The 71,543-nt window shown below is 42.6% G+C and overlaps 2 protein-coding genes across 5 annotated transcripts; one reads left to right on the top strand and one right to left on the bottom strand.

The window, feature by feature from the left end:
* Positions 1-19,050: 19,050 nt before the first annotated feature.
* Positions 19,051-26,460, bottom strand: LOC129136149 (putative HTLV-1-related endogenous sequence). The gene is made up of 2 exons (XM_054659929.2): positions 26,057-26,460; positions 19,051-24,683 (listed from the first exon to the last, which is right to left on the bottom strand). Exons 1-2 carry the CDS (start codon positions 26,451-26,453, stop codon positions 24,670-24,672), a joined length of 411 nt encoding a protein of 136 aa, XP_054515904.1. The 5' UTR covers positions 26,454-26,460; the 3' UTR covers positions 19,051-24,669.
* RAB4A (RAB4A, member RAS oncogene family) lies at positions 26,245-61,856 on the top strand. 4 transcript variants are annotated; one of them, XM_016940561.3, is made up of 8 exons: positions 26,245-26,467; positions 41,543-41,623; positions 45,087-45,201; positions 52,208-52,270; positions 53,841-53,995; positions 55,333-55,428; positions 59,208-59,344; positions 60,160-61,856. In XM_016940561.3, exons 1-7 carry the CDS (start codon positions 26,437-26,439, stop codon positions 59,321-59,323), a joined length of 657 nt encoding a protein of 218 aa, XP_016796050.1. In that variant the 5' UTR covers positions 26,245-26,436; the 3' UTR covers positions 59,324-59,344; positions 60,160-61,856. The 4 variants fall into 4 exon arrangements, with proteins under 4 accessions (XP_016796050.1, XP_063646816.1, XP_063646823.1 ...); XM_063790746.1 differs by having other exon boundaries at positions 26,331-26,467; positions 53,879-53,995; XM_063790753.1 differs by lacking the exon at positions 45,087-45,201 and having other exon boundaries at positions 26,331-26,467; positions 53,879-53,995.
* The last annotated feature ends 9,687 nt before the right edge of the window (positions 61,857-71,543 follow it).

The raw sequence follows: 71,543 nt of genomic DNA, 5'->3' as shown, positions 1-71,543 counted from the left end.
GTAGAATGTGGGATCTCAAAAAGAAGAAAAAAGGAAGAAAAAGAGTGCCCAATGTGATAAATACATAAGTAAATGAAAAAAAAAAAAAGACAACATGGTGTTCTTTCAGATATAACTTTTTGTTACCTAAAGCAGGGGTCATAAACTACAGACCACAGGATAAATCCTGCCTGCTGCCTATTTTTGTAAATAAAAATATTTTGGAACACAGCCATGCTCACTTATTTCCGTCTTATCTATGGCGGTTTTTGTGCTATAAGAGCAAGGTTAAGTAGTTGCAATAGAGACTGTATAGAGTGAAAAATATTTGCTATCTAGCTCAGAAAGTTTCCCAACCTCTGGTCTAAATGTATTGTGGGGGCTGAGTGCGGTGGCTCATGCCTGTAATGCCAACACTTTGGGAGGCCAAGGCGGGTGGATCACCTGAGGTCAGGAATTCGAGACCAGCCTGGCCAACATGGTGAAACCCCCTCTCTACTAAAAATACAAAAATTAGCCTGGCGTGGTGGTGCATGCCTGTAATCTCAGCTACTCAGGAGGCTGAGGCAGGAAAATTGCTTGAACCCAGGAGGCAGAGGTTGCAGTGAGCTGAGATTGTACCACTGTACTCCAGCCTGTGCAACAGAGTAAGACTCCATCTCAAAAAAATAAAATAAAAAATCAATGTATTGTGGGATTTATGATGCATGTAGACGTACGACAACAACAGCACAAAGAAGGAAAGCAGAAATGGAGGTGTACCCCTGCACAGTTCTTACGCTATACAGGAAGAAAGACTGGGGTAAGTTAAAGATGTATATGTAGACCCTAGTGTAACCAGTAAAAAATAGTAATAGAACAAAGAGGCATAGCTAATAAGCTAAGAGCTGAGATAAAGTATAATTAGAAAAAATACTCAATTATTCCAAAAGAAGGCACGAGAAAAGAAAGAAGATGGGACAAACATGGGGGTGGGGTACAAATGCAGGATAGTAGATGGAACCCAGTCGTATCAAGAATCACATCAAATAAATGGTCTAAACATTCCAATTAAAAAGCAACAATTAGTTGGGCACAGAGGCATGTACCTGTAGTCCCAAATACTCAGGAGGCTAAGGCAGGAGGAGCCACTGAGCCCAGGAGTTTGAGGCTGCAGTGAGCTATTACCACACCACTGCACTTCAGCCTGTGTGACAGAGTGAGACTCTGTCAAAAAAAAATTAAAAATTAAAGTAAAAAGCAGAATTGTCAGGTTAGCGTCAAAAAACAAAAAAGCAAGACTCAGTCTATGCTGTCTATAAGAAACCCACTTTAAATATAAAGACATAAATAGTTTAAAAGTGAAAGGCTGGGAAAAGATATGCCATACACACACTAATTGAAAAAAGCTAAAGAGGCTGTATTTATAGCAGACAGAGTAGTATTCAGGACAGAGAATATTACCAGGGATAAAGATGAACATCCTATTATGACGAGCAGGTCAATTCTTCAAGAAGACATAGCAAGATTAAATGTGTGTGCCCCTTATAACAGAGCATTAAAACACAGGAAGGAAAAACTAGTAGAAAGAGAAAATAGACAAATTCAAAATTATAATGGGAGATTCCAACATCTCTCTCTTATTAATTGATGGAATAAGTACACAGAAAATCAGACAGGATATAGAAGATTTCAATAACATTAGCAACCAACTTAACCTAATTGACATATATAGAACACTTCATCCAACAATGGCAAAATGCAAATTCTTTTCAAGTGCTCATGGGACATTCACCAAAACAGACTACATTCTGGCCTGTAAACTAGATCTCAATAAATTTAAAATGATTAAATTCATACAAAGTATATTTTCTGATCTCAATAGAATTACATTAAAAATTAATAGGCCAGACGTGGTGGTTCACTCCTGTAATCTCAGCACTTTGGGAGGCTGAGGCGGGTGGATTGCATGAGGCCAAGAGTTTGACATGGCAAAACCCTGCCTCTCCTAAAAAAATAGAGAAATTAGCCAGCCATGATGGTACATGCCTGGCTAATTTTTGTATTTTTTTTTTTTAGTAGAGATGTGCCTGGCTAATTTTTGTACTTTTTTTAGTAATCCCAGCTATTCAGGAGGCTGAGGCATGAGAATCACTTGAACCCAGGAGGCAGAGGTTACAGTGAGCTGAGATCATGCCATTGCACTCCAGCATGGGCAACAGAGCAAGACTCTGTCTCAAAACCAAAGAAAATTAATAACAGAAAAAAAAATTGATACTAGCCAGGGTTATCTGGAGTTTGGAGAAACAGCATTGCTGACAGGAAAATTAGCATAAGCTTTCTGAAGGCTAATTTGGCTCTATGTACCAGGAATTTAAGATGCACATCCCTCTAATCCAGCTATTCTATGTCTAGACATTTATGCTAAGAAAATAGCCATGGATGTGGGTAAAGATTTCAGTACCAGATTGTTCGAGACAAACCTAGTGGCCGGGCATGGTGGCTCGTGCCTGTAATCCCAGCACTTTGGAAGGCTGAGGTGGGTGGATTGCTTGAGCCCAGTAGTTTGAGACCAGCCTGGGCAATATGGTGAAACCCCGTCTCTACTAAAATAATAATAATACAAAACTTAGTTGAGTGTGGTGGTGTGTGCCTGTAGTCCCTGCTACTCAGGAGGCTGAGGGGGGAGGATCACTTGAACCCCAGAAGTGGAGGTTGCAGTGAGCCAAAATCACACCACTGCACTCCAGCCTGGGTGACAGGGTGAGACCCTGTCTCAAGAAAAAAAAAAAAAAAAAGACAAATCTATTGCTAGTAGCAAAAAGAAAATTTTTTTTGAAATATCTTAAATGTCCAATAATAGTAGATTAAATGTTTTGATATGTTCAAATAGAATACTATGTCATGATTTAAAATATCTTTATGGAAAAAATATTGGCATGGAAAAACATTCACCATAAAGTGTTCATGTGAAAGAAATAGATTATGAAACAATACATACACTATATCCCAATAATGTGTGTGTGTGTGTGTAGAAGGCTAAAAAGCATATATTTCTGTTTTAGTCTGTGCTGCTGTAACAAAATATCACAGACTGGGTAATTTATCAACAATAGAAGTGTATTTGTCACAGTTGTGGAGACTGGGAAGCCCAAGATCAAGGCACCAGCATGTCTGATGTCTGCTGAGGGCTGCTCTCTGCTTCTGTGATAGCACCTTGTTGCTGAGGGAGAAGACAAACCCTGAGTCTTCACTTGGTGGAAGAGAAGAAGGGGCTGAACTGGCTCCCTCAAGTCCTTTTATGAGGCACTAATCCAATCATACGAGCAGAGTCCTCACGGTCTAATCACCTCCTAAAGACCTCACCTCTTTCCTAATACTGTTACATTGGGGATTATCTTTCAACTCGAATTTTGGTTTTGTTTGTTTGTTTGTGACAGAGTCTCGTTCTGTCACCCAGGCTGGAGTGCAGTGGTGCAATCTCAGCTCACTGCAACCTCCGCCTCCCAGGTTCAAATGATTCTCGTGCCTCAGCCTCCTGAGTAGCTGGGATTACAGGCATGCACCGCCACGCCTGGCTAATTTTTTGTATTTTTAGTAGAGTTGGGGTTTCACCATGTTGGCCAGGCTGGTCTAGAACTCCTGAGCTCAGGCAATCCACCTGCCTCGGCCTCCCAAAGTGCTGGGATTACAGGGGTGAGCCACCGCGCCCGGCCTCAGCATGAATTTTGGAAAAGACACAAACATTCAAGCCAAAGCAATATCCTTATGTTAATTCCAGTTATCTCTGACCATGGAATAATGGATAACTATAATTTTATTCTTTGTGCTTCTCCGTACAATCCAATTTCTCTCTACAATAAATATGTATTGCTTTCAGAATCAATGAAAATAAGTTGTATTTAAGAAAAAAATTTTCTCTTCTTCCCAGTTTGAAATACATTTTCTTTAAATTCAAGTCTACTGCCACATTAGGCAGGTTTTGTTTCTTTTTTGTTTGTTTAAATGGAGCAAGTAACTGTTCAGCAAGTGGCTAAGAATAACCTCTCCAGGCAGTGCTAAGAAGTAGGAAGTAGGGAAAGAGAGAAAAGAGCTGCTCAGGGTCAAAAGAGGCACCGACAGGGTTGGGGGTGGAGTTCAGAATGCCAGGTTAGCTGCCAAGGTACAGAGAGAGAAAGACAGAAACAGAGAGAAAAGGAGGGAGAGAGAGAGACAGAGCAGAGAGGGAGGGAGAGAAGAGAGCACACGTGTGTGCTTTGACCAGCAGGCCAAGATGGGGCTGTTTTCCTCTCCTGTGTCTGCCCCCACCTCTCAGGATCATTTGGAGTCATTGCAGGGCTAGCTTAGCTCTGCCTGAGTCACCCCCAACAGGTAAACTTCTACCAGCAGAGTCTCTCCTTTCGGTTAAACAGTTGCTTATAGATCTCGTGGTTTTTCAGTTAACATCCTCAGGATCCCCACTTCAGCTCCCACCTTCTTTCCCAGGTCTGGCCTCCCTAGTCCCAGTTTTGGCTCCATCATCCTATTTCCTTCACTCCTTTCCTCCAGCTTCTTCCCAGCTTCTTCCCTTCGTGCATCTGCACCTCAGCTTCCCAGTGCTCTGTGTTCACTTTGCTCATCGCTCGGGCTTCAGCATCTCCCACTATGTTGGTTGATAATTCCCCACCAGAGAGCCACACACCCCTGAGGAAGAAGGGAGAAGCCAGAGGTTTCTGGAAAATCCAGGAGGCAGAGCAGGCTGGAATGGAAGGTAGAGACAACTATGAAGGTTGAACACGTCATCTGTGCAGGACCGTTCATACTGACATGTGGCTTGACACCAGAAATCTGGGTATTGTAATGTCATGTTGGAAAGGAGTTTGTGTGCCTCAAACAACTACTCTAGAGATGTTTTACAATGACAATGATAGAGTAGAGGAATCTTCTAATTCCTACCAAATCAGAAGGGAATTCCTCCTTCCTGCCTGCCTGCCTGCCTTCCTTTCTTTCTCTACTTCCTTTTCTTTCTTTCTTTCTTTCCTTCCTTCCTCTCTCTCTTTCTCTCTCTCTTTCTTCCTTTCTTTCCTTCTTTCTTTCTCTCTCTCTCTCCCCTTCCTTCCTTCCTTCCTTCCTTCCTGAGACAAGGTCTTGCTCTGTCTCCCAGGCTAGAATGCGATGGTGCAATCATGATTCACTGCAGCCTCAATATCCCAGGCTTAAGTGATCCTCCCACCTCAGCCTCCTGAGTAGCTGGGACTACAGGGGCTTGCCACCACGCCCAGCTAATTTGCGTGTGTGTGTGTGTGTGTGTGTGTGTGTGTGTGTGTGTGTGTGTGTGTGTGGTAGAGATGGGGTCTCACTATGTTGCCCAGCTGGTCTCAAACTCCTGGTCATAAGCAATCCTCCACCTCGGCCTCCCAAAGTGTTGGGATTACACGTGTGAGCCACCATGCCCAGTCTCTATTTCTTAATAGTGTCAGCAACTGAAAGATATAGAAAAGGAAGTCTGTTTGGTGTGTCTGTTGCCTCCCCAAAATCTTCAGCCTTTGTAGGACAGTGCATCCCACTGGGCAAAACCAGAGAATATTTTTTTGTGAGCCCGTAAGTAGTTGTCTGCAATAGACATGCAGGGGCCTCTACTGTCACCTCTTATGCAACTGAACTTCCTAAAAACTGTGGTGTTTATCTCTTCTGTTGCTCAGCACTGCTGGGACTGGGACTGCAAAAAACAAAAAAGCACCCAGGTTTACTGCCCTTAAAAAACTGACTGTCTGCTCGAGGAGATGAGCATATACATGACAGGATGTGATAAGATATTAAGCAGAATGTGATCAGAATCATAGGAAGTATATACAAAAGATGGGAACACTAATAGAGGTGACTACAACCACCTGCTTTGTAGAGGAGATGACATTCAAGCTGAGTTTTAAAGGATGAGTAGGAGTTGGCCAGAAATGGAGAGGGAGAATAAACCATGGGGAAGTAGTACACAGGCATGGCATGTTTAGAGCATTTTTGGAGCAGGGTAACCAGAATATACTGGAGGTTGCTAGTAGAGGAGATTGGAAAAGAAAGGGTCAGATTATGAATGGATTTATGTATTATGCAAAGAAGTTTATATGTGACCCTTTTTTTGACAATCTGGCATTTAGCCTTATCATAAAATAAAGATCTCTCAATGCTTCACATAGAAACTTCATCTGATCTCTTGAGGATCAAAAAATAGCTTTCTGGGGTTTTTTTCTTTCTCTCTCTCTTGTTTTTAATATCTCACATATACTTTAACCACCATAAATTCAAGTTTTCTTTTACTCAGACATGAGTTGCTTAACAATGGAATAATTCATTTCTTTATTTCTCAACATTGCCCTTTTGAAGGTTTTAGGTTTTAGGTTTTCTAAAACTCTGAATACTTTTGGCTATCATTATCCAGGGAAAGCCTGAAGACACTCCAAAGCACAAGGACAAAAGAGACCTTGTTAGATCTAATTAAGCGCTCCAGCACCAGGGGCACGGGGAGCAAGAGAAAAATACAGAGTCAGAAACTGAGCCGAGTTCTATGGTGGTACAGAGTGAAGCCTGCTTCACTGTGGGCTGGGGCAGGGAGGCCTTCATCTTGCTCTAAGCTGTGCAAAGTACCTCCCACAAGGCTAAGTATAGAGCTACTCAATAAAAATTATGCAATGTGGCTGGGCACGGTGGCTCACATCTGTAGTCCTAGCACTTTGGGAGGCTGAGGCAGGTGGATTGCCTGAGCTCAGGAGTTCGAGACCAGCTTGGGCAACACGGTGAAACCTCGTCTCTACTAAAATACAAAAAAATTAGCTGTGCATGGCAGCATGTGCTTATAATCCCAGCTACTGGGGAGGCTGAGGCAGGAGAATCGCTTGAACCTGGGAGGCGGACGTTGCAGTGAGGCGAGATGGCGCCATTGCACTCCAACCTGGGTGACAACGCGAGACTCCATCTCAAAAAAAAAAAAATGCAATGCTTAATAAACTCTCTCTTATCCTGATCCTCCTTCCTCTCCTCCTCCTCCTCCCACCACCACGTCTCTCCTCATTCCAGGTGGCTTTAAATACCAACTGTATAATAAAGCCTCCAACGTGTATTTCCCCAACCTTGACCTCTCTTGACTCATACATCCATCTGCCAACTCAACATCCCTCTGTGATAGTTAACAAGCAGCTTATGCTCTACAAATCTTGATTTCTGCATCCTTCACGTGGCAGACGACATTGACCAAAGATGGGCACAATACCTCCTATCCCACATGTTCTTCTACAATGTGACATCGACACCCTCCCATCCAGGGCCAGGGTCCGTGTCTCCTTCCTTTGAACTCGGACCAATCTTCGTGACTCCTTCAAGCAATAAAGTACAGCAGAAATGAGACTATGGGAGTTCTGAGGCAAAGGCATGAAAATGTCACCTGCTTCATATCTTGTTTTCTTGGGAGGCCACTTTTGGAGCCCAGCCGCCATGCCATGAGGGAGTGAACCCCAACACGAGGAGGTGCAGGAGTTCTGGCTGACATCGCAGCTGACGGCCCAGCTGACAGCCAGCATCCACAGCCAGACGTGTGAGTAACAAGCCTCAGATGGCTCCAGCCAACCTTTGAGCTGCCCTAACCAATCTCACCTGCAGCCGTCCCCATCGAACCCTGCCCAGGCTGCAACTGGTGAGCAAATCAAATGATTGCTGATGTTTCAGGCCACTAAGTGCAGGATGGTTGGTTTGTTTCTCACTCAGCAGTAGATAACTGAAACGCATCTGCCGAAACCTTCTCTGATTATAGAGCCATTATCTACTCCACTGCTCAGGAAAAACCCCACTCTTCATCTCCCAGCAAATCCAGTGGATTCTGCCTTCGATTATATCCAGAATCCAGCCATTTCCTGTCACCTCCCTCCCCATCCCCCGCAAGCCTCTATCATCTTTTAGGATGGGCAACAGCCCCTAATGGCTCCCCACGTCTGGACTTTGTCCCTTACAGCCTAGTATCCATGAGTCTTTAGCATCCTAGTGCCTCTTGTTAGTAACTGTCTTGTGCCCTATCCCTTAATCGCATCAGGTCTCACTCAGAATTTAAAAATAGAAAAATGCTTTCAGTGGCCTACAAGACCCCATATTCTGCCCTACACAGCCTGGTTCACTCCCCATTCCATTGATCTCCCTGCCCCAGCTGCTGTCCCTGCAGGCCCCATCAGTATGCTCCCATCTCAGGGTCTTTGTCTTCTGGAGGGCTCTTCCCCCAGATACCACAACCTTTGCTCCCTCCCTTCCCCTTCGGTCTGGGTACAAATGTCTCCTTATGGAAGAATCCTGCAGGCACCCTACTGAAAGCAGAACTATGGCTTCCCCCGCCCTCTCGCCCTCCAGACAGGCCCGACCCCCCTCACCATTCGTTTTTTTCACTTACTTATCACCCCTGATGTGCTATATATTTACTTATTTGCCACATCTGTCTCCTCCCACACGCAAGTATTGCTCCATGAGGTCAGGAACTCTGCTTTCTTTACTGCTGCATCCCCAGGAACCCTAACAGCACCTGGAATTAATGAGCATGCAATGTGTACTTGCTGAGCAGATGTGAATGAATTACTTAGAAACTGACGCCAAAGGGCACCATCAACACAGAGGTGAGTGAGTCAGAATAGTCCCGCCTTTGTTCCCGCTCCCTTAGGATAGTTTCTCTTTACTTGACTTCTTTAAAAGAAAATCCATCAAGTTAATCACAAGGAAAATACTGACGGATTTTCCTCACTGCTAGACATTTAGAAAATATTCTGCATCTTTCTTCAGCCTCTAGGCTTCCTGACATTCCTTGAAGATGTTAGATCTAAACAAGCACCTGAGACAACTACTTCACTGAACTAAACACATGTAAATATAATCTTGATGACGCTGTCTTAGAGGTAGAATTATGTACCTCGAAGTCACTGAGACTTTCTGCTACTCTAGAAACCACTTCCTGTGTTAAGTGCAAAATAGGCATGATTTTATCTGTGTTCAGAAAGAAAAGTCAGAAAATTAAATTACAGTGATAGCTTATCTTATGCACAGGGCATTTTTCTTTTAACAACTAGAAGCTTTAAAAACCGAATATGTAATTTATATACCTTATAGAAAGATTTTAAAACATACATTAAAAAGTAAATAAAAACAATTTAAAATCCCAGAGGCTGGGTGCAGTGGCTCACGCCTATAATCCCAGCACTTTGGGAGGCCCAGACAGGCACTTGGGGCCAGGAGTTCGAGACCAGCCTGGCCAACACGGTGAAACCCCCTCTCTACTAAAAATACAAAAATTAACCAGGCGTGGTGGCACACGCCTCTTGTCCCAGCTACTTGGAAGGCTGAGGCAAGAGAATCTCTTGAACCCCAAAGGCGGAGATTGCAGTGAGCCAAGAATGTGCCACTGCACTCTAGCTTGGGTGACAGAGCAAGATGCCATCTCAAAACAAATAAATAAGTTTAATTTAATCTAATCCCAGAGATAACAGTTATTACTTGATGCATATTCTTTTACCATTTTGTCGATGTATCCATCTACACATTTATATTTTTTCTTATTAAAATGGAGCCATACCAAAACAACTGCTTGAAGTCTGTTTGAAGTCAGCTTTGCCCTTTAAGATTTTGAAGGTAGGCCAGGCGTGGTGGCTCACACTTGTAATCCCAGCACTTTGGGAGGCCGAGACGGGCGGATCACCTGAGGTCGTTAGTTCAAGACCAGCCTAGCCAACATGGTGAAACCCTGTCTCTACTAAAAATACAAAAATTAGCCAGGTGTGGTGGCATATGCCTGTAATCCCAGCTATTTGGGAAACTGAGGCAGGAGAATGGCTTGAACCCAGGAGGTGGAAGTTGCAGTGAGCCAAGATAGTGCCACTGCACTCCAGCCTGGGCAACAGAGTGAGACTCCATCTTAAAAAAAAAAAAAAAAGATTTCAAAGAGGTAGAACCTTTACAAGTCTTCAACATTGTCTGTAGGGAGAAGATCTCAACACGCAGCTCAGGACATCCAGCTCCTGGTCCCTATTCAGCACAACATTAAATGACAGGACCTTGGGTAGAAATACTTTCATTCTCAGAGTGTCAATTTCCCTGCTTGTTAAAATGAGACAGGTTAACTACAAAAGCTAGGCACAGATAAACTCTGTGGCTTCTCCCCTTGGGTGCCAAAATGTTAAAGCTTTGAAAATGGCAGAGTATTTTCAGGTGTGGCATCACACTGCCACCCCTAGGCTCATTAGAGATATGCTAGAAAGACTGAAGCCTCCAGAAGCCCTAGATCCTAGCTACATTTATTCAAAAGCTGGATAATTTACATGCTAGGGGGAATTCTTACAGAAAATGCCATTCATTCATTCATTCACTCACTCAACAAATATACAGTGAACACCTATCCTATGAAAAGCTAGATTTATAAAAAGGTTAGAAAGGCATGACTGATATTTGCCTTCAAGAAACAGTCTAGGGGTAGTAAGTATATAGGTGAGTACATGAGAAATTATGACACAGCCTGGTGGTTGCCGTGGAATATGTAACAGAGCACTGGAAAGTCATAGTTCAGGAAAAGATCATGGAAGAAATGACACCCTGAGTCTTGAAGAAGGAATAGGATATCAGAGCACAATGATTAGAGAAGGTTGGAGAAGGAGGACAAGATGGGAAGAAAGGACCTTTAAGGTAGAAAAAGCTTCCTACACAAAACCCACAGCATGTCTGGAAATGATGAGTGGTTCTGAAGCAACAGAGAGGAGTGTGCCTGGCAGTAGGCACGAAGGGGCAGAGAGCGGGGTGGCCAGGCCTGGAGGGATGCCAGCTTCAGAGTCAGAAGAATCCGGGCTCCCCTAAACTCAACCATTCACTTGTGGGTGTGGGGGAGATGAGGCAGGTGCTGAATCAGACAGATTTCAGCTCTGAGCTTCTCCTTATCTCTAAAATGGAATCATAAAATCCACTCCTTGCAGAGTTCTTCTAAGAATTAGAAAGAAAGTGTGAAAAGTGTCTGCCATGTAGAAGACATTCCATGTGATGATAAGGTTATTGTTATTAAAAGTAAGTTGGAGTCAGATCATGGTGTGCTAAAGAGGTTTTTTATCCTATGGGCAGTGGGGGTCACAGAAGGATTTAAACAGGGAATTACACAATTTGATTCACGTTTGACAGAGCTCTCTGTGGACCCAATTGGTACTTAACCTTGGAGCCCCTTGAAATTCTATCTAGAATATTCTGCGTAAATGCATATGTGTACTTTACTCAGGAAGAGTCCCTAGTCTTCATTAGGCCACAGTGAGCCTGTGACTCCATACAGGTTGAGAATCACTGACAAGAGAAAAAATACATTGGGCATGGTGAGGTGGGCAGGAAGGGGAGGTGGAAAGAATGAGGAGATGCCATATTGTAAAAATACTCACCAGACCTGTGGAGACGACCACATGGAGAGGAACTGCAGCCTCCTGCCGACAGCCAGGTGGGTGAGCCATCTGGGAAGTGGGTCCTCCAGCCCCAGTCTAAACCTCAGGTGACTGTAGTCTCACAAGAGACTCCAAGTGAGAAGCACCCAATTAAGTTGCCCTTGACTCCTGATCCACGGAGACCGTGTGAAAGAATAAGCTCATCATTTGAAGCTACTAAGTTTTGGGGTTCATGATAGAGCAATAGACGACTGATACATTCCTTTAAGTGTTACCACAACTCCATTTCTGGGCATCACTGCCTTTGGCTCATTTGAGAGTCAAGTTTTCATGAGAAGCTTCTTTGTAACATTTCCACTCACAGACCCTGGCAAACTGACTTCAGAGTCTAACCTTTTTTTTTTTTTTTTTTTGAGATGGAGTCTCGCTCTGTTGCCCAGCCTGGAGTGCAATGGCGCGATCTTGGCTCACTGCAATCTCTGCCTCCCGGGTTCAAGTGATTCTTCTGCTTCAGCCACCCAAGAAGCTAGGATTACAGGCACCCACCACCACACCTGGCTAATTTTTTTTTTTTTTTTTTTTTTTTTTGTATTTCTAGTAGAGATGGGGTTTCACCATGTTGGCCAGGTCAAACTCCCGACCTCAGGTGATCCACCCACCTTGGCCTCCCAAAGTGCTGGGATTACAGGCATGAGCCACCATGCCCAGCCAGAGCCTAGCTTGTAATCACTCCGCTCTACTACCTCCCACCTTCCTTTCTTTATGTAATAAGATTGCAGCACACAGTGCTGTACGATAAACAAAATGTTTTTATACACATAGTCACACTTCATCCTCACAGGGATCCTGAGGCAGGAGAACGGTTACTTTGTATTTCTCCATTTTGCAGTTTATAAAACTGAGGCTCAGAAAAATTGAACTTCTTTGCCCAAGGTCATTCAGGTACTAAGTGGTAGCTGGGACTCAAAGCAGTTCTTCCGACTCAAATCCCCATTTCTTTCTGTATTCGTCTGCTTGGTCTGCCATCACAAAGCAGCATAAACCGGGAGGCTTAAACAACAAACATATCTCATCTCACAGTTCTGGAAGCTGAAGTCCAAAATCAAGGCATCAGCAGGATTAGAACCTTCTGAGGGGTTGAGAGAGACTCTATTCCATGCCCCGCTCCTGGCTTCTGGGGGGTGCTGGCAATCCTTGCGCATTCCTCGGTCTGCAGATGCATCACTCCAGTGTCTGTCTCCATTGTCACATGGCATTCTCTCCTTGTGTGTCTCTCTCCTCCTCTTTTTTTGTTTTGTTTTGTTTTGTTTTTGTTTTGTTTTTTTGAGTCAGGGTCTCCCTTGTTGCCCAGACTGGAGTGCATTGATATGATCATAGCTCACTGCAGCCTCGGACTCCTGGGCTCAAGCCATCCTCCCACTAGCCTTCCAAGTAGCTGAGACTACAGCTGCGTGCCACCATGTCTGGCTAATTTTTAAATTTTTAGTAGAGATGGGGTCTCGATATGTTGCCCAGCAAATCCTGGGCTCAAGCGATCCTCCCGCCTCAGCCTCCCAAATCGCTGGGATTACAGGTGTGAGCCACTGCACCCAGCCTCTCCTCCTCTTATAAGAACACAGTCATACTGGATTAAGGGCTTGCCCTAATGACCTCACCTTAGTTTCATAGTTACATCTGCAAAGACCCTTTTTCCAAATAAGTCTGCATTCACAGGTACTGGGGCTTAGGACTTTAACATCTCTTTTGGTGGGGGATACAATACAACCGACAGCTTTTTCATAACTCATTTTTTCCCTTAGCAGACAATCTTTAGAGCATCGTTGGACTGTGCCTAAACTGCAAATTCTTGGAATCACCCTGCTGGTGCTGGCCTTATCACAAAGCACAGCCTGGGAAAGGAGCATTCCAGAAGAGTACTTCGGTGAACCCACCAGGGGGCACTACGTGACCAGAAAATAACCCCAAAACACCAGCGGTTTCACTAAATTCCATTCTGTTAATGAATATTGTTTCTTAAGTTTATTTCTTAAATCAGCAACTTCACATTTGATAAAGAGTCAAGGATTTCCTGATACTCGAATCACAGATTTCCAAGCAGCTTTAAAACTCATTGTTCCCCTATATGTAGCAGTGGATTGCTAGTAGCCCTACCAGGTCCTTGAATTGCTCTGGAATGCCAGGTGGAGCTAAATTGAGGGGTCAGGAACTCCTCATTGGATTTGAGATTCAAGTGAGACCATATATCTAAAAATAAGTTGAAGAGCAGGATAGCCAATCTCTGCAGGATTGGGGTCAATCTATCTCTGGGAAGTAATGTTCAACTCTAAGCAAAGCTGCACAAGAAGAGAAATCTGCATTCGGCGCTGCTTCCTGGCTGGCCCCACTACTCCTCCCTTCCTTCCTGTTCAGACACATGTCCCACAAACCTGCCCCAAAACCCCATTGCCTACCAGGTCCCAAAGAGGCCCCAAGTTCCAAAGCCACTTCCCCCACAAGCACAATTTCCAGTTTCCTTAAAGTCAGCAGTAAGGAAAGGCCTCTCCTTAACTGAAACAAAACGTGGAATTCTTTTGGGCAAATCAAGAAGGGATCTGGAAGGAAAACCCACAGGGCAGCCTCAGTATCAGCAGTCCCTGAGTCCCGCCCCTGGGTGGTGAATCTGTTCCTTGGGATTCTGGCATTTCGCTTTAACACAGACGGCGCTCTTCTGGGCTGATTAAAAGGCTCAGCATATTCTCTCCATGGTTATCCTTACTGTGTGCTTATAGGTGGTGCCAGCACTCATTCATTCATTCCACAGATGTTTGTTGGGCACTTAAAATGTGCCTGACACTGGGGCAGATGCTACAGGAGAAAAAAAAAAAAAAGAAAGCTCAAGTCTCTCCCCTCAAAGATTTTACATTATCAGCTCAGAGGGCTCCAAATTCCTTGCCCAGCCAATACCCAAAAATTCCTACAGAATGGGGGCAGGGGGAGTAAATTTTTAAAAGAAACTGAACAGATAAATGTTTTAAGGAGGAAATCAACCATCTCAACAGAGAGGATCGAGGAAAAGTTCTGAGTCGAGATCCTCCCTAAGAAAGGAGGGAGAGGGCCGGGTGCAGTGGCTCACGCCTGTAATCCCAGCACTTTGGGAGGCTGAGATGGGAGGATCACCTGAGGTCAGGAGTTCGAGACCAGCCTGGCCAACGTGGTGAAACCCTGTCTCTACTAAAAATGCAAAAATTAGCTGGGCGTGGTGGTGGGTGCCTGTAATCCCAGCTACTCAGGAGGCTGAGGCAGGAGAATTGCTTGAAGCCAGGAGACAGAGGTTGCAGTGAGCCGAGATCGAACCACTGCACTCCAGCCTGGGCAACAGAGCAAGACTCCATCGCAAAAAAAAAGAAAAGAAAAGAAAGAAAGAAAGGAGGGAGAATGCAGGAGGGAGAGTGAGACTCAGGAAAGAACAGGGGAAGTTGACAACCACTCTTTTTCTACCAGCTCTCATTTAGCCCATAGTATGTTTCTAACCCATAGATATTTCTAACTGAGAAATATCTCCGAGCAACATGTCCTCACTGCTCAGACATAAGGATTTTCTCACTCACTGCATTTAATGCTGTATTCAATCTCTGCTGTTCTCTTTTCCATTTTCTACAAGTGGCAGTGCCTTTAGGAACAAAACCATTCCTAACCCCCAGCAGGATTTCTCCAAATGTGGGACCACCTGCATTAGAAATACCTGGGGTTGGCCGGGCACAGCACTCATGCCTGTAATCCCAGCACTTTGGGAGGCCGAGGTGGGGGGTAGATCACCTGAGGTCAGGAGTTTGAGGCCAGCCTGGCCAACATGGTGAAACCCCACCTCTACTAAAAATACAAAAATTAGCCTGGCATGGTGGTACGCGCCTGTAATCCCAGCTACTCAGGAGGCTGAGGCAGGAGAATCACTTGAACCCGGGAGACGGAGATCGCAGTGAGCTGAGATCGTGCCACTGCACTCCAGCTTGGGTAACAGAGCAAGACTCCATTTCAAAAAAAGAAATAATAATAAAAAAAAAATGAAGGCAGAGATAGGAGCAATGCTTGCTGGGAACACCAAAAATGGCCAGTAAGGCACCAGAAGCCAGGAGAGAGGCCTGGAACAGATTTTCCCTCAGCTCTCGGAGGGAAGCAACCCTGCTGACACCTTGACCTCGGACTTCTGGCCTCCAGAACTGTGAGACAATAAATTTCTGTTGTCCAAGCCACTCGGTCTGTGGTACTTTGTTACAGCGGCCCCAGTCATCTAATCCAGGAAGGTGACATGGTGCAACACCACAGAGTTTGATTGCATGCCTGCTGGCCTGGTTGCTGGTCCACACAATTTCAGGGAAAGGAAGAGAAAGTCTAATGACTCTGACCTAAATCTCTCTCTCTCCTGTAAAGTCACAGGGAACATCAATAAAGCCAGGAAGCTTTTTCTATTAGGCCTCATTAGTCTTCCATTAAAGGGCACATTTCACCAAGCTGATAGATGGAAATGGTATTGGCTACTGTCTGGGCCCTAATAAGAAGCTGGTGGAACACAAATGAAGATGTTTGAAAGGGCAAGAAAGACAGGCTGCTGAGAGATATAGAGGTGAAGCGTATGGTAGGTGGTCTGTGCAGTGGGGAAACCCCCACCCTAGTTTCCTGGAGTAGGTTACATCTTCCCATGTGAAAGCCAATAATCCATTATCAAAACTTCTCAAAATGAGCCCAGAAAGGGCTGGAAAAAGGCATAAAAGAACTCTTGGGGGTGACGGAAAAGTTCCATACTGGGACAAGGTTGAAGTTGTCGCATGACCGTGTACATTCGTCAAAACTCATTGTACACTTAAAATTGGTGAATTTTGTTGCATGTAAAATTATACCCCAGTAAAGCTGATTGAAATGTTAAAATTAACCATAAAAGAAAATTTCAGTTGGTGGTGTTCAGGGATAATTTTATTTTATTTTATTTTTGAGATGGTGTCTTACTCTGTTCCTCAGGTTGGAGTGCAGTGGCGTGATCTTGGCTCATCGCAACCTCCACTTCCTGGGTTCAAGCGATTCCCCTGCCTCAGCCTCCCGAGTAGCTGGGATCATAGGCATCTGCCACCATGCCCAGCTAATTTTCGTAGTTTTAGTAGAGACGGGGTTTCACTATGTTAGCCAGGCTGGTCTCGAACTCCTGACCTCGTGATCCGCCTGCCTCGGCCTCTCAAAGTGCTGGGATTACAGGCGTGAGCCACGGAGAATTTTTTTTTTTAAGCAGTTGTTGTGAAAACTATCTTTTAAATAAGAAACCAGGCTGAAAACAGGCCATTTAACTTGAAACACAGTATCGAAAATAAATAAGTAAATAAAAGATAATTCTATGGTACTTTTATCAGAATATGGAGGAAACACATAAATATAATTAAAAAGAAAAGAGGAACCAGAAAATCCTCTTTTTCTGAATACAAAACAAGAATTTAAATGACTCGAATGAATAATCCCTGGGTATCAATGCTGTTAAATGCAGAAATAAGCAGAGATGCATCCCATTAGAACTGATGGAAGATTTGCTGGTAACTTTCAAATGAGAAGATGAAGGTAGGAAATTATCGTATCACTGAACTCAAGAACTCTATCCACAACTCTAGCCTTGGCTTAATGTTGTAGACTGTTATTTGCAGCATATTCCTGTTAGATAAACAAAATCTCTGTGCTTTGGAGGATGACAGACTCAAAGATCTGAGTTTCATATTAGAGAACTGGATGTTAACTTCAGGACTATTTTCTATCTTAAAGCTAACCTGAGCTTATGCTGAATTTATAGAAGTGCTCTGGGAATGTTTTCCACCACAAACCCTTTCTCTTCTGTGTCTCCATACTTATTTGGCATCACAGTGCAATAAAGAGCCCTGGTTTGGATGTCACCCTTGACTATAATACAAAGATAAGAAGAGCAACCTTGTCAGGTGGTGTAAGGATCAAGGGAAGTGACATAAAGCACCCACAACAGGGCCTGGCTCAACAGAGCGCTGTTTTCTTAGGCATTAAATAATTCAATGCCTTTTGAAATCATAGCTCTGTGTTTTGGGCTTTTTATACTGCATTTTTAAAAGGAGAGGTGTCAGTTTGGTTTGGTTTGAGATAGAAACTCCAACATTGATACATACTAGCTGTGGAAACTGGACAAAATATGTAATCCATTTGGGCCTTTGTTTCTTCATCTGTAAAATGGGATAATAACTCCCTTATAAACCTGTTGAAAGAGTTAGGTTTTCTAATACATGTAAAGCACTTAGCACTATACCTAGTGTTTATCAAGTACTCAATAAATTATACTAGTATTAGATGATACTTTAGTTTTATTATAGCCTTCCCACAATCACTTGGTGGCATATAAGAGATCCACTTTTTTTTTTTTTTTTTTTTTTGAGATAGAATCTCTCTCTGTCACCCAGGCTGGAGTACAGTGGTGTGGTCTTGGCTCACTGCATCCTCTACCTCAGGGGTCAAAAGATTCTCCTGCCTCAGCCTCCCAAATAGCTGGGATTGCAGGCATGCACCACCACATCCAGCTAATTTTTGTAGTTTTAATAGAGACAGGGTTTTACTATGTTGACCAGGCTGGTCTCAAATTCCTGACCTCAAGTGATCCGCCTGCCTCGGCCTCCCAAAGTGCTGGGATTATAGGTATGAGCACAGAGCCCGGCCAGAGACCCCCACTTTTAAATTTCCCATAAATCAACATATTTACAATTAAGTTCATTACATTAAATCCATAGACAGCTGCTGAGTTTCGTTCCATTCATTCACTCATTCAACATCTTCCGAGTGATTGAGGGTTTACTATGTGCCAAATACTATTTTAGGCATGGGGATGGAGCAGGGAACAAGGCCAAAGCATTTCCTGCCCTTATAGAACTTATAATCTAGAGAGGGAGCACACAATAAACTAATAAAGGATATGTATTTTAAGTGATGTTAAATGCTATGGAGTGGGGCACAGAATACAATAGGGGGCAAATGAAGTGCTGGGGGGATGAAATGGAGAGGGTTGCTATTTCATATAAGAAAAGAAAAGCCCCCCTCATGAGGTGCCCTGTGAGCAGAACACACGGGGGCTGTGAGGGCCATGTAGACATCTGGGACAAGAGCATTCCAGGAAGAGGAAAAAAGCACATGCAAAGGCCCTGAGGCCAAAGGCTGCTTGATGTGTACAAGAACCAGCAAGAAGGCCTGTAGGATCAGAGTCAAGAGAATGAGGGGTTTGGGGGAGCAGACCATGGATGACTTTATAGGCCATTGTGAGTGAGATGAGGCTTTGAGCAGAGGGTGGCCTGATGGGACCTATAGTCCCCTCCTCCCCCCAACACTGGCTGTTTTTTTTGTTGCTGTTTTGTTTTGTTTTGTTTGAGATAGAGTCTCGCTCTGTCGCACAGGCTGGAGTGCAGTGACATGATCTTGGGTCCCTGCAACCTCTGTCTCCCGGGTTCAAGCGATTCTCCTGCCTTAGCCTCCCAGGTAGCTGGAACTACAGGCGCCCACCACCACGCCTGGCTAATTTTTGTATTTTTAGTAGAGGTGGGGGGTTACACCATGTTGGCCAGGCTGGTCTCGAACTCCTGACCTCAAATGATCCACCCACCTTGGCCTCCCAAAGTCCTAGGATTACAGGCAACACTGGCTGTTTTAAAGGAGAATTGTCATTTATTTTTGGTTTTGTTTATTTACATTTTAATAGGATTGCTCTAGCAGCTGTGTTGAGAAAAGACAACACAGGGAGACAAGCATAGAAGCAGGAAGGGGAGGTAGCTGCAAAAGGCAGGAGAGAGGTGAGGCGGGCTGGTGCAGGAGGTGGCCAGGATTCGGGGGTGGGGCAGTGGGAGTAGCAAAAGCAGATTCTGGATGCTCTTGACAGTAGAGCCTGTAGGACTTGCTGATGGATCACATGTGGGTGTGAGAAGTCAGGCAGGACTCCCAAGGTTTGGCCCTGGTGTGATGTTTAATATTAAGTGTCAACTTGATTGAAGGATTCACAGTATTGTTCCTAGGTGTGTCGTGAGGGTGTTCCCAAAGGAGATTAACATTTGAGTCAGTGGACCGGGAGAGGCTGACCCACCCTCAATCTGGGTGGGCCCCATCTAATCGGCTACCAGAGCGGCTAGAATAAAGCAGACTTGCTGAGTCTTCTGGCCTTCATCTTTCTGCCGTGCTGGATGCTTCCTGCCCTCGAACATCAGCCTCCAAGTTCTTCAGCTTTCGGACTCTTAGACTTACACCAGTGGTTTGCCAGGGCCTCTTGGGCCTTTGCCCACAGATGGAAGGCTACACCGTCGGCTTCCCTATTTTCGAGGTTTTGGGACTTGGACTGATCCACCACTGGCTTCCTTGGACCTCAGCTTGCAGACAGCCAATCATGGGACTTCAGCTTGTGATCGTGTGAGTCAATTCTCCTCAATAAACTCCCTTTCATATATACATGTATCCTATTAGTTCTGTCCCTCTAGAGAACCCCGACCCTGACTAATACACCTGGCAAACTGCCACTTACTGAGATACAAAAGATTGCAGAAGGCACTGGTTTGGTCAAGAAATCTGGATGTTTGGTTGGTTTGTTTGTTTGTTTGTTTTGAGACGGAATCTCGCTCTGTCGCCCGGGCTGGAGTGCAGTGGCATGATCTCGGCTCACTGCAACCTCTGCCTCCCAGGTTCCAGCGATTCTCCTGCCTCGGCCTCCTGAGTAGATGAGACTACATGTGCGCGCCACCCCGCCTGGCTAATTTTTTGTATTTCTTAGTAGAGACGGGGTTTCACCATATTGTCCAGCCTGGTCTTGAACTCCTGACCTCGTGATTCACCTGCCTTGGCCTCCCAAAGTGCTGGGATTACAGCTGTGAGCCACCGTGCCCGGCCTTGGTTTTTATTTCGTTAGTATTAAGAAACCTAATAGGCATTCATTCAAGTGGACGTATCAAGTAAGCAATTGTACATAGAAGCCTAGGCAAGCTAGAAATTAAGGAATCATCAGCTTTAGATCATATTGAAAGCCTTAAGACCAGATGAAATGAATGAGCAAGTAAATGACTGCAGAGAAAGAGTGCCACAGACTGAGCTCTGGAGTCAGACAGGAGGAAGAAGCAGCACTCTCTGAGCTGGGGGTTGTGCGGAGTTGTACAGAGAGAGAGAGAGTGCCAGAGGTTTGCAGAGGGCTTCCTTCAAGTCTTCTACTGAGCAGTGCAGGCAAGTGAAGAAATAGCTGCATTTCAAATTCCTACTGTGGTAGGCACTCCTACCCCATGCCAGATAAAGAATCACCAGCGAATATTAGAGAAAACAGTCCCCAGCACTCACGCACGGCCCAGAGGAACTCCGAATTCCGCCAATCACGGTGAAAACCTTCATAACTCAAGGATTTGTTGAGTAGAATGCTGCTCAGGGCCCACCCCCTAAAAAAAGTGTAAAAACATGACCTGAAGCATCAAGCTCTTTCCAAGGAACTTACCTGCACCCCAGAACAAAGCTCAAAAATATTTATAAAAATAAACATTATATGTATCTCAAAGTAAACTTCTCAATGTCTGGCATTCAATAAAAAATTATCTGGCTTGTAAAGTAGGAAAATATTACCTACAATGAAGAGAAAAGCCAATCAATATAAACAATCTCAGAAATTACTTAGGTGATAAAGTTAGTAGAAATGACACATGTTCCATATGCTTGAGCACTAAACACGGAAACCAGAGGACCCAGATGCAGGTCCAGACACCGAGTGAAACTTCTGCAGGTGAAATGGCAATGCCTGAGAGGAAAAATACGCTGGATGGAATTGACAGCAGATTAGATACTATAGGAAAGATGAGTGAATTTAAAGACACAGCAATGGAAATTACACGAAAATGAAAAACAGAAAGAAAAAAGACTGACAAAAAATGAACAAAGCCTGAGTTAGCTGTGAAACAAATTCAAGTGATCTAATATTTGTGTAGCAGAATCGCCAAAGGAAAGGAGAGGCAGGGGCAGAAAAAATATTTGAAGAAATAATGGCTGAAAAAACTCCAAATCTGATAGCAACTATAAACTCAAAGACCAGAGAAGTTCAGTGAAACTCAAGGACAAGAACTTTAAAGAAAATCAACACCAAGGCACATCATAATCAAATTGCTTCAGACCAGTGATACAGATGAAATCTTAAAACCAAGCAGAGATAAAAGACACGTTGCATAAAAGAAATAAAGAATGGCAGTTCACTCCTTATCGGAAACAAAATGAGCCAGAAAACACTGAAACGGTATCTTCATGTTAGAAAAAAAAAATTGAAAACCCTAAAAATCGAAATTGAGCAAAAATAGCTTCAAACACAGAAGTGAAATAAAGACTTTTTTGGACATATAAAAGCTGAAAGAATTAGTCACCAGCAGATCTACACTTCAAGATCTGTCAAGGAAAGCCCTTCAGACAAAAGGGAAATGAGACCATGGAAATCTAATCTATACAAGAGAATAAGGAGTCTTAGATATGGTAACTATGTGAGTAAATATAAAACACTTTTTTCTTATTGTTTAAATCTATTGAAAAGAATTGGCTGAAAATGCAGTATATATGTACAAAGTATTGAATAGTATTCAGTCTTAAACAGGAAGGAAATTCTGACACATTCTACAATGTTACAGATGAATCTTGAGGACATTATGCTAAGTGAAATATGACAGTGAGGAAAAGACAAATACTGTATGACTCCATTTATATGAGGTACTGTACCTAGAGAAGCCAATTCCTAGACAGGAAGTAGAATGGTGGTTGCCAGGCACTGTGGGGAGAAGTGAATGGGGAGTTGTTGTTAAACAGGTACAGAGTTTCAGGTTTGCAACATGAAGCGTTCTAGAGATGGATGGTGGTGATGGTTGCACAACAATGGGAATATATTTAATGCCACTGTACATTTCAAGATGGTTGAGTTGCTACATTTTATGTCTATTTTACCACAATTAAAAGGAAAAGAGAGACAGAGAATTAGTAGCTTATTAAGTAAAAACAATAACAATGTATGTGGGCGTACAACATATGTAGAAGTACAACATCCCCAGTACAGATGCTGGGGGAGGATGGAAGCAAATGGTTGTCAGTTTCTTATACTCTGTATAAAGTAGTGTATTATCACTTGGAGGTGGACTGTGATGAAGACCTATACTATCAACCCCAAAACCACCACTAAACCTCACAAGAAGTTATTCTTCCTAAGCGACAAATGAGATAAAACAATCACAAAAATGCCTCTGTCCACTGAAAAGGCCTAGAAATAGCGGTCCCCTGGAGCAGCAAGCACAAGCGTACACATATATCAAAAGTTGTCAAAATGTACACTTTAAATATGTGCAGGCCAGGTGCAGTGGCTCACACCTGTAATCCCAGCACTTTGGGAGGCTGCCCAGCACTTTGGGAGGCTGAGGCAGGCGGATTACCTGAGGTCAGGAGTTTGAGACCAGCACAGCCAACAAGGCGAAACCCCGTCTCTACTAAAAATACAAAAATTAGCCAGGTGTGGTGGCGCGTGGCTATAATCCCAGCTACTCAGAAGTCTGAGGCAGGAGAATCACTTGAACCCGGGAGGCAGAGGTCATAGTGAGCTGAGATCACGCCACTGCATTCCAGCCTGCGCAACAAAGCAAGACTCCATCTCAAAAAATAAAATAAAATAGATAAACACATACATATGTGCAGTTATGCCTATCATACTTCAATAAAATTGTTTCAAATAAAAGCACGATAAGCTGCCTGGACAGGTGAAAATTCCAGTGGTAGTCATAATGTCTTTCCATAGACTTTCTCTTCTCCTTTCTTTCAGGGACATAATAATATTGCATTTCCTGTCCTCTTTGAAATTAAGTGTTGCCACATGACTTGCTTTGGCCCATAAAATGTAAATAGAAGTTCTTACAGCAATTCCTGGTAAGTGCTTCTCTAGCTAATGCACAATCGGTCCTAATGCATAGCCATTCCTACCTGAGTGATTGTAGAGATGCATTTAGATAAAACACACTCGGTCAGCCTGGGTCTAGGAGGGCCCATGAGCAAGTCTCTGCTAGTGGGAGTGGACAGGTAGTCTAAGTGAGGAACTTTGCTGTGTAAGTCATAAATGGGTTGAGAGATCTGCATTACTGCAGTTAATCTAGCCCACTCTGACTGAATATTCCCTAGCAACAGAGGTATCTGATCATGGACATAGTTTTGACAGTGGAAGGTAAAGTGGCCCAGTGACCTCTGAGGTGTCTACTTTCTTGAAGATGTGAGTCATATGTCATAGTCTCCACCAGCCTGGGTGTAGAATTGAGCTTCCATTTTCAAGTCTCCACTTGTATGTCCGGAATTTGGCTCCTTCTCAAGGTAACACCCAGGGATTGCTGAGTTCCCAAGTGCTCAGACACAAGTCCACTCATTTTCTTCAATTCCAGTTATCAAAGAAAGTCACCATTCCACCGAGGCTGTGACCAGTGCCCTCCACCAGGCCTAGCTCCAAGAATCTCATGCATCAAGCCCCAGGGCTCCTCATGTTGGGCATTAAATGTAAGGTCATGCCACATTCTTTAACATTGTCAGGAAGCAGGAAGGAAAGTACCAGATACTTGAAGGACCCACTGACCTGGAAAAAAGTGGGATCTAGTTTCAGCTTGAAAAAAATCCTTCTTCATAATTACATTTCCCTTAGGCAAATCTCCAACATGCCTAGGCTTTTGTATATCTGTTTTTACTGCGTCACAAACCTCCCCCAAAGAGAAGGGAGACGATAACTGGAGAAAACCACAAATTAATCTTCCAATATTTTTTTTCTTCCATATAATCAGCAGTGCCTCAGAATCAAAGCAGTCTCTAAAAATATTCTGAAGAAATTTATTTTCTTGGATCTTCAAAGATCCAAAGTTACTGAGATGCAAAGAATCTTCCACAGTATCATCCAAGGATACTGAATGGCTCCTTCAAACCTCGCCCTTGTATATTTCTTCTTCCAGTTGTGATACTGCAGTTACATTTGCAAACCAAATGATCCCTTTGGGTGGTTTTTCCAAAACAAATCGTCTTTCCCAAAGGCCTACCTAAGTCTTCATTTTCCACAAAGTAGAAAACTGCCCACAGCTTTGAAATGGCAGCATAATTTGTATTTCTACCACCTTGTCCAGGTTTCAGGGATCTCTGGTCCAGTTTCAGTGAATAATGCTAACTATCACTGCAGCTCACTGACTTCTTTCTTGTACATAGCGGTTTTTCGCAGGAAGAAAACAAATCTAACGAATAGGAATAACTTCAGGTGATGCTGTTTTCTTCCCGCTTCCTGGGATCACTGTCTTTCCTCTGAAATGGTTTTAATCAGAACCAATCTGTTATACTCAGGAGCCTAAATCAAACACGACATGCAGAGAGACAAACAAGAAAGCAGCAAATGATCTGAGCCACTGAACAAGAAATATATACAAAAGAGTTTTAGGAATTACAGCTGTCACAACTTTTCACCATGGGGCCTTCTCTGTGATTTAGAAAAAACTGCATTTATTTGTTATTAGGATCGGAGACAAGAGAAAAATACCGACCCAAATAGCCACTGGGGAAGAGGGAAGCTCTGATGCCAATTTATGTGGAGGATGGAGCCAAACTGACTCACACACACACACAAAAGTATGTACTGGCATTTTCCACACAGTCCAGGTCACTTGGGAGCTTAGCCAAGGATATTTTGAGCATTCGACTACCTATTGTGAACAAGGTTGGGAACTATGAGGCGCTATGTGGCCCTGATCAAGCTCAGATGGGCCAAATCCTTAACCAAAATTCTCTTTCCCATAAATGTTTATCTCTACATTTCCCACAGAAGGGGATTCTAACTCAGTTTTGCTTCTGAAACCAAACTATCCAAGGCCAGGTGAGATGACTCATGCCTGTAATCCCAGCAATTTGGGAGGCCAAGGAGGGAGGATGCTTGAACTCAGGAGTTCAAGACCAGCCTGGGCAACATAACGAGACCCCATCTCTACAAAAAATTTAAAAATTGGCGCGGTGTGGTCGTATGAGCCCCTAGCCCCAGCTACTCAGGAGGCTGAGGCGGGAGAATCGGTTGGGCTGGGCTGACAGTGCCAGATCCTGTTAAAAAATAAAAATTAAAAAAACTCATAAATTTGGAAACACATCCCCAGCTGAGGGCCGGGAGATACTTCTCAACCGTAATCCAGAACCCTCTAAAATGGGATGTGGAGAGGCTGCAGCCTGTAGTCTTGCGATGACCTTTTAGCACCTGGGCATCTTGCGCTTCTGCCATTCCGCCCACACCCGCTCAGCTCCATCCAAGAGGGCCCGGCAGTTTGGAGTGAAAGCTTAGCTTCCCAACGGGTAAATGAACCTGCCTCCCATTCACAGGGCGGCCTCTGGCTGGACACCTGGGGCCTACTGCCTCCTTGTTACACATTAACCAAGTTCTGGCCTCCATCGTAACAGCGTCAGGGAAGTTTTTTCCTGGCTGACAGCCGCAGATGATGACCGAAGACAACGTCTTAACTGAGACGGGCCAATTTGGCAAATGGACTGCTTTCCTCCCCAGTGCGGGCACCTTCCTCCTCTGTACGGCAACTGGACCCCACTGTCCCCAGCCCTCTGTCACCCCCAAACCTGCCCACCGCCCGCCTCTACCCGACCCTCCCTCAGGGAAATCGGGACTCAGCCCCCAACGCCCCCACCTGCCGCTCTGCCCAGCTGGGCGCACACCGCCAGAGGGCCCAGCCCGCGCACGTGCTTTCGGCGCGCGCCGAAGTCCTCATGCGCCCCGCCCCGGCCTCCCCGTGCGCACGCGCGAACGCGGGGTGGGCCGGGCCTCGCGTAGCCCATCTCCTCTTCCTCCTCGCGGTCGCGGCCGGACGGAGGGTGGAGGGCCCTGCGCCTGCGCGGAGCTGGAGTCCGGCTGGGCCGCAGCCGCTGGGAGACCGGCGGTTGCCGTGGGGACCGGTCGGGCCCCTCCCTCCTCCGGTCCCCCGCCCCAGGTCCTTCCCCACCGAGACGCGCCGGCGGACCGCGGGCGAGTGCAGCCGGTGACCCGGCGAGAGGCGGCGCCGCTCCCAAGATGTCGCAGACGGCCATGTCCGAAACCTACGGTACGAGGCCCGGGCTGGCGGGGCGCGCGGATCGGGCCGCGGGGGTCGTCGGTGGCGCGGGGCCGGGCCTGGGCTGCGGGGGTCTTGAGGGTGGCGGTGGTGCCGGCCGGAGCCGGGGGACGGATCTCGGAGGTGTCTGGGCTTGGGACCGGGATGGGGGACGCGGGCCGCTGGGGGCTCGGGTGGGGTAGCGGGTGCGCGGGGCGCGGGGGGGCTGTGCACAGCGCATTGGCGTGATCCGCCTTTTCAAGTTTCCTCTTGCTCTTTCTCTGCTCTTGCACTCTTAGCGCTTTTCCCCTCTCAGTCTAATGTAAATAACTGAAGGTTTGGAAAGCCAGCTTGATGTTCCGTTTCAGCTGCGATATTATCCCCAGCGAGCCTGTGAAGGGCTTAGGGCGACGCCTGTGTTCCTCAAATACTTCAGTTTGACCTTTCCTGGTTTGGAATTCCTTGCTTTACATTGGGATTACAGTGAGGAGTTATTAATAGGCTAATTCATTCATCTCTTCCTCCGGAGACCTCTTGCTTCGTTTATTTCTCCCTCCCTCTCAGTGTTTTTTAGCCTTTTCTGGGTTGCATTTTGGCTATTTATAAACATGTCTTGTCTCCTTCTTAAGACCGTAAGCACCTTGGAAGCAAAGCCCTGGCTGTTTAATCTTTGTTTCCCCTGCAGCACCCAGACCTGGAGGTGCTTGACAAATACTGTTTTGAATAAGCGAAAGCTTTCCCAGTGCATATGCTGTGTGCTTTTTTTTTCCTCCCCTTTTTTGGCCTTGCGTGGTAAGAATAAACAACTTGTACTTTGTATCAGAGTTGAATATTAATAGATGTTTACCAGTCCCTAATCACTCTTTCAGATGTATGTATTCTCAGATTAAGACTTTGATTTGGAGTTTTACAGTCCCAGAGAGAGGCTCAAGTTCAAAATTACATACCTCAAGCCAAATTAGTCCTGTCTCCATCTGTCCTGGCATGCTGCTTCCTTCTCTGCAACAAATACTGTGGAATGGCATTAGGGAAGCGGGCACCGTGCTGGGAGGGCTGTACGTCCTGCAGAAACACAGCAGACACGGCTCTGGTCTCATAGAGCGTAGTCTATTGAGGGAATGCAGTATTAATCCAATTGTGATACTAATGAGTGAATAATTAAAAACCAGGCAAGAGTTCTGAAGGAGTGTGGTCCGTGAAAGTGTGTTAGAAAAGATGACCCAGACAGGGGTGTCAGGGAGGCATTAACCAGGCAGCACGCAGAACATCTCAGGCCTGTGGGTAACTCAAGAAGGGTGTGTTTTGAGCACCACGCTGGAGAGGTGGATGAGGAGGCAGAGAGGAGAGGGTCTTGAGGAAGGCGTCAGTTTGTCTTGTAAGAAAAAATGGGAACTTTTGGAAGGGCTTCCATGCTGGGGTCACAGTGCATTTGGTCCACCTTCAGTGAGTGACTCCTGTGACTGGTACTGCCCTGTTCTTGGTGACAAAGGGGCATGACATCTGTTCCTAGAAGGCTTAGGAAATCCTCCCGTAAGTCGATGCCTTCATCAGGACAAGTGTTTGCAAATGTTTCTGCAAATGGCAGTGGTCTGGTTCTTCCTGTAGAGAACCACAGTCAGAAATGTTGTAAGGAAAACATGGTCTTTAGCAATTTTTGGTTACATCTTTGCACTTCTTTATTTTCAAGTGCTCTTTAGCCCTTTGCGGCTTAGTTTCTTTAACCTGAGTAAGGAGCACGGAGCACTAGGGGAAGGGTGGAATGTCCAAATAAGAAAAGCAAGTGGGGGTCATGAATCCGTAAGAAAGGATTGGAAGAGTTCAGGAGATAGAGCTTTTATGTTTCATTTTTCGTATACGCATGATAACAACTGATAAAATAGAGCATATCTTTGGCATCTCCACTTCAGACACAGTTAACTGAACTTTTGAGCTTCACAGATTGATTACATTCTGATCATAAGGCTTTGACCATTAGTATTCTTATTTCATGGTAACTTCCAAGTATGTTTTTACTTTGCAACTCTGAATTGAATCTTTTCTTCTAATAGAGGAAATTAATCGAAAACTAGTAGAAACTAATAAATAGAAAATGAGGCCAGAGGTGATGGCTCACGCCTGTAATCCCAGCACTTTGGAAGGCCGAGCTGGGCGGATCACTTGAGCTCAGGAGTTCGATACCAGCCTGGCCAACATGGCGAAACCCCAGCCCTATTAAAAATACAAAAAATTACCTGGGCATGGTGGTACGCTTGTAGTCCCAGCTACTTGGGAGGCTGAGGCATGAGAATTGCTTGAACCCAGGAGGTGAAGTTTACAGTGAGCCAAGATTGTGCCACTGCACTCCATCCTGGGCAACAGAGTGAGACTCTGTCTCAAAAAAAGAAAATGAGTTTTAGAAGGAGCAAGCAGGACAGTAGAAGTTTGCCAAGCTGAAGTAAAAGTCACCTAGAACCAAGTCCTAGGCTGTCACTTTGACGTATCAGTGGCCATATTTATACAGCATTGTTCCTTAAAAGTGAAACAGTCAGGCTCTCTTCTGGACATTTGCCTCTGAGCTGGTGAAGGAATGTTTGCCTAACCTTTAAACTCCTTTGTACTCTGTGCTTATTTGCTCTTCTGTAAAAGGAGGCTCTGTGTAGCTTAACAGAGAGATGAGGAATGAAATGTACTGGGTTTTTGTTTCCCTTTTTTTTTTTTTTTTTTGAGATGGGACCTCGCTCTGTCACCCAGGCTGGAGTGCAGTGACACAATCACGGCTCACTGCCACCTCCATCTCCCCATCTCAAGTGATCCTCCCACTTCAGCCTCCTGAGTAGCTGGGACCACAGGTGCATGCCACCACACCTGGCTAATTTTTTTTTTTTAATTTTTTTTGTAGAGACGAGGTCTCTCTCTGTTGCTCAGTCTCATCTCAAACTCCTGGGCTCAAGTGATCCTCACGCCTCCACCTCCCAAAGTGTTGAGATCACAGGCATGAGCCACTGTGCCCTGCTGAAATGTACTGTTTATGAGCTACCTCTCATTAATGTGTTCATTTAATATGCTTTTTAACATATTAAAACAGTATTTCACCTTCCACAGACTGAGTAGTGTTGAACATTTTTGTTGCTTTGAAGTCACCACATGAATACTATACTTTATGTAATATCGTGAAACAAATTGAAATCTTAGGTTTTGGATGAAACCCTTAGTCTGAATATGAAACAGTTCTACCAAATGCCATTAGATACACTACATTCTTAAAGCCCTGGCCAGTTAGTATGGCTTGGGACTTCCCAAGGAACTCTGCTTCAGCCATCTGAGACCTGGGAGATTACAAATTGGCTGAAAGTAATTTTGATGCTAAGCAGCGATGTTCAGAAAGGAGCTGAAAAGTATACGTAGTGGAAAATGCCAGGAATTTCTTTTAAAATTAAGTGCTGGGGCAGTTCGAGAGTGAGGAAAAATCTAATACAAAATCTCTACATATATTAGAGTTTATGCCGTCTACAATGGGAATAACAAATGAAACAGAAGAATACAATTCAAATTGCTGGTTCTATGCTCATTTTTATTAAAATATACTCTTAATGTTTTTATTTGGTGCTTCATTTTGAAAACAGCACAGTATTACAGTATTTGCCGTATAATTTTGAGAATTATCAGAATATTTTCCTTAAAAATGTATCATTTTAGGCTGTTCAGGTTGAATTGTGTTCCCCAAAATATCTGTTTAAGTCCTAACCCCTAGTACCTGTGAATGTGACCGCATTTGGAAATAAGGTCTTTGCAGATGTAATCAAGTTAAGATGAGGTCATCATACTGAATTATGGTGAGCCTTAATTCAGTGACTGGTGTCATTATAAGATGAGGGAAACTTAGACACAAATGCATTCAGAGAGAAAGAGATGTAAGGATGGAGGCCAAGATTGGAGGGATGCATCTACCAGCCAAGGAGTGCCAAGGGGTGGCTGGCAACCACCAGAAGCTAGAGAGAGGCAAGGAGGGATCCTTCCCTTGAGCCTTCAGAGAGACCTTGACCCTGTCAGCACTCTGAATTTGAATGCCCGGCCTCCAGAACTGTGAGACAATAAACTTCTGTTGTTTTAAGCTTCCCAGTTTGTGGTTCTTTGTGATGGCAGCCCTAAGAAACTAAAATAATAGGCTTTGCTCATCAAAATACGATTCATGAGAAATTTAGGATGACAAGGCAAGATGGAGTGAAGAAGATATCCTTGGTAAAGGAAATAGCATTTCTTTTCCCTTTTTTTTTTTCTTTGAGATAGAGTCTCGCACTGTTGCCCAGGCTGGAGTGCAGTGGCATGATCTCGGCTCACTGCAACCTCCACCTCCCGGGTTCAAGCGATTCTCCTGCCTCAGCCTCCCAAGTAACTGGGACTACAGGCGCCCGCCACCCCACCTAGCTAATTTTTTTTTTTGTATTTTTAGTAGAGACGGGGTTTCACTATGTTGGTCAGGCTGGCCTCCAAACTCCTGACCTCATGATCCCGCCCTTCTCAGCCTCCCAAAGTGCTGGGTTTACAGGCGTGAGCCACCGTGCCCATCTGTAAATAGCATTTCAAAGTCACCTGGTTCCAATAAAGTATGAAATAACTTGCTGTTAGGGAAATCACCCCAATTGCCCTTTACCTTAATTTCATGAAAGATGGAACAGGTAAACGTGTCAACAAAGGAATCCTGTAACACCAAAACAAAGGACATTTCTTCAAGTTGAATAAATATATGATTATACATGTTTGTCATTTTCTTTTTCTCATTCACTGAAAGCTGGTGAACATTTCAAGTACCAAAGTTTGGGAAACATTGCACCAGTGGCTTATCAAACTAATGTGCACACGAGTCCCCTGGTGTATTAAAATGTAGATCCTGACTTGGAGGGTGAGGGAGATCGGCATCTGACCAGCTCCCGGGCTGTGCAGGTGCTGTTGGTCCAGGGAGGCATGTAATGACTCCATGCTCGAGAACTTTGAAAACATGGTTTTTTGAAAAAACAAAATATTATTCTTTCTCATGGTCATTTGAACTGTAAAGTATTCCAATCCATGCCTGTGACTTTACTGCTGATGCTCTGATGACTGTAACATCTATATTTCTAGTCACATCCTTCACTCAAACTACAGATCTTTTTTTCAGCTACCTAACTACACCTGGGTGGCCTACAGGTATCTGAATGCAATACGTCCCAAACCCAACAAATTATTCACGCCTATGCCCCATCTTCTATTTTTCCTGTGTTTGCCTAGAAGATAAAGTTAGAGTCCATTTTTAATTCTTCCCCATCCTTACCTCCTGGATCTATTTGGTTTCAGAGTCTTTTGAGCTGACTTCTTAACATGGTTTAAGTTACTGTTTACCCTGAAAGATGCAAAGGAAAGTTAAATTAGGGCCAGTTTACATGATTAAAAGGTAAGCAAATTGGGTTTCATTCCAAAGTTCTTCGTCGTAGTGACTTGAGCAGCTGTGCTGACTATCTTACAGCTTGCCACACAGCATCTGCCCCACTGTCCCTAGGCAGCTTCCACAGCACCTGGAACCTGGGTTCATGAAGATACGAGAGCCTCCTGGGCCAGGGTGGGAGTAGTTTTCCACTTTAGAAGAACTATATATCTATATATAATATAGATATATATAATATATATAGTTTATATATAAATTATTTACAATTTATATATAATTATTATTTATATTTATATATATATAAATTATTATTATATCAGTGGAAAGTAACAAAGAGTTGGCCTGCTAAGTAACTGGCTTCCTCACATCAGCCTCCTCAGTGCGTGTGATCCCAGCGAATGGGTCAGGAAAATCAAAGACCCAATCACGAACCTGGAGCAATTGTTGGGAGTCTGTGCTGCAAATGTTAAATTTACAAGCGTCAGGATTCCACTGTGCCGACGACGTTTAATTCAGGCTTAGGTAAACCGCAGCTCCTACAGGCACACTGCAGAGTCCCATGATTAGCTTTTGCTGCCTGTTCCACCTCCTTTACTTCTTATTCTTCCCGCTCCTCTACAGGTCGTGTGCTCTTCTGCTGCCCAAACCTTCCACCTCTCCTAACCAGCATTTCATCAAGGTTCCCACTGTTCAATTCCTCCCTGACCATTGTACCAAAACTTTTTGTCCTTTAAAGTACATGTCATCTTATATTCTGTCCTCTGCCAGCTCCTCGTTGCTGTTATCTGATGACCCTGGGGATAGTCCTTTTTCAACAAGGTCATCTATCATATGGTCTTGCTCTTTGCTCCAACTCCTGACTGATCCTAGGTCACTGCATTGTCCTTGCAGAGGTCAATCAACAACTCCGCTCCACAGTTCCTTGACTTTAGTCAAGATGAAGTCAGGTCTCTTCTACCACCTCTTCAGGTACTCACTTCCCTGACTGCTCCCTGGACTTTGTCACCTATCCCATTCTGACCACTCCAACTCCATCCAGTCTTCACTGTAAGAGCTTCAGGCTGCTGGTCCATCTCTTCCCTTTCTTCTCTTTTTCTGAGACAGAGTCTCACTCTGTTGCCCAGTCTGGAGTGCAGTGGCACTATCTCAGCTCACTGCAACCTCCACCTCCTAGGTTCAAGTGATTCTCGTGCCTCAGCATCCTGAGTCGCTGGGATTACAAGTGTGCGCCACCACGCCTGGCTCATTTTTGTATTTTTAGTAGAGACGGGGTTTCACCATGTTGGCCAGGCTGGTCTCGATGTCCTAACCTCAAGTGATCCACCCACCTTGGCCTCCCAAAGTGCTGGGATTACAGGCATGATCCACCGTGCCTGGCCCCTTTCTTCTTTTCAGGCAATGAGCTGCTCTCTCTTCAGATAAGACTCATGGCTTTTCCTTCCACCTCGTCCTTCTTTTTCTTTCAACTACACACACTTTGCACAGCTCCAGCCCTGGCTACCCAGCCATCTGCCTTGCCTGCTGTGCAGACAGAGCTCCTTTTAGATTGAGATCATTGCAGATGTATGGTCTCTGCTTCCAGCTGGGTACTCAGTAATACTTAGCAATCATTTTTCTTGTCCTGGCCACCTCTCTCTCCACATCAGCTATTTTAAACCTTCACACATCTCCTCAAGCCCATTCTCTCACTCCTAGTAGATGACCACCAGTAGATGTAAGGAAAAGATGCGATGTCTGCAAACTTGCTTACCTCATCCTTAACCCTTTCCATGTTGTCTCAGAAGGTCTCTCTTGTCTAAAACTAACCCCAGCCTTCTACTTTGGACCCCATCTCTAAAGCTTCAGGTCCCCACTTCACCCATCATGTCTGTTCCCCTCCTTTCCCTTTCCACTGGTAGCTTCCTGACTTTGCGCCTTCCTCCTTTAACCACCTCTGTCTCTCCTTTCCCTCACAGCTAAACTGCTTATAAGAGCTGTCAGTACTTTTTGTCAACAGTTTTACTTGCTTCATTCTTCAACTGACTGTAATTAGGATTTTGCCCCCACCTGAAATGATGTTGGTTTCACCAGAGATGCTGATGATCAGTCAGTGGACACTTGGCAGCCTTTATCTTACTTAGCTTCTCTTTTCATATTCGGCCCTTATAAGAACTGCTTCCCCAAGTCTCCACTGTGTTGGCTTACAGGTATTTTCAACTTAATCTCTGAATTGGCAACTTATTATTTTGCCTTAAAGCCTATTCCTTCTCAGAACCTTCAGCATCTCTTATCTCAGTTTTCGTAATCACAGACCCTAAGCCTTTAATTCCTAAAGAAGGAAACCTTCTTTAAATGACTCCATTCTACCCAAATTTTAGTGCTTTACCACAGCACTTAGCCTTTTCTGCCAGGAAGTAGGACACATGAACTGTATCATACAGTCAGAGGCCATACACCCGTGCTTCCTTTCTGACATTTGGAAATCTTGAAAGCAAGACAATTGCTTGGGGAAAAAACTAGGAAGGCAGAGGTCATTGTGTCTGCTGAATATGGCTTAATTTTCTTGAACACTCAAGGTCATCATTGACTATCGACTGCTGCACAGAATGTGCTGTGCTATTACGGCCACTTTCTAGCTCATCCCCTGCTGTCCCCATCTGCCTTTGTGCCTGTAGTTCACAGTCCTACTTTAGTATATACCTTTGATCTGCTGCAGTTTGGGGCATTAGGTAATAGAGGCTGCTTGAAGCGAATGTAAAACAAGTCGGTCAATTCCAAATGAGGTGTCTCCTGTAGAGTTAATCTTTTTTGGCTTTATGTTTGCTATTTCAGTGGCTAGGAGACCTTTTTTTCCTGGTCTTTATTTTGTCTGTGTTCCTGAATGGCTGACATTTGCCCAAGATTGAATTCTAATTATTTGATACCTTTCCTATTATCTCATTTGACTTTTCTCATACGAAAAGTTAAAAGTACATTAGTAGGATGTATCTGTTTTAGATTTTCTGTTTTGGGGTGTGGTCTTTCCCTTCAATCTTAATTCATTCTGGAGAAAACCCTTATCAGGTGAATATAATTATCATAAACTGAATGAGAAAAATTTATTGTGAATTTGAGCCCTCAAGTTAACGTTCACTATAATAAACACCAAATCTAATTTAAGTGGGCACAATTATTTAACCAGTTCACACTTAGTTATATAACCTACATAGGCATTTTCCCTTCATTAATTACTCTGTAATATGGCTATTCACCTGTTCCTGTTAAGCCTTTCTGTAGTTGTTAAGCACTATACACTTAACATATAAAACATACACATGGTATGCTATATATATGTCATCCACTGTTAAGCAAGGAAAAAGAAAAAACCACAGATATAAAAATACAAAATAAACCCATAAAACTAGTACAGATTCTGCCATATTCTGATATGGAGTCATGATGAGTGAGATCATCATTGCTGCAAACCAGCAAACATTGAACACTCTGAGTGAACATGATGCATTCCTGCCAGAATGATTTCTGTGAGATCCAGATAATTCAGCACTAACTGAAACTCCTCATGAAGTTGGATTCTCATCATCTACCAAGGAATAATTCATTATCTCCTTATAGTTTTATCTGTGTTATCTAAATACATGTATCACCACACAGAAGAAGAATTGATGCACAGCTCAGCTGCCTATCTGCTGCTCCTTCCTTCTGGTATTGTTTCCTTCTTGAATCCTTTGCTAGTTCTTCCAGTTTGGGGACTGTGCATAGTAAACGTACAGAGTCATTGTCTGATAATATCACGTATTTTTTTTTCCATTAAGCTTTCTATTTTGAGATCATTGCAGATTCATATAGTTTTAAGAAAAAATACGGAGTTCTCATGCACCATTTTCCTAGTTTTCTCCAATGGGAAAAACTTACAAAACTATTGCAGAATATCACAACTAGGATATTGATGTTGACACAGATACAGGACACTTCCGTCACCACAAGATCTCTCCTGTTGCCCTTTTATAGGCACAGACTTCCTTCCTATCACCACATTTTCCTTAGCCTTTGGCAACCACTATTCTCCATTTCTATGATTTTGTCATTTTAAGAATATTATATAAATGGAATCTTGCAGTTGCAATTTTTTCGGATTGACTTTTTCACTCAGTATAATTCTCTGGAGATACATCCAGGTTATTGCATGTATTGACAGTTTAATCCTTGTTATTTCCGAGTAGCATTTCTTGTTATGAGTGTACCAAAGATTGTCTAACAATTTACCTGTTAAAGAACATCTGGGTTGTTTCCAATTTTGGGCTATACCAATACAACTGCCATAAACATTCATATACAGGGTTTTATATGACTCAAAGTCTTCATTTCTCCGAGATGAATGTCTAGGAGTGCAGTTACTGAGTCATATGGTAATTAAATGTTTAGTTTTATAAGAAACTGCCAACCATACTGTTAACATTTTACTTAATGTTAAAATCTCGAGCTGTAATGGTGGGTTTATCTGTTCGGCCTTTTAATTCTGTTAGTTTCTGCTTGACATATTTTACACCTGTTTGGCATATACACGTTCAAGATACCTATATCTTATTGGTGGGTTTACCCTTATGTATTAATAGTTATGTAATGACCCTTTCTGTCTCTGGTTATTTTCTTTGTTCTGAAGTCTATTTTATCTGATATTAATACAGCCAGCCCTGTTTTTCTTTGATTAATGTTTGTATGATACATCCTTTTCCATTCTTTCAGCAGTCCATATCATTATAACTGAAGTGAGTTTCTTGTAGACGGTGTATGATTAGGTCATGCTTTTTAAGTCAGTCTTCCAATCTTTGTCATTTAATTGATTTATTTATTCCATTTACATTATTGTAATTATTGATATTGTATGACTCAGGTTTGCCATTTTATTTCTGTTTTCTTTTCCAGCCTGCCTTGACTGGCCATTTTAAAGAATTCTGTTTGATTTACCAAGAGTGCTTTGGAATGTATCTCTGCTCATAGCTTTTTCAGTGGTCACTCTGTGTATTACTTCATATATACATAACTTATCATAGTTATATATATATATATATCATAGTTTACTGTTGTCATCTTTTTATCCTGTCTTGTTTTAATTGTCTTAAATATTTCCTTTACATATTTTAGAATCATATAGATAATACTATTTTTCTTAAACAGTTAAACATAATGAAGAAAACTCAAGATAAGAAGGAAAGCCTATTGTATTTGCCCATGTTTTTGCTTTCCATGTTCTTTCTTCCACTCAGATGTTCCAAGATTCCTTCCTTTATCATTTTCTTCCTGTTTAGAGAAATTCCTGTAGCTATTCTTTTGCAGGCAGATTTCCTGGTGATAAATTCTGTTATTTTTTTTTTAAATCAGAGAATGTCTTCATTTACCCTTTATTCCAGAAAAATAGTTTCACAGGACATAGGGCTCTGAGTTGAAAGGTTTTCTTTCTTTGAGCACTTGAAAAATACAGTCACTCTCTTATAGCCTCCCTGGCTTCAGATGAGAAATCTGCTGTTATTTGAATTGTATTTCCCTTGTAGATATGGTATCATTTTTCTCTGGCTACCTTTCAGACTTTTTATTTGTCTTCAGTTTTCAGAAGTTTAATTATGATGTATCTTGTCATGGACTTCTTTGAGTTTATCCTGTTTGAGTTCATTCAGCTTTTCAAATCTGTAGGTTTATGTCTCTCACCAAATTTAAGTTTTCAGTGTTGTTTCTTAGAGTGCTTTTTTCAACCACTTTCTCTTTGTCCTCTCCTTCCAGGACTCCAGTGACATGAATGTTAGATCTTCTTTATTGTCTCCAGGTCCTTGAGGCTCTGTTTATTTATTTCAACCTTTTATTCTTTGTTGTTCAGATTGGATACTTTATCATTTTGTCATCTAGTTCACTGATTTCTTTCCTGTCACTTCCATTCTGCTGTCAAGCCCATCCACTGAACTTTTATTTTGGTGGTTTTATTTTTCAGTTTTAAAATTTCTATTTGGTTCTTCTGTGTATCTTCTAGTTCTTTGCTGAGACTTCTAGTTCTTTGCTGATGATTTCTAATTTTTTCATTTGTTTCAAGCATGCTCGTGTTACTTGTTGGATATGACGACTGCTTTTAAATCTTTGTCAGATAATTCTAACATTTGTCATCTTGACATAGGAATATGTCTGTTACCTTTTCTCATTCAGTTTGAGGTCTTCCTGGTTCTTGGTATGATGAGTTTTCAACTGAAACGTGGATATTTTTATATTATGTTATAGGACCTTAGATCTTTATTTAAATCTTTTAATTGTCTTCCTCTCTTGGACACTACCTTATCACTGCCATCATGTCTAGATTCTGGAATCTAGAAGTTCAGATTCCCCACTTGCTTCCATTGACACATGAGAGGAATTCATCTTGTTACTGCTGGGTAAGGATTAGAATGTTCTCGTCCCTCTTTCCCTGGTGACCTCCACTGACACTGTGCCAGGGGCACAGAAGAGCTCATTACACAGCCAGCAGAGATGAAAGCCCTAGCTCCCTACTTGGTCTTCTCTGACACCATCTTTGTGGGGATATTGATATGCCTGGTTGTAGCCTTGCAAGGGTGGAAGTTTAGGCTCCCCATTTGGCCTTTGCTGGCATGGGTACAGGTTGGACCATAGTTTTTGCTGTGGTGCTTGGCTAGAATAGAGTCATTATTGTGTAAGAGTTTTCCTCTCTCTTGCTTGGCTGCCCCTTTTTTGGTCCCATGGCTACAGAGAGCAGGCTTTTGCTAGGACTTTTTTCGTCTGCATCCATGGGCATTTCTGGGTTGCCAGCTTGTTCTGCTCCAAGCCTAGGATACAAGAGGCAAAAAGAACCCAGGGAACTTCCTTCCAAATCATTCCTTGGGCCCTGAAATCCCTGGTACACTGAAATCTCTGGTACACTGGCCTTCTTTTGCTCCACTCTTTCAGAGTCTTTTTTTTTTTTTTTTTTTTTTTTGAGACGGAGTTTCATTCTTGCTGCCCAAGCTGGAGTGCAGTGGCACAATCTTGCTTCACTGCAACCTCTGCCTCCCAGGTTCAAGCAATTCTCCTGCCTCAGCCTCCCGAGTAGCTGGGATTACAGGTGCTCACTACCACGGCTGGCTAATTTTTTTTATTATTATTATTTTTAATAGAGACACGGTTTCATCATGTTGGCCAAGCTGGTCTCAAACTCCTGACCTCAAGATGATCCACCGGCCTTGGCCTCCCAAAGTGCAGGAATTACAGGCATGAGCCACTGCGCCCGGCCTCAGAGTCTTTGATATTTCTTTTCTAGGGTGGTTTTTTTTGTTGTTGTTGTTGTTTGTTTGTTTGTTTGTTTGGACTGAGTTTTGTTCTGTCGCCCAGGCTGGAGTGCAGTGGTGCAATCATGGCCCATTGCAACCTCCACCTCCCAGGTTCCAGCAATTCTCCTGCCTCAGCCTCCTGAGTAGCTGGGATTACAGGCACCCACCACCACGCCTGGCTCATTTTTGTATTTTTAGTAGAGACGGGGGTTCGCTGTTGGCCGGGCTGGTCTCGAACTCCTGACTGAGGTGATCCACCTGCCTCAGTCTCCCAAAGTGCTGGTATTTACAGGCATGAGCCACCACGCCCATCCTTTTCTAGTGTTTTTAGTTGTTCTTAGTGAGAAAAATAGGAAAAAGTTCTTCTACTCCATTGTCTTGGAAGTGGAAGTCCACCTGGGCTTTAAGGGTAATTTTTTTGCACATCAAATGCAACAGTGATGGGTTGTTGTTGCCCCTCTTCTCAGCCCTGTGAGGATAGTACCCCATTGCTTTCGGACCTTTGGAATCAAGACACCTAGTTTCTTTACAAGCCTTCTTTCCTTTCTTTCTTATTGCTTTTACAGTCTTCATGTGTATTCTGCAGTTTCACAATTATGTATTTATGTGTAGATTTCTCCTTATTTATTCTTCTCATGGTTCAGAGTTATTTTTTATTTGAACAATCCTTTAATTTTAATTCTATAAAATTCTCAGCCATTATTTATTTTAACATGGGCTCTCTACCCTCATTCTCCTATTTTTTTAATTTCAAAATTCCTGTTAGACCCATGTTAGATCGTTTCCTTCAATCCTCCATGTCTCTTGAGTTCTTTTATATGTTCTGTCCTCAGCTCTCAGTACTGCCTACTGGTGATCTCCAGGTTTTATTCTGATTCACTAATTCTCTCCTCAGTTTTGTCCATTTTACCCTTTAACCTATCCGTTGAATAATTAGTTTACAGGCAGAGTGCTCTGTCACCCAAGCTGGGGTGTGGTGGCACGATTCTAACTCACTGCAGCCTTGAACCCCTGGACTCAGGTGATACACCCTCCTCAGTGTCGCAAGTGGCTGGGACTACAGGTGTGTGCCACCACACCCGGCTAAGTTTTTATTTTTATTTTTTTTAGGAACAGAATTTTCGTATGTTGCCTAGGCTGGTCTTGAACTCCTGGGCTCAAACAATCCTCCCTCCTTAACCTCCCAAAGTGCTCATATTACAGTTGTGAGCCAACGCGCTCAGCCTGGAACTTTTTAATGCTAACAAAATTCTAATAGCATTATTTTTAGTTTGATTGCCTATAACCATGTGAATATTATGAGAGGTTGAATAGGCTTCATCTCTCAGTGGTGATTAACATAGTTCTTAAGAAACTGGTGACAGAGCTAGGCCAAGCATCAGTAAAGGAACACACTCTTGGAGCTTAATTGAGGAGGGAGTGCTTGATCTGATCTGGAAAAGAGTGTGGAGGTGACACTTTCAAAGCTACAAACAGGGGAGCCAGGAATACAGAGCAGAGCCTTTGAGGCCACAGAAGGAGTCAGGCAGCAGTGGGGATTAGCAGTGGTGGGTCAGGAGCAAGGGTAAGGAGTGGTCTTAGCAGCTGAGTCAAACGGGGAGGAGGGAGTTGGTGTTCTGGTACTCCCGAGCTCCTAAGCTCCTAAGCTATGCAGAATTACAGTTCCTTGGTAACAGAAAAAACAAAGTGAATTAACATGGGTAATATGAAGTTACTGATACTACATCATGCTAATTAAAAATTTCCATTTGGAAATCCTTTATTTCCATTTTATAAAAAATAATATCCCAAATTAAATATATTACTATGTGTAAAGAAGAAGTTATTCAGTTTGTCATTGAATCAGACAAATTTCACACTTGAAGTGCTGACCTAAACTTGGCTTTTGCCATTACAAATTACAGATGAGGGAAAAGAAGCAAGACCACGTAAATCTGCAAGTGCAGACAAAACTTATTTTTTTCCTTTTCCCTTTTCCCCTGCTTTTTAAGAAGAAGAAAGAGGTAGACTCTTCAAAGTCTACCAGGTTTATTCTTTTGTACAGAGAAACACTTGAAATTTCTAAACTAAGTTTGCTGCCAATTGAATATGCATATTTCTTTGAATAGTGGCTAGCAAAGGGACAAGTTTTATTCATTCCAAGAGTAGTTTTCAAACTTTCACCTTGCAAAGTAATTATTCAAAGAGCACAGTTTGGAAAACCACTGAATTAACATGTCAGCCAAATATCTAAAATCCTTAAATGTGAAAAGGTAAGTCAACATGTGTATTGTCATTTCACAAGATACTCAGTTACCTCTTTTTCCTGTTATATTAACAACTAAGATACTAAATTTGATGATCATGATCTAAGAAGAAATTCACAGCACCATTTTGAAGTCATTTTCACAGTCTCTTTTTATCTTTCAGATTTTTTGTTTAAGTTCTTGGTTATTGGAAATGCAGGAACTGGCAAATCTTGCTTACTTCATCAGTTTATTGAAAAAAAATGTAAGTGTCATGAAATTAGTCATTCTTCTGTGCATGTCTTCTGAGAGCCCTCTCACTCAGATTTGTTTACAGTAAAACTTAAACTTTTTTCAGAGGAAAAAAGTAATAGTTTGAAACTATTTTGAAGGGTTATGTTATTAAACTTTGGGTGATGTGATTTTTTTATTAAGTTAGCATTTCTGTTTAACAATGGTTCAATATATGGTTACTTCTACTGTACATTTTGCAGATGCTGAGAGACCATATAGTGATGTTGAAGACAGCAGAGGGGTTCTGTGGCAGGAATCCTATTTCCTGACAGAGCAGCCAGAGAAGCTCTAGGCATACATTTTGGATAAAATAACAACATTTGGTCCTCATAGTGGGCTTGTATTGTAGTTAAGGCAGTTGCTATCATCAATTCTGTTTTATAGGCCAGAAACAGACCTCTTGACCACACAGCCCATCTTTTACCATCGACCTTCACTGTTTTGGTAAAGGAGGTTGAATTTTTTATTTCAAACTATGTGAGACCTTGGAAGGCTGTAGAAGACTGTAGGTTTGAAAGGCCCTTAAAACAAAAAATGCTTTTTAATAATGGAAAGAATCATGGAGAAAGTCCTGTCTAGTTAGTGGCAGGTGGGTGAAGGCTCAAAAACAGAGTGTCTTATTTAATTAAGTTTATCTTAAGAAAGTATATGTGAGGCATCTAGGTAGGTGGTGGGTAAGAAGGAGAAAGAACCAGTTGGGGTGTTTTGGCAGAAAGCTTTGAAGAATAATAAAATCCTAGAAATTTACTCTGCTACTTCCATTTTCATCACCCAAGAGCTTGTTGGAGCCTGTTTGTTTAGTGACATGGACCCAGTGTGGCTTAGTCACAGAACTGGTCCTTACTGAATTTAACAAGTATTCATTCACTGGATAGTTTATTTACAAGTTGCCAAGACTTTGTGTGGTACAGTCTTAGAAAAGAATACCCAGAGGGTACTGGGCCAAGTACCCAGCTTATGTAATCATTCTGTCCTCCTCAGAGAACTCCCCTGCATGGTCCTCTCCGCAACTCCTCACAACAGTAATGAACGGAAGGTCTCTCTTTGTAACCAGGATGCCCCTGGCCTTTAGTTACTATTTTTTTAAGGATTTTACCCTGCATTTTTCCTGGTAGTTTACTCCTAATGGAATTTCCATACTAGTTCTATACTGTCTGGGCATGAAACAGACTAGCATAGTCACTGTAACCATTTATCTACCCTCTGCCCTGTAAATAATAAATCCAGTTGCCAGTGGCATCCCTGATCTCTGAAACAATTAAATTTTGTTCTGCAGTTACAAAATATAAACTAGCCAATGGACTGTATAGCTGCGATATTCAATTTTAGCTTATCTGTTTATCATCACAGAAATGTTCTTTCATAGGCAGTGTATTCCCGCTGGGTTTAGCAAAATACTTATTTTGCCTGTCTCCTGCCCATTCAAATAGTACTAATTTCTCCAACAAATTCATCCCAAATCATTTCCATAGAACACTACGATTAATGAAATCTCAAACACCTGTAGCTTGCATAGGGTTTTGTTTTGGGGTTTGTTGGAGGGTGTATTGTTTTGGGGTTTGTTGGAGGGTGTATTGTTTTGGGGTTTGTTGGAGGGTGTATTGTTTTGGGGTTTGTTGGAGGGTGCTTTGTTTTGGGGTTTGTTGGAGGGTGTATTGTTTTGGGGTTTGTTGGAGGGTGTATTGTTTTGGGGTTTGTTGGAGGGTGTATTGTTTTGGGGTTTGTTGGAGGGTGTATTGTTTTGGGGTTTGTTGGAGGGTGTTTTATTTTGGGGTTTGTTGGAGGGTGCTTTGTTTTGGGGTTTGTTGGAGGGTGCTTTGTTTTGGGGTTTGTTGGAGGGTGCTTTGTTTTGGGGTTTGTTGGAGGGTGTTTTATTTTGGGGTTTGTTGGAGGGTGCTTTGTTTTGGGGTTTTTTGGAGGGTGTATTGTTTTGGGGTTTGTTGGAGGGTGTTTTATTTTGGGGTTTGTTGGAGGGTGTATTGTTTTGGGGTTTGTTGGAGGGTGTATTGTTTTGGGGTTTGTTGGAGGGTGTTTTATTTTGGGGTTTTTTGGAGGGTGTATTGTTTTGGGGTTTGTTGGAGGGTGTATTGTTTTGGGGTTTGTTGGAGGGTGTTTTATTTTGGGGTTTGTTGGAGGGTGTATTGTTTTGGGGTTTGTTGGAGGGTGTTTTATTTTGGGGTTTGTTGGAGGGTGTATTGTTTTGGGGTTTGTTGGAGGGTGTTTTATTTTGGGGTTTGTTGGAGGGTGCTTTGTTTTGGGGTTTGTTGGAGGGTGTATTGTTTTGGGGTTTGTTGGAGGGTGTTTTATTTTGGGGTTTGTTGGAGGGTGTTTTATTTTGGGGTTTTTTGGAGGGTGTATTGTTTTGGGGTTTGTTGGAGGGTGTTTTATTTTGGGGTTTGTTGGAGGGTGTATTGTTTTGGGGTTTGTTGGAGGGTGTTTTATTTTGGGGTTTGTTGGAGGGTGTATTGTTTTGGGGTTTGTTGGAGGGTGTATTGTTTTGGGGTTTGTTGGAGGGTGTTTTATTTTGGGGTTTTTTGGAGGGTGTATTGTTTTGGGGTTTGTTGGAGGGTGTTTTATTTTGGGGTTTGTTGGAGGGTGTATTGTTTTGGGGTTTGTTGGAGGGTGCTTTGTTTTGGGGTTTGTTGGAGGGTGTATTGTTTTGGGGTTTGTTGGAGGGTGTTTTATTTTGGGGTTTTTTGGAGGGTGTATTGTTTTGGGGTTTGTTGGAGGGTGTTTTGTTTTGGGGTTTGTTGGAGGGTGTATTGTTTTGGGGTTTGTTGGAGGGTGTTTTATTTTGGGGTTTTTTGGAGGGTGTATTGTTTTGGGGTTTGTTGGAGGGTGTATTGTTTTGGGGTTTGTTGGAGGGTGTATTGTTTTGGGGTTTGTTGGAGGGTGCTTTGTTTTGGGGTTTTTTGGAGGGTGTTTTTTCTTTGGTTCAATTTTTTTCCTCCTTTTCCCTTTTCCTCTCCTTTTCCTTCCACTCACTGTTATTTCTTTAGAATATTTAACCATTCAAATACAGTAGTTGAAACTGTCTCCACCTCATTACTTACTGAGTTCCACACCTGTCACTGGGCGTTATGCCCTTCAGAATGGTACGCTGGTATGTCAGGAGTCACCATCTGTGAGCATCTTAACAGTGCACAGTTGGATGTGGTTCGGATATGGCAGGGCTACCTTCAGGCATAGGTTTTTAAATGTATGATTTGTTTGAGGGTTTTGAGAAAAATCTTTATGTCTCTTTGAGAATAGGGGCTGTGTGTGTTATCTTTAAAACTAAATGCATCTTCTCAGTGGAATGTTGGAGAAATGAATGGCTAGAGTAATGTCCATTCCCCATTGATGTAACTCTTGGTTTTAGTGTCACTTGTTTAAATCTATAAGCCTGTTAATGTTCTAAAATTAAATATGCTGTTCTTGTTTTTCTTTTTTAGTCAAAGATGACTCAAATCATACAATAGGAGTGGAATTTGGTTCAAAGATAATAAATGTTGGTGGTAAATATGTAAAGTTACAAATATGGGATACAGCAGGACAAGAACGATTCAGGTAGCTTTTCTCTAACTTAATAAAAATATTTGAAAATTTGATTTAAAATAATTGATGATATTCTCTCAATATATAAGGTCTCACTCCCTCCCCAACACACCCCTTCCTTGTCCTAATCTCAGAAACTTCATTTTTGGAAACTTTGATTGACAAGACAGCTAATCAGGTTAGCTCTCTGCAGCATGGATTGCTAAAGAATACAGGAGGATCTCCGCGCAACTGCATTATAATTCGGAGGCTGACCCATTCTCAGGAGGATGTGGCACTGTGTATTGTACAGTATGTTTCTAGATTCAAATCAAAGCACAAGCTTGTTTTTCTGTGTTCCTTTTTTAAAGAAGAACTTTTTAAAACCTCTTATGAGGGTTTGTTTTGTTTTACATTAACTAGAGCATGTTCTGATGTTTGATACACACTCCACAAAATATTCTCTCCACACTTTAATTACAATAGGGTCATAACTGAGGCTCAGAATGACTTCAGTCACTGCAAATGAGGTTTCATGTTTAGTATTCTGTAACTACTAAAGCAAGAAAATAGATTAATATTTTAGTTGTGGTTTTTGCACAGATGCACAAAGTCAGAACTGATATTCATAGTTTTATAATTCAGTGAAATAAAATCCACCCCATTTGTAAACATTTCACTTGAAGTTGAGTACATGTCGTATATTAAATAATTGAAGTTTGGCTGGGCACAATGGCTAATGCCTGTAGTTCCAGCACTTTGGGAGGCCGAGGCAGACCTCCTCACCTGAGGTCAGGAGTTCAAGACCAGCCTGGCCAACATGGTGTAACCCCTTCTCTACTAAAAATAAAAAAATTAGCCGGGCGTGGTGGCAGGTGCCTGTAATCCCAGCTACTCTGGAGGCTGAGGCAGGAAAATCGCTTGAACCCAGAAGGTGGAGGTTGCAGTGAGCTGAGATCACGCCATTGTATTCCAGCCTGGGCAACAAGAGCAAAACTCCATCTCAAAAATTAATTAAGTAATTGAAGTTCAATAATTGCTTCAAAAATACCATAACCACCTTTAATCACCATCATTTTTCTGGAAGCATTGATTAAACATGGTGGATTCAATTAGACATTTATGTCTTCCCTCTCAGAACCCCACTGAAATATCTATTAAGTAACTGAAATTGAATTAACTCAAAAAGGCCAAGATTGAGTGAGCGCACAATTATGATTGAGAGATTTCCCAAAAAAATCTTAAAGATAGGAAATAGATGGTGCTCTGACAGCAGAAGGAGCTCCACCTTAAGTGCTGTAATGGGGGAAGCCATTTCTTCCTCCGGAGTCCCAGAAAAGGTCAGGATTTGGAATCATCAGGTTCTACAGGAGGTAGAGGTTACAGAGGTTCATGTTTACACACGAAATAAGAGGTTCAGTCTTGTATGTTGAAATGGAGTCTAGACTCAAGGTCATAAGGCCCACCTGAGGGCATGGGGTCAGGCCTGAAAAGAGGGAAATTAAGTGAAAATGAAAGCCTCTGGCCCCCAACCCACCTCCCCTACCTCTTCCCTGGTCGCTGGCAGCCAGGTGTGTATGTCCCACATAGGAGAAAGGAGCCTTCTCTGCAGAAAAATGAATAGTCAGAAAGGGAAGGCTTGAAGGTACTGACATTTTGCTTTCCCAGTCAAACAGCCCAGTCTCTATCCAGTCATCTGAAAGTGAAACCCTCCAAGCCCACCTGCTCCACCCACACATAAAGAGCTTCTTTTAGACTTTTTCATTCCTTGCTCTTAATGATCAGGCAGAACTTTGAAGAAAGTTTCTATAGCAAAAGAGAGAGCTCAAAGTAAAGAAGCTGGAACTTTGAGGGAGTAAGAAAAACACACTAAAACCACAGTATCCTTAGGAAGAAGAGCAGAGATTGCATTGAAGTACGTAATAGAAACAAAGTCATACTTAAAAAGAGCAATCAGAATAATATGTTAAATAAACTCATGGTGAAAAATGGGAGAGATGACATAAAGAATCCTCCAGAATTAATCCAGAAGATGCAATGACTATTAGGAGTTCCAGAAGAGAGAAGAGCAGAGAGAATAATAGAAGAAAATGTTTCACTGAAGGAATGAGATTCCAGATTAATTGGCCCACCTAAAATCAAACATAGTAAGGAAAAAGTCCAGACCAGAGCGTGCCATGTGAAATTTCAGAACACCACAGATGAAGTAAAGAAGACCAGAAAGGTTCCAAGAGGGAAAAAGCAGCCACATATAAAGTGTGAAAAATGGAATTGCTTTGGACCCTTCCACAGCAACATTGGAAGCTAAAAGAAATGGAAGCATTGCCTTCAAAACTCAGGGTGAAATAATTCTTCAACCTAAAATTCTAAACTTAGCCAAACTGTAAGTGTGCAAGTAAAGGCTGAATACCAACAGATGTGCAAGAATGAGGAGGAAGCCAAGATTATCTTTCTTAGAGACTTCTTAGAAGTGTACTTTCTTAGAAAGTTTAGGAGGATATACTTCACCAGGACAAGGGCATGAACCCAGAAAGAGGAAAATGAAGCCAGCAGGAAGATCCAGCTCAGAATGGCACAGGTCTAGAGGGACAGTGAGGGAAGACTAAGACAGCAGTCAGTATGTGATGGCACTGCCCTTCCAGGAGGACCAGGGGAACAAGTGAGGGGCTCTGTAAGAGCTCATGACTCTGTCAGAGCGGGGAAGAAACAGCTCTGAAATTCAGTTTCCTAAACCTTTTGTAGAAATGAGAAGAAAGAAACTGTAAGATCCATGAGTGTAGGGGTTTTTGAGTTTTCTGTTTGTTTCTCCTGTGCCCAGAATAGTGTCTAGCACACAGGGGCGCAGTATGTGCTCTTTTAATGACTTAATTAAAGGAAACCCAGTTACCAGAAAGAGAGAACTCACCTCACTTGCGGAGAGTAGGGCTCCCAGAGAGGAGTGAGGCAGGAGATGGCTGTGTTTAATTTAGAGACTTTTCATGACATTTCACCTTAAAACTATCCACATGTATTATATTGGTTAAATTACTTTTGTAAGAAGATGTGGCACATATACACCATGGAATACTATGCAGCCATAAAAAATGATGAGTTCATGTCCTTTGTAGGGACATGGATGAAATTGGAAATCATCATTCTCAGTAAACTATCGCAAGAACAAAAAACCAAACACTGCATATTCTCACTCATAGGTGGGAATTGAACAATGAGAACACATGGACACAGGAAGGGGAACATCACACTCTGGGGACTGTTGTGGGGTGGGGGGAGGGGGGAGGGATAGCATTGGGAGATATACCTAATGCTAGATGACGAGTTAGTGGTTGCAGCGCACCACCATGGCACATGTATACATACATATGTAACTAACCTGCACATTGTGCACAGGTACCCTAAAACTTAAAGTATAATAATAAATAAATAAATAAAAGAAAAAAATTTAACACCTCAAAGTAGTACTCTTAAATGTGTAAATTTGTATGCTGGAGTAATTTGTATAAGAAACCATTTGTCAAGACAGTGTTGTAAAATAAATTTGAAAGTAAGATTTTAAGAAGTAGATGTGATACAGCTTATCTTGAAGAGAACTTGTAGTTCCCTCTTCCTCTAGAAGCTAGGTGCCTGCTGAGCAAGAATAGAAAGGCGCTGCCTCTTAATAGATGTGAACAAGCGAGGCCTTTCCCCCTGCCCTAGGAGGCTGTGGGGTGAAGAGCAAACAGTCCCCTCTGCACCTCTACCTGCCACCAGTCCTTAAAGCGTGTGCCTCTCTTGATAACAGTCTCAAGGCAGAGAGGAAAAGCTTCAAGCTACATGAAGACCTTGAAGCTTCCTGACTAAGAGCTAAAAAGTACGTTTAAAAGTAGCTCTTCTTTTCCAAGTAGCAAAGTAATAATTAGTAATTTTGTTTGTTTGTTTGTTTGTTGCAAGCTGCACGGGTTTCTTTGTTCTCCAAAGATAGTTCATTTCTCTGGTGTCTTTTTTTTCTGACATCAAGTCTATGGGGTTTTTCTTCACACCAGCCAGTCGGATTCTCTGACACCAGCTGGGTGTCCAACACTTCAATTCACTTTTGACACTACCCAGAGTTAAAGGGGACCCTCCAGGCTAAGGGCTTAGTCTCCTAGACTGCCACCCCCGCTTCAGACACCAGTCACAACTGAAGTGCCCAGGCTTCCTGCACTTCTTGGCCAAATACAGATCTGGCAGTTCCCACACTCTCCATCCCTCACATCCCCATCAGGTTGGAGAATTTGTTAGAATGATTCACACAACTCAGGAAAAACATTTTTCCTGGCATTTACTGGTTTGTTAGATAGGTGTCAATTCAGGCACAGCCCGGTGGAGGAGATGCTTAGGAGACGAGATATGGGAATGGGCCACCTCCCAGCACCTCCATGCCACCACCAGCCCAGGGGCTCTCTGACCCCCATCCTTTTGGTTTTTTTGTGGAGGTTTTATTACAAAGGCACGATTGATTAAAACATTATCCATTGATGATTGACTCAATCTCCAGCTCCTCTTTCCTCCCCAGAGGGCTGAGGTGAGGCTATAAGTTCCAGCACTCTCCTCACACAATGAGGGCTCCCACAGCCAAAGCCCTGATCCCAAGGCTCTCTAGCCTGCTACTCTTCCCACAGTTATCTCCTTGGCTTACAAAAGACACCTTTATCACTAAGGAAATCACAGGGGTTTGGGCCTCTGTGCCAGGAACCTGGGACGAAGACCAAATATATATTTTTTAATTTAATTAGGCCACAGTTAAGTTCTGGGAATGTCTAGCTAGCAGTAGTCCAGGCCCTGTGCTAGGCACTGGGATCCTCTGGTGAGTGAGACAGCAGAGCCCTGCCCTGTGGAGGGGAGGCAGGCAGCCAACACAGAGACAGAGACAGAGCATCCCACCAAGTGGGATGGTGCCACCCAGGAGACAGCACGCTGAGATAGAGGGGGTCCACTGGATGGGGGTGCTTGGGGAACGTTGCTGAGGAGATAGTGTTAATGAGACCCAAGGGACAAGGAAAGCCAGCGGTGTGACGAGCCCAGACAGGAGTGGCAGGGGCTGGGAGCAGGGAAGAGAATGGGGCCAAAGGGACAGGTACAGTGACAGGGATGTCCTGTCGTGGGCCTTGATAAGTTGGGCTGCTCTGAAGAATGGACTGTGGGCCACACATGGCAGCAGGGGCAGCAGCGTAGGCAGACACAGGATTTGTGTAGTGTAGGAGACCACTAGGCTGGCGGAGTGAATGTGGAGGTGCACAGGAATTGAGGATGAATGTGGAGCTGATTTGCTTTAGAAACAGGGTGCGTGGTGATGCCTCTTCCTAGGCCAGGACGGGCCTGGAGGGTGGGACCAAAAGGAGTTCTGCTGTGCAGATGTTAAGTTTGACATGTTTATCAGGCAGTCTCATGGAGATACGGAGGCAGCACTTGGATCTGAGCTGGAGACAAAATTTGAGTCGAATGTTAAGAGAACCCAGGACCCAGCTCTGGGGAATCGCAATCCTAGCAGGGCAGATTCAGAAGAATGACCAGAGCCAGAGACGTGGCTGGTGAACGGGAGGAAGACTAGCAGAGTGCAGGGCGCAGAGGCTGCGCGAGTGAGTGAGGACAGAAATGCCCACGCCAGCTTCGGTTGCAGAGAGGGTGGGGACCTTGACAGGCTTTTGGGGAGTAGCAGAGATGGACACTAGGTTGGCGGTGAAGAAGAGGAAGCGCAGGTAAAGACAGCTCTTTCAGAAAGTTGGATGTGGGGCCAGGCGTGGTGGCTCACGCCTGTAATCCCAGCACTTTGGGAGGCCGAGGCGGGTGGATCATCTGAGGTCAAGAATTTGAGAACAGCCTGGCTAACATGGCGAAACCCCGTCTGTACTAAAAATACAAAAACTAGCCGGGTGTGGTGGCGGGTGCGGCTACTCAGGAGGCTGAGGCAGGAGAATTGCTTGAACCTGGGAGGCAGAGGTTGCAGAGAGCTGAGATCGCGCCATTGCACTCTAGCCTGGGTAACGAGCGAAACTCTGTCTCAAAAAAGAAAATTGGATGTGGAAAAGAGCAGACAGTGGGACAGTAACTGAAAGGATTGTGCAGCATATTTCTGTTTTGTGTTTTAAGATGGGCGGTACCAGAGCCAATTTATTTTTATTTTGCTAATAGGAAAAATCCTGAACTCCTGGCTTTTTTTTTTTTTCTTTCTGTTGCCCGGGCTGGAGTGCAGTGGCATGATCATAGCTCACCGTCACCTCAAACTCCTGGGCTCAAACAGTCCTTCTGTCTCAGCCTCCTGAGTAGCTGGGATTACAGGTGTGTACTGCCATACCTGGCTAATTTTTTGTAGAGACAGGGTCTCTCTCTCTTACCCAGGCTGGTCTCAAACTCCTGGCCTCAAGCAGTCCTCCCTCCTGGGCCTCCTAAAGTGCTGGGATTATAGGTGTCCGGCCACTAATGGGAAAAATCTCACAAAGAGGGTGAGATTGACAATGTAGGGGAAAACATGTATGACCGAAAGACGCCTTCTTGAATGTGAGAGTGGGTATGACATACTGGGACACTCAGTTTTCCCGTAGTAATAGGGCAGGGACACAGGTGGGTGTAGGGCCGTGGTGACTATGGATTCCTGTGGTGACTATGGATTCCACCGCCCCAAGAGGTGGCGAGAACTGGAAGAGATGGAGAAAGTTGTGCCAGGGAGTGGGGTAGATGAGGAGCCCGCAGAGAAGTGAGTAGATTGCTGAGCCCCTTAGTGTCCATCTAGGGGGTGGTGCTGGCTTCCGCAGACAGCTCACCCTGCTAGGAGTTCTCAAAGGAGACATCCATCAGAGAGCTGCATCTGCTGTGAAGGAATCTCCTACTTGCCACAGTGATGTGATTTCAGGCAGAATAACCCCTCACATGTATGTTCAAATATCTTTGAATCATTTCTCTTTTAAACCAGTGTCTGTCCCTGTGTTGTGGTTTACAAGGCAAGCATGGGTGTTTTTTCATGGGAAGGTGGGATACAGTAAAGGGTCTCAATTGGTTGAAAGTAAAACCAGTATAATTCTTCCAGGTCCGTGACGAGAAGTTATTACCGAGGCGCGGCCGGGGCTCTCCTCGTCTATGATATCACCAGGTAATGCCAGCTCCCCCTGGTGAAGGAGGGTGCTCAGTGCCCTGCAGCCCAAAGGCTGGTCTTGGCGAGGTGCCCTCCGTGCGGTGTGTGCTTTGTGTGTCCAGGGACGGTGGTGTGGCTGGCATCCAGGAAGCCCCTTAGCCCTTCCATCTGGGGTCTCAGAGGTCTTTGAACGAGCCCCTACCACTGCTTTCCCCTGCAGAGAAATGTGTTTGTAAGGTTTTAGGTGGATAAAGCAATCCATGCTATTACATTACATTTCTTGACATGATGCTTGGACACTTTCCTTAAGGTTCACAAAGCTTTATGTATGGAAAGTTATTAGAAGTGAGTTGAGAGAGGGTGAGGACACAGACTGTGGGCTGAGATTGCTGGGTTCAAATCCCAGTTGCAGTCACTAGCTGATTGACCCTCTCAGGCCAGGTGCTTCAGCTGCCTGGGCCTTAGTTTCCTTGTCTGTAAGATGGAGATAGTAATAATCACATGATCCTCAGGAGGTTATTGGGAGGTTTAAATTAGTTAATGTGAAGCACTTGGATAGTAGCTGTTTGTGACCTATGGCAATTTAACTGAAATAAAAAATTCTGTTCCTCGATTGCACTGGCCACATTTCAGGTCCTCAGTAGCTACATGTGGCTGGTGACTACCATATCAGGACAGGTTATAGAACATTCCTATCCATGAGGAAATCACATTCAGCAGTGCTGATCTCAGTAGCCCTGTCTTAGAAATGTGTCATCTAAATGGCATCATCTGGGGGCCCTTTCTGGGTAGGAACCTGTCCAGTGAGAGGATGTCACTCAGCCGCTTCCCTCTTCCAATCTGTGTCCCGGGAGCCAGGCGTTCTGAGAGGAGGAAGGCAGTTTCTGGCCCAGCCCTTCCTGCACTTGCCCAGGCAGTGAAAGGCTCAGCCTGCCAAAGTGTGAAGTCATCAATCAGGCTAGCAAAGTGCCATGAGAAGAACTCAATCCTTAGACACATGAGGGCCAAAAATAGTAAGTCTGAGAGTTGGTCCTGGAGTCAGACAGAGCTGGTCAAGTCCTGACTTTGCCACTGGCTGCTGTGTGACCTAGGGCAACGTAATTAATCTCTCTGGGCCTTGGATTTCTCAGAGAAAAGGGGAATAATGGCAGTCTGTGTCATGGAATCCTTATAAAGAATCAATGTGATAAAGTCCTGTAAAAGTGCTGGCACATTGCAAGGACGCATTAAGTGGCAGCAATTAGCTATGAAATCTTGCCTACCAGAGTCTAGTGCCTTGCACATGCTAAGAGCTCAATAGATATTTGTCAGTTGAATGAAGGAACATCTCTTTCCTTTTGCCCCATGACTGGGCAAACGAAAAATAACAAAATATCTCACTTGCTGTCTCATTTTACCAGAAACAAAATGGAACAACCTCTGTGGGTATGGTATATACTTGGTGCATTCACGTTGTCTGAGTTATCTTAAAGGTGTTGGTGCCATTACCCTGAAATGTTGAAAAGCGGTATGAGTAGTGAGAATGACTGGAAAGAGTTGCTAGTTTTATAAAATACATGTATTATTTTCACAATCTTATATTACGCAGCCGAGAAACCTACAATGCGCTTACTAATTGGTTAACAGATGCCCGAATGCTAGCGAGCCAGAACATTGTGATCATCCTTTGTGGAAACAAGAAGGACCTGGATGCAGATCGTGAAGTTACCTTCTTAGAAGCCTCCAGATTTGCTCAAGAAAATGGCAAGTGACCTTTTACTTCTTACTGTTTTTCAAATCGCATATTTGAGGATAATAGCATTTCTTTGAATTTAAAACATATATTGGAATTTCAAGATTAAACTAGATTTAGGAAATGTGGAATTTCCAATTGTTTTTTTCTATAAATTAGACCTATTTAGCATATTTTTAGTATATTGCATTCTGCCTGCAGAAGTTACTATAATGATAAAAGCAAATGTAGTAACATTATGTAATGACTTTTCAGTCTAGGGTCTTTGAATATTAGAGATCTTGGGCTAAAGTGAAATTAATAATATTTAAAGACTCTAACCAAATGATGTCATTATTTTTTAATGTATTTTGAAGGAAATTTGGTGAAATATTAGCCCAAATAGAAAGGGAAGCAGGAGAAGAAATACTTGGCTTATTGGCTTCATTTTAAGTCATTTGGTTATAGGCAACTTTGAAACTTTTTTGAATTTCCATATAGAATACATGAAAATGCCACATAAAATTAATGGTTGCTTAATTAATGGATAAGAGAATGATTTTTTTAAAATTCAGACATTTTAAATAACTTTAATTTTTAGAACCAAAAACTAGAATATCCTAATATCAGTATTTGGACTCTAAGATTCCAAATTATATTGTAACTTGACTAGTTTCTTGCTAAGAAAATAAACATGAGAGAAATCCATATGCCATCATGACAGTTTTTAAAAAGCTGTTTAGAAATCAGAAGTTTAGAATGTTAACAAAGATGAAAAGGAATTTAGATGTCATCTAAACTCATTTTTACAAGTGAGGATACAAGAGGCTAGAGAGGCCATGGTTTGCTGAGAGAGCAAGCAGAACAGGCCTTTCTGCTGAGATGAACAGCCACTCTGGTGGGTAGAAAGAGTATTAATTTCTATACTGTCTCTTCATGGGCTGTATGACAGATTGCAATATAGTCCCCTAAAAAGTGTAAACACTTGTAGGTCATATTTGTGGTGACACTCAGATTGTTTGAAGAGGGACATTGCAACTTTGCCTGAAATCAATGGCAGGGCCATTTTGGCAAGCCAGCTCCTTCCTGATGGGTTGTCATTTGGCTGGGGAAGCCTGGTTGCTTGCTCAGCCCCTTCACCAGGTTAAGTGCTAGCACAAGATAGCAGTTACTTTTCAGAAAAGGCTAAAATTCTTTTAACATTTAAAAAACACATAATGACATATATTGATTTTATATTTACAGAAATATATGGTTTTAGGTCATAAATTATATTTTGTCTGCTTTTCTAAGAGAATGCTACACAGGCTTTTGTAAGTGAAAATTATGATCATCTTCTAAATATGACTTTGTTTGATGTCCATTTTAGAGCTGATGTTTTTGGAAACAAGTGCGCTCACAGGGGAGAATGTAGAAGAGGCTTTTGTACAGTGTGCAAGAAAAATACTTAACAAAATCGAATCAGGTAAAAGCCTTTCCATTAACCAACTTTTCTCCTGCATATTTTACACTGTAGCTCAGTAGATCACCTTTTAATTAATAGTTTCAGGGTGATTTAGTAAAGAATGTTCTCTCTCTACCTGCCAACCTAAAATCATCACATATGGGTTCAAAGGTCCTGTTCTTATCAGGATGAAAGCCCGGTCCTTATCAGGATGGTTTCCATGGTGATGAAAGTGGATGGGCACACCAGCTCAGCTGTGGAAAGGTAGTCAAGGTTTCAGGGAGTGTTCGCATTTAGAACCATAGTCTTTCTTTGGTCCTTCACTAAACGGAGAAAGAATAGGCCTTTGTCCACTCTGTCAACAGCACGCTAATTCTGTTGGGCCAGTGGTCATGTGTAAGGGAGTTATAGGTACATTGTATAGTGTTGATTGTTGCAGATCAGGCATCATGGAGCTATGGAATCCAGAGTAATTTTATTTCTGAAGCTTACTGAGCATGCCTCAATTATAAAATGCCTCATTTTTGTATTTGTTGCTTATTAAAATAATTTAAAATAATCCTAATATAGGCAGCTGACGAAATACTGTGTAGTTGTCATTTACTAAAGTAACTATATATGGGCATCACCTTTTAATTGATTCATTCAAACATCTGAGTGCCTATTTGTCAGATGCTGGGATACAAAAATGAATAAATCACACCCCTTGCCCCCCAAGAAACTGTCTTTCATGGGAGACAGTCAGAGGATAATTATAATATCACAAGGCTGATGTAGTAGTTGAGAGATGCACAGGCTCAGGGTAACATGAAGAAGGGGACCTGCCCCAGCCAGAGGATGGAGGAGGTGTCAGGGAGGGCTTTCAGGGGAGGTCTTAGATGAGCTCAGTCTTTCAGAATATAAGGAAGAGTGAGCCAGCAAAGGGAGTGAGGAAGAGGGAATAGCAGGAGAAAAGGTTGAAGAAAGGCAGGAGCCAGCCAGTCCTCATCAAGGATCTAGAACTTTATCTTGTAGATTACCAATTGTCAACCCTAGATGAACACTAGAGTCACTGAGATGCATTAAAAGTTCTAATCCCAGGCTCTGCCTCTGGAGACACTGAACTAATCGGGCTGAAGTATGGTCGAGGCAGCAGTGTTTTTAAATGTTCACTCATGCTGTTCTAATGTTCATCCAAGATTGAGAACCACTGCGGTAGGTGGTGGGTTGTCAGCAGGTGGGTGATGTGATTGGGTTGTGACTTGAGGTAAGTCATGTATGTAGGAGGTTATGTTGAAAACAAACTGAAGGGAGGACAGGCCTGGAGGCCAGGATACCAATTATAAGGCATTTTTGAGTAATCCTAGTAAGAGATGACTGATTAATGCTTTAACAAGGATATGGAAGCAGAGATGGAGAGAGAGATGGATCTAAGATATATTTAGGCAGTAGCATCTTACGACTCGTATGCCCAATAGTGGGACAGGACAACTGACTCTTAGGTGGGACAAGGTGAGGAGGAAGGGCCAGCAGGGGAGGAGGAACCAAGGATGACTCGCAGCTGTCACACTGGTATCTCTAGACAGAGATGGGGTAGAGCCAGAGGAGAAGCAGGGAATGTGAGGGAGTAAAGATGGCTCTGTTGCAAATGTGCGGCCTTTGCGGTAACGCTGAGACATGAACATGGAGTTATCTAGTAAGCTTGGGGAAGAGTTCCTGGCTGGCAGTATAAGTTTGGGAACCATCAATATATAGGAACAGCTAAAACTGTGGAAGCAATGTGATCATCCAGAGAACAGTGTTTAAGGAGAGCAGTGATCAACAGAACCCTGGAGTTGGAGGATGAGCAGAGGAAGAGGAATCTACAGAAAAGGTGAAAAAGGAAATGGTCGGAAATGTGTGAAGAAAATCAAGGGAATGTGGGTGTCACTTAAGCCCTAATTATAAGCAAATCAAAGGAGTGTTCATTATGTAATGTAATAGTAACAGAGGGAAGCCTCATAAGCTAAGACTGAGCTGAAAAACACACATTGGGATGGAGAATAGAAAGTCAGTGATCACTTTGATCAAGAACAATTTCAGCAGAATTATGAAGGTAGAAGATGGCTGGCCGTCCGTTAGGAAGAAGTAGGAGGTGAGCAAGCAGAGTGTCCACTCCTCTCCTGAGGAAGCACAGGCTGGCACTGTAGGGTGCAAAGGGTTAATTTAAAGCCGGGGTTGTGGGTGATGGGAGAAATTCCAGCATGTTTAAATGCTGAGGGGAAAGGAGAGAAGAATGGGCAAGGAGAGGGCAGGGAAGAAGGAGGGTGCTAGGTGAAGTAGGAGGGAGGAGAGTCGGGCCCAGGTAGAAGGGCTGGGTTTCAACAGAAGTGGACCTGTCATCTTTTTGTATTTTTTTTTTTATCAGAAAGAAAAAAAAAATTACTAAGCTTGGTACAAAAACCAAGACTCTGTTACATAAATCCTTACAGTTGGCTTACTGTTGAATATTATTAAGCTCAGCGTGAGGTTGTATTTACATGACCTTGCTATTTTAATATTGTATCCCTGAATGCATCAGATAGAACAACTCATATGCAGTCTTCCAAGACGTGTTTTTTTCTGAGATCATCAAAATCATAAGTACCTCTAGGTGAAAAAAATATAAGAGTATAAATTAGGATTCTTCAGCAGTACTTTTTATTTTTTTAATGGGTAATACATTCAGAAACCATTGTTTTCTTCCCTTTTTTTATATAAAACGTATCATATGATAGACTACCACGCCTTGCTTTTTTACTTACTATTGTATAACCTACAAATCATTACAAATCAGCATATAGTTTCCGTATATACATATAATACATAAGGTACATATATATAACATAATGTCATACATAATGTGTGTGTGTAATGTGTAATATGGGTTGAGTATCCCTAATCCAAAATGTTCCAAAATCTGAAACTTTTTAATTGCCAACATTGCCACTGAAAGGAAATGCTCATTGGAGCGCTTCAAATTTCAGATTTTCAGATTAGGGATGCTGAACTGGTAAGTATAATGGAAATATTTCAAAATCTGAAAAAATCCAAAATACTTCTGGTTTCAAGTATTTTGGATAAGGACCGCTCAACCTATATTTGGATAAGGACCGCTCAACCTATGTGTTAGCATAATTCATGAGCCAGTCTACTTTGGACATTTGGGTTGTTGCCAGTATTTTGCTATTATAAGTAATGTTACAGTAAATAATTATTATATATATATATATATATATATACATTTTTTTTTTTACATGTGCATGAGTCTGTGTGTCAGACAAATGCCCAGAAGTGGAATTGCTGGGTCAGAGAACATAAGCGTTTGGGATCTTGGTGTAGAGGCTGTCACATTTTCTCCTAGTGATGGTCTTATTTCACTAAAGCCATGTCCACAGCGTGTAGTATCATCATACTTGGACTTTTGGCCTATCTAATAAGTGAAAAATTATATCTTTGTAATTTAATTTTAAATTATTTTATATAAATAATATATTCACATAATTTAAAATTCAAGAAGTATGAAAGAGTATAAAAGACTTTTCATTAAAAGTCCCCCTGTTACCACCCTCTCCTGTCCTCAGCCATCTAGAACTCCTCCGAATCAGCCGTTCCTTATGTATCCTGCTAGAGATGTTTTGTGCCGGTGCAAGCAAACATATATATAGTTTTTTCCCTTTATTCAGAATGGTGGGATATATACACAGTGTTCTGTACTTTGCTTTTTTTTTTTTTTTTAATCTATTTTTGGAATCAAAGAAACATAAAAGCCTTTTTTAAAAGAAGACTTGCTTGGTCCTTAGGTGAGCTGGACCCAGAAAGAATGGGCTCAGGTATTCAGTACGGAGATGCTGCCTTGAGACAGCTGAGGTCACCGCGGCGCGCACAGGCCCCGAACGCTCAGGAGTGTGGTTGTTAGGAGCCATGGGAGAACACACAGGTGGGTTTGGACACCTCCCTGCCCTGAGTTCCTGGCAAGCTCAAGTGCAGAGGCCTGTTAAAGCTTTGGGAAGCTGTAGTATGAAAAAGAGAGGATCCCAGCCGAGTGCAGTGGCTCTAATTCCAGCACTTTGGGAGGCTGAGGTGGGCCAGTTGCTTTAGTTCAGGAGTTTGAGACCAGCCTAGGCATCATGGTGAAACACCATCTCTACAAAATACAAAAAATTAGCCAGGCCTGGTGGCGTGCACCTGTAGTCCCAGCTACTCATGAAACTTAGGAGAATTGCTTGAGCCTGGGAGGCGGAGGTTGCAGTAAGCCAAGATCATACCACTGCACTCCAGCCTGGGCGATAAAGTGAGAACTGTCTCAGAAAAAAAAAAAGAGAAGGAGAGGAACCCATAAGTTAAAGTTGGATGTTCTAACTGAAAGAATTTACACTCTATAGGAAATTCTCATGCTCTTGTTCAGAAAGAAAGGAAGGGCAGGTGGTGGTTGACGGGAAGGGTGAGATATCCTGATTCCTTATGTCAGTGAGGAGCCCTTCCTGGATTGATTGAGGTCTAAATGAATGTGCCTTTTGCTAAAACAGGTGGCCTATTTATAAAATTGACAAATGTCTCCCTTTAACTTTTTAAAGCTGCTTCTTTTTTCCCATTTACCACAGTGGACGTTTTATTTATAGTCGACATCATGTAGTAGGCACAGGCAAGTATTAAAAGACAAGATATTCACGAATTCTCTTTTAGGCTTTAAGCTGTATTTACTTTTGCATTTATAGTTATGCAGATTTTGAAATTGTTCTTAATATTTTTTAGGTGTTCATACAGTGGCATTTGGGACACAATCGTTGGAACCTGAAGAATCTGAAGTTTTTTTTACCACCATCCTTTTCTACTCTGTATGGAAGTAGATCTTTATGGGGAAAAGAGAATTTGGGGTGTTCTGCAAGCTAGTCAAAGTGGCACAGCAAATCATATAAATCGAATTAAATGGACAACACCGTTAGATGTGTATGTAAAAATTTTGTTTCATATTTTTCCTTTCACTTTCGGTTTAAAACATGCTATATGTACTGTATGTCCTGTAGCCCAGTGCAGCTCCACAGCATGGAATCTGATGTATGATATGATAGAATGTGGCACTAAATGCAGTTTCAGATTTTATTTTTTTTAATGATATGAACTAAAATTGTCAATTGTGAGGTGTGCTTTTCTCATCATGTTGGTTATATTGCACAATTGGTTATATTTATGACCTGATATTCAAAGACTCTGGCATTGATAGCCAGTGTGTTTTCTTATTTAATTCCATTTACTACATTCTACATGGTGTTTACGTGATCCACACTTGAAATACTAGATCAGTAGACATTCACTAATATACCAAAATAAAATGAAAAATGGAGTTTTTCCGTGAACTTTATACTGTCCAGCTCTGTTGATTTTAAAGCCTCTTCATCCAGGTCAGTTCAGGAAGTATATCTGGAGTACCTGCTCTGTTTTTGGCTGTGAGACTAGCACTAAGGATTCTGGTACCTTTACCCAAACCTACTGGGCTACTAATACTTCTCTCAGCAGTTGATCAAATACAATAGACCATGTAAGCTGGGGCCGCTCATCCACTTCCAGTTTGCTGGTCTCCCTGCTAGAAAACACATTGTACTGTGCTTTTTCTGGAATTCAGTATAATGGCATCACTGCCTGTTTTTCACATCTTTTGTTTCCTGTTCATTTTAAGGAAACCTACTAAATCCAGTTAATATTAAATGGACACCACTCATTAAGAAATTTCTTTATGGCTTCTGCTGAATACTTAAATGCCTTACTACAGTTATCCAGTTGACATGTTTTTAATTCATATAAGGTATATTGGGTATATTGAAGTATATATTGTATTACAAAGACTTGTTCTTGTATTTTAAAATGTCAGTGCAAAAAATATATGGTGGAACCTTTCTTTAAAGTTGAAATGCAGTATTATTTAAATCTGAAAGGTTAAAAAGCTTTCTTCACCTTATATATGTTCTTCCACTGTGACTTTGTAGTTGAAGACTAGTAAATTAACTTTTAGTTAGAAGATGCCTACTGCTTTTGTTGTTTATTTTAGTCAGCAGAGCACAGAGACACATAAAAACTCTGGGAAATGACTGGGATAAAAATATCAGTATGTATCTGTTTTAGATATTTTGAGTTTTGCTTTTTTTATGCCTTGAATATTTTATTTCAAAAAGTATCTGAAGCAAATTCTCAGACTGAACTACTTCTTAGACCTCACTGTAAGAATGTTTTATTCAATGTCTCATTTATGATAGATTTGCAAGCTGCTCATTTTTGAACAGCTTTTTGCATGGGATAGGAGCATGTCTATTCTAACACATCAGCTTATTCAAAAGCAAGAATTTTAAAAATAAGATAAATGTAAAGTTGTTTTATAAACGATCCTGTTAATTAAACCACAGACACCATATATCCTTCTGCATCCTTTGGCCAATAAAAGTTGCTGGAGAACCAAACCATGGTGGTTCTTAATCAGGCTTTGCCTTTAGGGAGAATGAGGAGGAGAGATAATTTGGTATTGTTCAGGCTAGTAATAAATGTCATGTTTCTATTTCCCGCAACTCATTAAGTTTTCAGGAAGCTCTTAATTTAGATTTCTAGGAAAGTAATTATTCAGTCTTCCTAGAAAAAGATTATAAAGACCATTTAAACTGGAGATTGTAATTTATTCTTTTACAGTCCAGCATTTAAGTGAAAATGAGAACATCACAATTTGGGAATCTGTAATGGTTTTGTTGAAAACATTACTTGTGGCTTGTATAAGAGTGGCTGAATTCAAGAACATTGATTCTTAGCAGATCAATAATAGTATTTAAAGAATCTGATGCTAAAATTAGAAACCTAAATGATTTGTAATTTGTACTGTGACACAGCAGATGATGTTTCCTTATTTTCTGACATCTTTTTATGTTTTTGGAGAGGCACATTAGAGGTGCTTTAAAAAAAACCTGTGAATTTTTAATATTTTGTGGTGCCATTTGTGAAGCACCTCTTTCCTGATCCATCTAACTACTCCTGTACGTACAATCTGAGTTTGTCCCACTTGTTGACTTGGTTACTTCCCTATTGTATTTATTTCTTTAAAGGGTTGTTTTAGAATTTTAGAGGAATTTATCTGAGAACACAAGATCTACCACTTTCAGGAGGACAAGTGACCCAAGTTGTTGGTCACCAGCCTCAAAGTTTAGAGAACACTACCTACTACCTACTGATAGAAAATAATGTGGTTAGGGAATCTGTTTTTTTCTTTTAAAAGAGCATTTATGTACTTTTTTCGTTCATATATCCCCCTCATTTTTTTTCTTTTTCTTTCTTTTTTTTTTAATTTTATTTTTTGTAGAGACAGGGAGGGTCTCACTGTGTTACCCAGGCTGGTCTCAAACTCCTGGCCTCAAGGGATCTTCCCACCTCAGCCTCCCAAAGTGCTGGGATTACAGGCATGAGCCACCATACCTGGCCCCCCCAGGTATAATATAATATAAATATAAATTTATATTATGAATTTATATACTTATAAATTCATAATATAAATTTATAAGTATATAAAGATTCTCCCTTTATATACTTATAAATTTTTTATAACAGATTTTCAAATGTAGAGAAAAATAGCCTAATGAACCACTATATCAGCCAGCTTTAACAATTGCCTACATTTTGCGATCTTGTTTTCTTTATCTTTACCCAGTGTTTTCATACTATAGTTGAAAACATCCGAGGCATCTGTCATTTCACCCAAAAATACTCAGGGCCGGGCGCGGTGGCTCACGCCTCTAATCCCAGCACTTTGGGAGGCTGAGGTGGGTGGATCACGAGGTCAGGAGTTCGAGACCAGCCTGGCCAACATGGTATAACCCCGTCTCTACTAAAAATACAAAAATTAGCCAGGCGTGGTGGTGGGCGCCTGTAGTCCCAGCTACTTGGGAGGCTGAGGTGGGAGAATTGCTTGAACCCAGGAGGCAGAGGTTGCAGTGAGCCAAGATCATGCCACTGTTCTCCAGCCTGGGCAACAGAGAAAGACTCCATCTAAAAAAAAAAAAAAAAATTGGTCAGTATGCATCTTTGACAATAGCATTTTCTAAAAATTTTATGAAATTTCCATACCATTGGGAACTTAACAAAGCCAAGGCTATTTATGTTTTTCATATCTTGCAATCATATGAAGTTGGTTTTCTGATATGTGCTAAAACAGCAAAATGTGTCTTTCGTGAAGCATTGGAGACAGTGACTTCCCAGCATGTGTCCAGTTGTACAGAAGTGCTGTTCCCTGGCCCAGGGGCAGTTGTACCTTTAGCAGGGACACCAGGACCATCAGCCTGCTATACATAGCCAGCATGGCTTTGGAGGGCTGGTACCCCTTGTTGTACTGGTTTTAAAACACTCCTGCCAATGTAGTAACATGAGGCATATTTACTTTAAATCATCTCTACAAATTTGAAGATATCATCTTCAAACTACTCTATTTGAAGAATGTATTTTACTGTAAAGGCAACATTTAACTTTGATGCATGCTTGTCTGGACCATATGTAACTGTATAGAAGGGGGGTTGAGCCATTCCTTTTTTTGTTTGTTGTTGTTGTTTGTTTGTTTGTTTTAATTTTCAGAGACACAGTCTTGCTGTCACCCAGGCTGGAGTGCAGTGGCACAATCATAGCTCACCACAGCCTCAACCTCCTAGGCTCAAGCAATTCTGCCTCAGCCTCCTGAGTAGCTGGGACTACAGGCATGCACCACTGCACCTGGCTGATTTTTTTTTATGTCTTGCCTCTGTGTTTCCTAGGCTGGTCTCAAACTTCTGGCCTAAAGCATTCCTCCCACCTTGGCCTTCCAAAGCCTTGGGGATTATAGGCGTGAGCCACCACACCTGGCCCTCCATTTCTTAAACTTGCAATAATCTGGTGTGCTCCTTCATGCTGAAGGGCATTGTCATGAAACTTCTGTGGAAAACTCCATGGAAATTGGATAAGCCTGTGCTCTCAAAACTCTCTTAACTTCTTGATGCAATGTGTAAACTTCATTTTAAAGAAAACTAGAGTGAAGAAAACAAACTTGCTTAATTTCTGAGTATTTTACATTCTAAAATGTCATGAAAATAATTATGTTTACTAAATATTGAAGGACCAAGTAATGATGCATGATGGTAAAAATGCTAATTTCTGTATGTTTGGGTGTGAGCCCTCAAATAATTTTAAATTGAATAGGAAATTTTATAATATGATTGATTTTAGGTAAATCTACCACATTGTTAGCTTTTACAGAAAAGTCATCATATTGGTTTGCGTGGCCATAAAGGTACCTACCATGCCCTTATACTATTCTCACTTCCAGCGGAAAATGCTGCTTTTATAGGACACTCGTGAACCTCTCTGAACGCCTCTGGCTTTCTCACAGTCTCTGTGGGGACTCAAGTTCCTCACCTGGAATGCTCCTCAGCCAGCCCTCTAAGTCAGTCGAGCGGAAGGCCTGCTGCTCTTTGGGGTGCAGTGTGCAAAACTTCTCTGCTGCGGCGCTTTCTCTGACCTCAGCATATGCAGACACCCAACTCCCATGATTCTCTGTCTGTACCTCCTTTCTTGCTATTGATCTCATTGATTGTACCTTGTCCTTGTTTGTCTTCTCTCCTGGGCTAAGAGCTCCCTGGGACAGGGCTGCTTTGGTGTGCCTGATGCCTGACACATAGGAGGGACCCCAGGGCTTGTGGGAAAAAATGATCACAGAGCCAACTGTGTCCCTAAGTCTTTCCAGGGTATCTGCATGTCGCTGGTGCAGCCTTTCCACTGCAAGATCCCACTTTGCAAAATTTCCAAACAGGCAGTTAAAACCCTTCCTTCCTGCAGTAGGTCGCATTGTTTTTGAATATTGATGACCCTCCGGGATTGATAGCTCACAATATTTAGGTCTCATGTTTTGTTGTCAGGTAAACAACAACATGTTGGGGATTCTGTCTGTGCACTCCTACTTGACTCCTGGCACATCTCGGCACAGCCTGTGAACAAGCAGTTATGCCTGCTGTGTTCTCCATCTTAGCAGAATTCGATATTGTAGGAATAGGGAGCTTTACCTCGAGGGTTGTCAGATGCAATTGAGGATATAATTGTCAATAAACCTCTGATCTAAGGCCTAGCCATGATCAGCTGTTATAGTATTTTATGATGCCTCATAAATGATTAGGGGTGAAATGTGTTGAATCTCTCACTTCTGTTAATTACACACTCTAAGTTACAGTTGACAAGTCCCCATGTTGAAGCAGAGGCCAGAACTATAATTAGATCTTGGAAACTTAGTAACTCTGCTGCCTTTTCAAAGGAAAAGAGGAATGACAAATAGTTTTCCTACCCTAATTTTAAGACTCACTCTTTTCACCTGACACTTAAATTCTGAATTCTATTTAAGTTCTTTATGTGTGTTTCTATCTGATTTTCCAACTTCAGCCCTATCTGAGCTGTGAGAACTTGACTCCTGCACTTGGAGAGAGCCCACTGTGAGGATCTGCGGTTGCCGAGGGCTCCTTTTGCTATTCACTGCATCTCCCGTCCCTTGTCAAAGTATAGGACTCAATGCCCACCTTTTTTTTCTTCCTTAAAAACCATAGTGTGCCAGAGAAACGCTAGATAATATTTAGTTTAACAAGAACCTATTTATAATACTATCCATTGAAATGTCTATAATAGTAAAACCTTGAAGGGGCATAGCATATTTTACAACTTAAGGGTATTCTCACATTTAGAATTTAATTTAACCTTCAGAACAACCCATTGCAGTGGTCATAGCAGGTATTAGGCCCATCTTACAAATGAGGGGCCCGAGCCGCCCAGGCAAGGGGCTGGCCAAAGGCCAAACCCAGGGAGCAGGCAGCAGCCTTGGTTGCAGGTCCCTCTGCATGGCACAGTGGATGAGGAACTGGGATTTCTGTTGACTGGAATCTTTTTTTCCCCAACATTGTATTATGAAAATTTCAAATATTATGAAAATTTGTTTTAAGAACTACAAGCAGTTCTGATTTTAATTGGTATAGGAGTATTTTCCATTAAAAAAAAAATTTTTTTTTTTTGAGACAGGGTCTCAGTGTGTCACCCCGGCAGGAGCACAGTGGTGCAATCATAGCTCACTGCAACCTCGAACTCCTGACCTCAAGCTGTCCTCCCACCTCAGCCTCTCAAGTAGCTGGGACTACAGGAGCACACCACCATGCCCAGTTAATTACTTTTATTTATTTATTTATTTATTTATTTTGAGACAGAGTCTCACTCTGTCACCCAGGCTGGAGTGCAGTGGTGTGATCTCGGCTCACTGCAACCTCTGCCTCCCAGGTCCAAGCGATTTTCCTGCCTTAGCCTCCTGAGTAGCTGGGATTACAGGCATGCGCCACCATGCCCGGCTAATTTTTGTATTTTTAGTAGAGGCAGGGTTTCACCATATTGGTCAGGCTGGTCTCGAACTCTTGACTTCATGATCTGCCCGCCTCGGCCTCCCATAGTGCTGGGATTACAGGCGTGAGCCACCACACCTGGCCACTAATTATTTTTTTTTAGAGATGGGCTCTCACTATTTTGCCCAGGCTTGTCTCAAACTCCTGGGCTCAAGTGATCCTCCTGCCTCAGCCTCCCAAAGTGCTGGAATTACAGGCATGCTCCACGGCACCCAGCTAGTACTAAATTATCTGGAGTGAGGGGTAAGCTTCTATCATCATTGTGAAACCATGTTTTGATTTTTTTTTTTAAATCTTGCAAGTTTGGTAGCTTGCTTTTTTTGACTCTGCCTCCAGCAAATTGAATTCAGTAAATTCAAAGTATTACAGGTTGGAAGTACATGAGTGAAAACGCATGTCAGTTGGCTTTCAGAATGCCTGTCACCGTCTACTTCTCAGCGGTTAAGGCAGTCTGGTACCGACGTGTTGGTTAGATCTTTCTCTCGTTAAGGTGAGAAGGTGCCTGTGAGGCCTTCATGGGGAGGCTGTTCTCCACACTATGTGATTGGATCTGCCTTTCTAGCTGCAGCAGTTAGTGTATTCATTCTGGCGGCATTCCTGTGCTGTCTGCCAATAAACTATTGACCCACGCTAGCCCTCACCTGTGCTACTCATCTCTACTTAGTCCTTGAGCAACAGTAGAAGAAAAATTTCATTATTCACTCATGAATTTTTCTTGAATCTGTAACTATGCAATTATTCTACTACTGGCTATCCTCTTTTCCTCTTTTTTATTTCCAGGAATAATTTTGGCTTTAAATGCTAGCCTGTTGCTCCAGACTTCTACCATATGTAGTTACATTTTAGGAAATGTCTAGTGGCCTGAAGTTTAGGCACAGAGTCTGGTGTTTGTTCACAGGGATCTTCTGTGGGGATGATACTTTACTCTGGTTTGTTCCATGGCTGGGTGACATTATACAGGTTTGTTCCATGGCTGGGTGACACTACACAGCAAAGGAATACTTGAGCTGGGCTTCAAGGAAACATTTAGCTATGTGGTCATTGTAGAAAGCACAGATGACAAACAGGGGCTGAGTGTAAGTATCCACAAGTGATCACGGGTCAAGGCCTGAGGGCAACGCAGGGGCAGGCTGGGTTGCCATGCATTGTCCATGGGGCAGCATGAGAGGCTGTCCTAGGAGGCTGTTGCCAGGAAGTATGTGCTTGGTCCAGACTTCCCAGGTTCTCGTCAAAGACCAGACAGCAACCTGGACACAGAGGAACTCCTCAGTTCTTCTGAAATCCTGAAGCTCTAAAACAATGAAACAGAAATGGATGCAGCAGCTGTCATAGGTATTAGTCAATACCTAAGTGTTAAGAACAGTAAAACATTAACTAATAGCGATGTTAATTTTCACAAAATAGTCATCTTTTTTTTTTTTTTTTTTTTTTTTTTTGGGAGATGGAGTTTTGCTCTTGTTGCATAGGCTGGAGTGCAGTGGTGTGATCTTGGCTCACTGCCACCTCCGCCTCCCGGGTTCAAGTGATTTTCCTGCCTCAGCCTCCTGAGTACAGGTGCCTGCCACTACGCCCAGCCAATTTTTGTATTTTTAGTAGAGACAGGGTTTCACCATGTTGGCCAGGCTGGTCTCGAACTCCTGACCTCAAGTGATCCACCTCGGCCTCTCAAAGTGCTGGGATTACAGGTGTGAGCCACCCGACATGACCAAAATAGTCATCCTTAACTGGTTTGGACCATCTTTCATTAGTAAAATCAAAAGCATATGTGCACAGTAAAATTCCTAGCTGCAGACGCAGGCTCACCTCCCACAGCCAACCCCTTAGCCCGTTGAACTGCTCGCGTGAGGACCTCAGACACACTTCTCTAAACACCCCTTTTCATATGAAAATACTGGAGGCACAGTGTCCTTCCATTTGTGGGTTTCTATTTTTATTTTTGAGACAGGATCTCAGTCACCCAGCCTGGAGTGCAGTGGTGCGATCACAGCTCACTGCAGCCTCAACTTCCGGGTCTCAAGCAATCCTCTTACCTCAAGCCTCCCAAGTAGCTGGGACTGCAGTTGTGCACTGCCATGTCTGGCTAATGTTTTGTTTTGTAGAGATGGAATTTCGCTATGCTTCCCAGGCCAGTCTTGAATTCCTGGGCTCTAGCAATCCTCCTGCCTCGGCCTCCCGAAGTATTGGGATTATAGGCGTGAACCATGACACCTGACCCATTTGTGTTCTTAGCATGCTTTGAGACTGCTCCACGCTTTCCTTTTTTGCATTTCCCCCTGTCAAGGTCCAGCTTATGACTAGAGGCAGGCAGTGTGGATGTGACACAGTCTGATCCGTGTCCTGCACCATGTGAACACCTTTGTTGAGTGTATCTGCACATGTGGATGTATCAGAAAACTTTTAGGAGCAAAATTGCTAAATCAAAGGCATACTCTTTAAATATCAATAAAGGTACATTGCCCTCTGAAGAACTTGACCAATTTACACTCCCACTTACAGAGCAGGAAGCCCAACCATTTAAAATGCACAACTTTTTAAAAGAGATTTATGGTTTATATTTTTATTGTAATATTGGCCATCAATTTTATGGTAGCCATGAAGACTGTGTCCTTTTATTCTACGAGTAGCAGTCACACAGGCTTCTGGAGCATCGCATTATGACGTACACATCGTGGGAATCCCCAGCGACAGTCCCTGCTGTGGAAGAAAGTGGAGCAGAACCTGGGTCCAGAACAAGGGAAAGATGAAGTCAGACCTAGGGCTTTCGGAAATGCTGGATGAGCATCAGCAGCAGTCTGAAGATGCTGTACTGTGTATTTTATTGTGGGTTAACAGAATCATGTCAAAATTCTGTTCCTAGAAAAAGTTCATTGTTTTTGTGAAAATCCAGGATTTATACCTTATCATCCAAAAATTGCATGCAGAGTTTTAAATATTGTAATGTGCCAGAGCCCCATTCCAGACCAGCAGGCAGTGGAGGGGCCCCGCGCTGTTCTCCTCTCCGCTGCCAGACAGTGGCCTCCTGAGTGGGAAGCTCCGAGCAAGAGCCCAAAGAACATTCACTTAGAGGACCTCCCAGGTGGCTCAGTTATTAGTCTAGCTTAAGAATCACACAGCTGAGAATCTTCAGTGGGAGGGCATATCTTTGAAGAGTGGGTGTTTGTATTTGTTTCTCTAGGATTATTTTTTAATGGCTAATGCATTCTTAATGGTTTAAAAATCAAAGCCGCATGAAAAGGTGAACACTGAAGGCTCCCTGCCCATCCCATCACTCCATTTCTTCCTCTAGCCCTGCAGGTAACCACTAGTTAGTTTGTGAATCCTCCCAGAGGTTCTTAATGTAGATACAGATATTTTTATTAGCCTTCCCTTTCTTAAAAGATAACATGTTACATAAACCATCTTTTGTACACCTAAACTCTATCTTGGAGCTTTTCCACTTCTCAGTACATTGAGAGCTTTCTCATTAAAGGCTGCGTAGGGTTCCATTTTGTGGAAATAATGTTTTCTTTAGCCAGTTTCTTATTGATGAACTGGGTCATTTCCAATTGGGTCATTTCTAGTTCTCTTTTGAGGTAATTGCAAAATAATTTAGTTAAACAGCATCCTTAATTTTCGTTTTCACTGATATGCTCCTCTCATTTATCAGAAAAGGTAATAATTTTCCTTCCAATTTAGGCCTTTCCCTATACATTGGCAGGAACCATTTAGAAAATTTGATGGAAGTAGGGAGCAAATCCAACAAGAGGTGTGCAAGACTTTTTATTCATGAAAACTTTAAATCCTGCTGAAATAAATATAGGAAGACTGACCTAAATGGAGACATACTATATTTGGGGATAAAAAGACTCAATATTAGAAAGCTGTTAATCTTCCAAAATTAGTAAATTCAGTGCAGTTTAATGAAACTGCCAAATGGAATTAAAAATAGAATTTGACATGCTCATTTTAAAGTTCATATTTAGAAAATAACCAAGAAAAGAGAACAAGGTGGGCATGTGGAGACTTGGCCTCCCAGATATAAAATAAACTACAAAACTTCTTTTGCAGTTTAAAAGAATATAGTGAGCTCAGGTTTGTCCAAACTGATCCATAGAAGAGCAGCATCTAGAAACCTTCCCATGTATCTAAGAAACCTTCCCATGAATTTTTTTTTAAATGATGTAACACTTTATATCAGTAAGGACTGTTCACAGATGGTGTTAAACCCATCTGCTACCCATTTGATTAAAAAAGGAAGGTTGGGCCAGGCAGGGTGGCTCACGCCTGTAATCTCAGTAGTTTGGGAGGCTGAGGCCAGCAGATGGCTTGAGCCCAGGAATTCGAGACCAGCCTGGGCAACATGGCAAAACCCCATCTCTACAAAAAATGCAAAAATTAGCCAGGCGTGGTAGTTCATGCTTGTAGTTCCAGTGATGGGGAGGCTGAGGTGGGAGGATCACATGAGCCCAGGGAGGTCGAGGCTGCAGTGAGCTGTGATCACACCACTCCACTCCAGCCTGGGCAACAGAGTGAGACTTAGTCTCAAAAAAAAGGGAAGGTTGAATTTTTACTTCATATTCAAAAAAATTAACTTCAGTTGGATTAAAGAGCTAAAACTAGAAGCAAAGTTTTTCTTTTAAAACATTGGAAGACAATATTGCATTTTTTATAATCAAAGGGTCTTTCTGAAAGTGACACAAAGTCCCCCATCTGTAAGGGAAAAGTTTGAGATTTGAG

Source organism: Pan troglodytes, chromosome 1 (assembly GCF_028858775.2).
Source record: "Pan troglodytes isolate AG18354 chromosome 1, NHGRI_mPanTro3-v2.0_pri, whole genome shotgun sequence".
Classification (NCBI taxonomy): domain Eukaryota; kingdom Metazoa; phylum Chordata; class Mammalia; order Primates; family Hominidae; genus Pan; species Pan troglodytes.
The sequence above is the reverse complement of the archived record's forward strand: the minus strand, read 5'-3'. Positions and strand labels throughout refer to the sequence as shown.

Bases quoted from the DNA above. Each gene is read 5' to 3' on its own strand.
- RAB4A (XM_016940561.3), top strand. From the start codon at position 26,437: ATGTCGCAGACGGCCATGTCCGAAACCTACG. The intron at 41,624-45,086 runs GTAAGTGTCATG...TTTCTTTTTTAG, and splicing joins TCAGTTTATTGAAAAAAAAT to TCAAAGATGACTCAAATCAT. The intron at 45,202-52,207 runs GTAGCTTTTCTC...TAATTCTTCCAG, and splicing joins GCAGGACAAGAACGATTCAG to GTCCGTGACGAGAAGTTATT.
- LOC129136149 (XM_054659929.2), bottom strand. From the start codon at position 26,453: ATGGCCGTCTGCGACATCTTGGGAGCGGCGCCGCCTCTCGCCGGGTCA.